The sequence below is a fragment of the Aquarana catesbeiana genome, linkage group LG07, assembly GCF_042186555.1.
Source record: "Aquarana catesbeiana isolate 2022-GZ linkage group LG07, ASM4218655v1, whole genome shotgun sequence".
Taxonomy (NCBI): Eukaryota; Metazoa; Chordata; class Amphibia; order Anura; family Ranidae; genus Aquarana; species Aquarana catesbeiana.
In genome coordinates this window covers 234,726,332-234,787,279 of record NC_133330.1, presented here as the reverse complement: position 1 = coordinate 234,787,279, position 60,948 = coordinate 234,726,332, and the positions used below count along the sequence as shown (strand labels likewise).

The following is a 60,948-nucleotide window of genomic DNA, read 5'->3' as shown; positions in this document are numbered from 1 at the left end:
ACCCCTTTACAGGCATACTATAGACACCCCCCAGGTACGAAATTTAAAGGGATATTACACTTTTATTGTTTCACTTTAAGCATTATTAAAATCACTGCTCCCGAAAAAACGGACGGTTTTAAAACTTTTTTTTGCATTGATCCATGTCCCCTGGGGCAGGACCCAGGTCCCCAAACACTTTTTATGACAATAACTTGCATATAAGCCTTTAAAATTAGCACTTTTGATTATTCATGTTCGTGTACCATAGACTTTAACGGTGTTTGCGTGTTCGAACTAATTTTTTGCCTGTTTGCATGTTCTGGTGCGAACCAAACAGGGGGGTGTTCAGCCCATCCCTATTTAGGGTGAGGCCCATAAACAATTTGAACTCCTCCAAATTCAGATCTCTCTACTCAAAAGGATGGGCATATGAAGATTGGGGGTTGTTGGCAATATATTGCTGGGCATATAAATTTGTCTGGTCCACAATAAATTGCAGCATAGTGTCGGGCAAAAACAGGTGAAAGCAATCAATCTATGAGAAATTTTGGGTGTTGGTCTGCACACCTGGCAGTGCTGTGAAAGGGGGAATAATTGGTGATGCCGGAAGGCAGCCATGTTGGGTTGGCAAGACCATCTGGCATGTATGTAGAGGCTCTGGCTCTTGGAGGGTGTGACACTCCAGTAGTTCGATTGAAATTACCTGTGCTGGTACTCAGGCGTGACGTGGCAGCACTGGTACTGGGCCTGAGCATTTGTTCCTGGGGCCTATCGCCGGCGGCAGTGCTGGTACTGGGCATTTGTTCCCGGGGCCTAACGCTGGCGGCAGCGCTGGTACTGGGCCTGGGAATTTGTTCCTGGGGCCTATTGCTGGTGGCAGCGCTGGTACTGGGCCTGGGAATATAATCCTGGTTTCCAGAGTGCCGTGCCCTTTTAGGAGGGACCCATTCTTCCTCCAAATCATTTGCCGATTCACTATTCAGTTCAAATGCCGAATCTGATTCAGAATCAGAATTGGAATCTGATGAGAACTCCCCGTTGCTCTCACTGGTCATGGAGATGATCTGGAACGCCTCCTCACTGTTGTATACTCTTTTGGACATGACGCTGTGTGACAGGTGGCAGGTGACGGTCACTGATGGACTGTGCGATGGGTGGCAGCTGACGTTCACTGATAGGTGATGACGGTGTGACAGGCGATGTTCACTGATGGGTGACAGGCCACGGACAGTGACAGTTGATGGTCACTGATGGGTGATGGGTGACAGGTGATGGCTGACGGTCACTGAAGGGTGACAGGTGATGGGTGATGGCTGACGGTCACTGATGGGTGACAGGTGACGGGTGATGGGTGATGGCTGGCGGTCACTGATGGGTGACGGGTGATGGCTGGCGGTCACTGATGGGTGATGGATGATGGCTGGCGGTCACTGATGGGTGACGGGTGATGGCTGTTGTGGTCACTGATGGGTGACGGGTGATGGCTGGCGGTCACTGATGGGTGACGGGTGATGGCTGATGGGTGATGGCTGACAGGTGCACCGTTGATGGTCACTGATGGGTGACGGGTGACAGGTGCACCGCTGACGGTCACTGATGGGTGACAGATGACAGGTGCACCGCTGACGGTCACTGATGGGTGACAGGTGCACTGCTGACGGTCACTGATGGGTAACAGGTGACAGATGCACCGCTGATGGTCACTGATGGGTGACGGGTGACAGGTGCACAGCTGACGGTCACTGATGGCAGTCCCTTATGTGACAGGTGCACTTTATTGGGTGACTGTGGTGACTGTTGGGTGACAGATGATAATTGGGGGCAGCGATGGGACAGGTGTGGTGTTGGTGCAGACACTACAGAACACAGATCGGTAACTCACTGCTTCTGGCTCTTCTTCTCTTGCACTGGAAACGGTGTGTGAGGAGAGAAGAGCTGGTAACAGCTAGTTACCACTCTGTGTTTACATTTATGATCGGCTGTGAAAGGATCACAGCTGATCACGTGGGTAAACAGCCGGCCAATGGCTGTTTACCGGCGTCGGTGACGAGCAGTGTTCCCGGGAACACGCCGCCACCGTCGTGCATGCGCAGCGCGTTCGCGATCCCGTGCACATTGGGGTGGACCTATCTGTGATCGTCAATTGACATCCGGCGGTCAGCAAGCAGTTAAAGGAATATTTCACTTTTTTTTTCACTTTAAGCATCATTAAAATCACTGCTCCCAAAAAAACATCCGTTTTTAAAACTTTTTTTTGCATTGATACAGGACTCAGGTCCCCAAACCCTTTTTAGGACAATACCATGCAAATTAGCCTTTAAATTTAGCACTTTTGATTTTGAACGTTCGAGTTCCATAGACTTCAATGGGGTTCTAAAGTTTGCACAAATTTTCGGTCCGTTCGCGGGTTCTGGTGCGAACCGAACCGGGGGTGTTCGGCTCATCCCTACCCCTGATGTACTCCAAGAAAAGGATTTTACAGGTAAGCTGTTATAAAAATCCTATTATTTTCGTTGGAAACGGTGAGGGCGGGAGGAGTAGTAATTGGTCGTGTCTGAGAGTGTCATGTGACTAGTCTGGTATCGCAAAGGAAGGTGACTATGTAGAAAAGCGTAATTTGTTTTTGAAATTCTTAAAAAAAAGAGTTTAAAAAAGTGAGGAAACTTTTTGAAGAACCTTAGTCCTTAGATGTGCTGGCTGCACTTGTTTTCTTTTTTCTAACTTTTCTGCCTTATCTTCACCTGGTGATGCTGCAAGTAATACACTTCCTAGGGTGACATTGATCACTCACTATTTTTAATTCAGCCTATTCCTAAATTCAATAAATATTTATTGAATACAGATATGGACTGGGATCATTGCATGAATTATTTATATATGTTATGATCTAACTTGCCTTCTCTCCTGAGGAAGTGGATAGCGAAACGTGTTGAATTTATTCACGACCTATGTATACCACACATGGAGTGGACTTTGATAGGGAGTGGTATTTATTTTGTGATTCAGAGTATATAGGTAAAGGTTACAAGTACACCCACATTTAGAAGTGGTGACTGAGAGACAAGAGTGAAATAATTTCCTGTATTTTTTGACTGTTAACAAAATAAAGTTTTATATATATATATATATATATATATATATATATTAGGGATGAGCCGAACACCCCCCGGTTCGGTTCGCAGCAGAACCTGCGAACGGACCGAAAGTTTGCACGAACGTTAGAACCCCATTGACGTCTATGGGACTCGAACGTTCGAAATCAAAAGTGCTAATTTTTAAAGGCTAATTTGCATGGTATTGTCCTAAAAAGGGTTTGGGGACCCGGGTCCTACCCCAGGGGACATGTATCAATGCAAAAAAAACTTTTAAAAACGGACGTTTTTTCGGGAGCAGTGATTTTAATGATGCTTAAAGTAAAAAAAAAAAAAGTGAAATATTCCTTTAAATATCGTACCTGAGGGGTGTCTATAGTATGCCTGTAAAGTGACGCGTGTTTCCCGTGTTTAGAACAGTCCCTGCACCAAATGTAATTTTTAAAGGAAAAAATCTCATTTAAAACTGCTTGCGGGTTTAATGTAATGTCGGGTCCTGGCAATATGGATGAAAATCAGTGAAACAAACGGCATGGGTACCCCCCAGTCCATTACCAGGCCCTTTGGGTCTTGTATGGATATTAAGGGGAACCCCGCACCCAAATTAAAATAAGGAAAGGTGTGGGGCCACCAGGCCCTATATACTCTGAACAGCAGTATACAGGCTGTAGGTTTGTTGTTAAGTAGAATCTCTTTGTAATTTTGAACGGGTACATTTTTAACGTGTTTAGCTCCAGCCAAAAAATCTTTTTTAAGCTTTTTGGAAAACATAGGGAAGGGTTATCACCCCTGTGACATTTGTTTTGCTGTCTTTCCTCCTCTTCAGAAGATTTCACCTCACTTTTTGTCCCAATGGATTGGAAAGCATCAGTGGAAAAGAGAAATGTTTTTCCCATATTAACTCTTACAGGAGAGAATTTCCCTTCCTAGGGGTAGATTTCACTTCCTGTTGTCTCCTTCCGTTTGCAAGTAGGAGTCGTTTGTAAGTTAGTTGTTTGAAAGTAGGGTCCTGCCCTATATACTCAGCAGAAATTTGGGCCTTAGGTGTTGCTGTGGCCACAACACTGTAAGCCCTCACAGGGCTCTGCTGTGAAATATTAGATCAAGAATTGTAATTACATGCCCCTGTTGAACAGGAGCTGAAAAATTAGGCCTTAGGCACTGGTGCTGGTGCCACAACACTGCAACCCCTCACAGACACTCTAGTTGGAATGCAGGAACGAGCCCTGCTGCAAAGTATTGCATCAAAAATTGTAATTACATGCCCCTGTTAAACAAGGGCTGAAAAATTGGGCCTTAGGCACTGGTGCTGGTGCCACAACACTGCAACCCCTCACAGACACTCTAGTTGGAATGCAGGAACGAGCCCTGCTGCAAAGTATTACATTAAAAATCGTAATTACACGCCCCTGTTAAACAGGGGCTGAAAAATTGTGCCTTAGGCACTGGTGGTGGCACCCAGAACCAAAAATGTTCTTACAAGCTATCAGCGTGATGATTGAGGAGGAAGAGGATAATTACTCAGGGATAATCACTCAGCATCAGCATAGGCAGTCTTTGAAGGGATCTGAGATTTCAAAAAAAATTATTCGGTTACATCAGCATCAGGTGCTTGGTAGCTGGTGGTGATCCAAGACTCATTCATTTTTATGAAGGTCAGTCGATCGACCGAGTCAGTGGACAGACGCACCCTGTGATCGGTTACCACGCCTCCAGCAGCACTGAATGTGCGTTCCGAAAGAACGCTGGATGCAGGACAGGCCAGTAGCTCAATTGCATACTGTGCAAGCTCTGGCCAGTGATCCATCCTCAAGACCCAGTAACCCAGAGGATTTTCGGTGGGAAAGGTGTCCAAGTCTGATATTGCCCCTAGGTATTCCTGCACCATGTAAAACAGACGCTGGCGATGGTTGCTGGAACCGATCATACCTTGGGGCTGCGGACCAAAAAATTGTCTGAACGCATCGGTCAGACGGCCACCTTCTCCACCGCTCCTTCTTTGACTGACCGAAGCCTCAGCAACACGTTGTCCAGAAACAGGAGTTTGTAACCTCCCAGTCTCTGGGAACGCGTTGCACAGACCTTTCTGCAAGGCCTCCCGAAGATGTTTCATCCTCTGCTCCCTCTGCGATGGCAAGATAAGGTCCGCAACCTTACCCTTGTAACGTGGATCAAGGAGGGTTGCCAGCCAGTATTGGTCCTTCTCCTTGATACCACGAATACGAGGATCCTTACGCAGGCTTTGCAGGATCAGGGAGGCCATGCAGCGTAGGTTTGCTGAGGCATTCGGTCCGGAGTCCTCTGGGTCACTAAGGACGACATGGTCCGCAGCCACCTCCTCCCAGCCACGTACAAGTCCATGTGTTTCTTGGGACTGATCCCTTAAAGACTGCTGCTGATGCTGAGTGCCAGGCTCCACCTCCATACTGACACAATCTTCCTCCTCCTCCTCCTCCTCTTCCTCCTCGTCCTCTTCCTGTGTGATCGGCGGGCACGCAGGAACACTGTCTGGATAAAGGGGGCCTTGAGAGCTAAGGAAGTCCTCCTCTTCCTGCCTCTGTTCTGCCTCAAGTGCCCTGTCCATTATTCCACGCAGCGTGTGCTCCAACAGGTGGACAAGGGGGACAGTGTCACTGATGCATGCACTGTCACTGCTCACCATCCTCGTGGCCTCCTCAAATGGTGACAGGACAGTGCATGCATCCCTGATCATGGCCCACTGGCGTGGGGAAAAAAAACCAAGCTCCCCTGACCCTGTCCTAGTGCCATAGTCGCACAGGTACTCATTGATGGCCCTCTGCTGCGTGTGCAGCCGCTGCAGCATGGCCAACGTTGAGTTCCACCTGGTGGGCATGTCACAGATTAGGCGGTTCTTGGGCAGGTTAAACTCCTTTTGGAGGTCCGTCAGCCGAGCACTGGCATTATATGACCGGCGGAAATGCACACAGACTTTCCTGGCCTGCCTCAGGACATCCTATAAGCCCGGGTACCTGCCCAAGAACCGCTGCACCACCAAGTTAAGGACGTGAGCCAAACAGGGCACATGGGTCATTTGTCCCTGTCGGAGGGCAGAGAGGAGGTTGGTGCCATTGTCGCAAACCACCATTCCTGCCTTAAGTTGGCGTGGCGTCAACCACCTCTGAACCTGCCCCTGAAGAGCTGACAGAACCTCTGCCCCAGTGTGGCTCCTGTCCCCCAAGCACACCAGCTCAAGCACCGCATGGCATCTTTTGGCCTGCGTACTTGCGTAGCCCCTTGAACGACTACGGAGCACCGCTGGTTCCGAGGAAGAGGCCATGGAGGAAGAAGAAGAGGAGGGGGTGGAGGAGAGAGGTGTGTTACAATCATTAGCATTTTGGAGGCGTGGTGGCGGAACAACCTCCAACACTACTGCACCTTGTCCTGCATCCTTCCCAGCTGCCAGCAGAGTCACCCAATGCGCCGTGAAACTTAGGTAACGTCCCTGTCCATGCCTGCTGGACCATGAGTCAGCGGTAATATGCACCTTACCGCTGACCGCCCTGTCCAGCGAGGCATGGACATTGCCTTCCACATGCTGGTAGAGAGCCGGAATTGCCTTCCGTGAGAAAAAGTGGCGTTTGGGTACCTGCCACTGAGGAACCGCACATTCCACAAACTCACGGAAGGGGGCAGAGTCTACCAACTGAAAAGGCAGCAGTTGAAGTGCTAGCAATTTTGCCAAGCTAGCATTCAACCGTTGGGCATGTGGATGGCTGGGAGCAAACTTCTTTTGGCGGTGCAGCAGCTGGGGCAGGGAAATTTGCCTGGTACAATCTGACGTCGGTGTACCAAAATCAGATTGCCCACAAGTACGTGGCTGTGACACACCTAATTCTACACCTTCATTCCTCTCAGTGCAGGTCTCAGAGAGGACTGAAGGTCTAGTGGGGTTGGAAATCTCAGCTGATGAGGAGCAAGCAGAGGTCCTCTTTGTTCTTTGGTGTGGGTCTTTTAGATACGCTTGCCAACGAACTGCATGGCAGGTCAACATATGTCTGGTCAAGCATGTGGTACCCAAGCGGGAGATGTTTTGGCCACGCGAGATACGCTTGAGACATATGTTGCAAATAGCAGCGGTGCGATCTGATGCACTCATCTCAAAAAAGGCCCACACCAAAGAACTTTTTGAATAACGCGCAGAGACTGCAGCGCCCTGCACATGTGGAGCTTTGGGGTGTGATGCAGTCAATGTGATGCCCTTAGGCTGGCCCCTGGAGGGCATCCTGCCTCGTTGGTGATGTGCCGCCTCCTCCTCCTCCTCTCTCCTATCAGGCACCCACGTTGAGTCAGTGACCTCATCATCCCCTCCCTCCTCATCACTGGAGCAAACCTGGCAGTATGCTGCAGCAGGGGGAGCATGACTGCCAGATTGCTGTCCTTCTTGGGCACCCCCTCTGTCCGTGCTCGTGTTACTGCCTTCATCGAGCTCAGTATCATCATCAGAGCCTTCCAAACGCTGGGCATCCTCCTGGAGCATGTACCCAACACTGTGGTCAAACAGTTCGAGGGACTCCTCAGGAGGACATGGTGGGGCTAGGGCAGGAGTCACTGATGACATTGAGCCAAGGGAAGAGGCCGCTGCTTTGCCAGACAAAGTACCCTGGGCATGGGTGAGAGAGGATGAGGAGGATGAGGACGGCTTGGTCATCCACTCGACCAAGTCTTCCGCATGTTGCGGCTCAACATGGCCAGCTGCCGAAAAAAAGGCCAAGCGTGTCCCATGGCCACGTGCTGATGAGGATGCACCGTCTCCACGACCAGCACTAGACACAGAGCCTGCTTGCCCTCTCTTATTGGCTTGTGACTGTCTGCCTCTCCTTCTTGGCCTTCCAGACATACTAATGGCCTGTAGCTGCACTAAGCTGGGATATATATATATATATTATATATATATATATATATATATATATATATATATATATATATATATATGTGTACTGATACTGCAGCTAGCAAAATCAACTGCCTGCCTGTAGTATGAGAACACCACCAACCTTCTACAGGTAGCTTTAGCTGAACACTTTAAAATATTGTAACAAGACAAGCCTGCCTGTCAGTAAGAAGATAACAGGAACGGATCTAGCTGAACACTGTGGGCAGGACGCACCCCACTAGCTTGTAGGTTTAGCTGAACACTGTGAGGTGGACGCACCCCACTAACTTGTAGGTTTAGCTGAACACTGTGAGCAGGACGCACCCCACTAACTTGTAGGTTTAGCAGAACACTGTGAGCAGGACGCACTGCACTAACTGTAAATAGTCTAGCTGCCTGACTGTGGTACTAATAGGATCAAAAGAACACCAGCAATTTTCTTCAGGTAGCTGTATTTACTGTAACAAGACAAGCCTGCCTGTCAGTAAGAAGATAACAGGAACGGATCTAGCTGAACACTGTGAGCAGGACGCACCCCACTAGCTTGTAGGTTTAGCTGAACACTGTGAGGTGGACGCACCCCACTAACTTGTAGGTTTAGCTGAACACTGTGAGCAGGACGCACCCCACTAACTTGTAGGTTTAGCAGAACACTGTGAGCAGGACGCACTGCACTAACTGTAAATAGTCTAGCTGCCTGACTGTGGTACTAATAGGATCAAAAGAACACCAGCAATTTTCTTCAGGTAGCTGTATTTACTGTAACAAGACAAGCCTGCCTGTTAGTAAGAAGATAACAGAAACGGATCTAGCTGAACACTGTGAGCAGGACGCACCCCACTAGCTTGTAGGTTTAGCTGAACACTGTGAGGTGGACGCACCCCACTAACTTGTAGGTTTAGCTGAACACTGTGAGCAGGACGCACCCCACTTACTTGTAGGTTTAGCAGAACACTGTGGGCAGGATGCACTGCACTAACTGTAAATAGTCTAGCTGCCTGACTGTGGTACTAATAGGATCAAAAGAACACCAGTAATTTTCTTTAAAATACTGTAACAAGACAAGCCTGCCTGTCAGTAAGAAGATAACAGGAACGGATCTAGCTGAACACTGTGAGCAGGACGCACTGCACTAAATGTAAATAGTCTAGCTGCCTGACTGTGGTACTAATAGGATCAAAAGAACACCAGTAATTTTCTTCAAAATACTGTAACAAGACAAGCCTGCCTGTCAGTAGGAATATAACAGGAACGGATCTAGCTGAACACTGTGAGCAGGACGCACTGCACTAAATGTAAATAGTCTAGAAGATAACAGGAACGGATCTAGCTAAACTGAATACAGTGTATATATATATGTATATGCAACACCTGGGATGCATATATATACACAATACACTTTAAGTGCAGCTAACTGACTGACTGTCCTGCCTAATCTAGCTAACTCAAATGAAATGACACTGTCTCTCTCTCTCTCTAAGCACACCGGAACACACTGCACAGGGCCGCCGTGCAGGCGGCCTTATATAGTGTGGGGCGTGTACTAAATCCCCTGAGCCATAATTGGCCAAAGCCTCCTTGGCTTTGGCCAATTATGGCTCTCTGTTAAGGCGGCGCTGTGATTGGCCAAGCATGTGGGTCATAGTGCATGCTTGGCCAATCATCAGCAAGCAATGCACTGCAATGCCGCAGTGAATTATGGGCCGTGACGCGCCACACGAATTTGGCGCGAACGGCCCATATCGTTCGCAATTCGGCGAACGATCGAACAGCCGATGTTCGAGTCGAACATGGGTTCGACTCGAACACGAAGCTCATCCCTAATATATATATATATATAATATAGCAATTGCAAGAAACTACTTTTTTAATGGTCTTTAATACATTTCTATTGTATCTTGTATCTGTTATAACAAGAAAGGGATTCCCCTTGGGGTAAGACTTTAACGGCACTTAGATAAGGTAACAAGTCAAAAATAGAAAAATAATCAAAATTTATTGAAAATACATAGATAAAAACATAGATCATGGAGTGTACATATCAACCATAACTGATACTGCAAATAGTTGAAGTAGATGATAAGTGAAATTGATCCTTCATCCAACGCATTTCGGAGTCTACAAGAGATACTCCTTCCTCAGGGGTAAGTAGAATACAAAGACTAGTTGCAGCAATCAGACGCTTATAGTGCACTCCATAGCATTAAAAACAGCATCAAAAGCAACACAGTGACCACGGAAATTCGCCATTACCCTGGGTATATGCACCAGGGTAGGCTAAGAAACAGAAATCCCTCTTCTGATTTGTATGTATGGAGACACTTGGACTTATAGGTGTTCAGCGTGTGTCTCTCCTAATGATCTCCTGTGAACAGGTTGCATTTAGATTTGCTTATATTTGGATGTTGGCACTGTGAAACAATCACTGCTACCCTCTTCTTGTATCTGTTATAGATCATATTTGTTTTTAACAACTTCAGTACCGGGCACTTTTACCCCCTTCCTGCCCAGGCCAATTTTCAGCTTTCAGCGCTGTCACTTTTTTTCACACAAATAGAGCTTTCTTTTGGTGTATTTAATCACCACTGTGTTTTTAATTTGTTGCTAAATTATCTAAAAACAACAGAACATTTTGAAAAAATGTGTTTTTCTTAGTTTCTGTTATACAATGTTGCAAATAAATAATTTTTCTTCATAAATGTAGGTCAAAATGTATTCTGCTACTTTTTTTGTGTGAAAATAAACCAAATCCGTGTATATTATTTAGTCTGTAGGAAAGTATTGGAGTCCACAAACCATGGTATATGTTTGAAAATTGATCAATCCTGATGTACTGACACCCCATCTAATTTCTTAAGGCCCAAAAACGCCAAGACCGTACATATACCCCCAAATGACCTTTTTTTTGGAAAGTAGACAGTCCAAAGTATTTAGGAAGAGGCATGGTGAGTTTTTTGAAGTTGTATTTTTTTGTCACAAGTATTAGGAAAATGAAATTATTATAAAAAGAAAACTTTCTCACCATTATTTATTTCTTTTTACATACTGTCACCAGTGCAGTACAGCATTATCATATAACTTGTGTGGTGCTGATCAGGGACACTGACTGGTGACAGTATGGAAAAAAAATATATATATTTCTTTTTTTTGTAATAATTTTTTTCATTACATTTTTTTTCCACCATTTTTGGTATAAGCAACCATTTTTGCTGAATGAAACTAGTTTATTCAGTGTCTTTTGTTGTGATTAGCTGTGCAAAGCTAATCACATGGTACAGATTGGCTGTGATTGGTCAGTCTGTACCATGTGTTCACTGTAACCAATCACAGCTAGAAACACAATTTTATATAATGGATGGCATGGAAGGAAGCTATCCATTGTTTACAATTGTCATGTGATCTGCTGTGATTGCTCACAGCGATCACAGGACACTGGCAGCAGGCCTGTTCAGTGATCAGTCATTGGCTGTGTCCGGTGGAAGCAGTCGGTGACAGATCACGTGGCTGCGCGGCCCCAGCGAAAGGTGCGTTCTGGGAGGATGTCATATATATATATACATATGTATTGGGCTTACACCCAATCTATTCAAGGTTCTGAGTACAGTATATAATACACTCACTGTACATATGGAGAAGCATACTGTACAGGCTACAGTATGTGGGGCTGCACTGGAGCACTAACATTAATAGAACACAGGAGCCATTAGGTTGTAATTAAATAGCACAACGTCCCTTGCCAAGATAATATTGATAGACTGCTCTCTTAATTTGGACTATAGAATACCTCCTTCTCTGCTCATGTCTATATCAAGGAGGGAGGTGTTTTGTAGTTCACAATAACAATTTTTAGAAAGTTGATAAAGCTATATATCTGTACCTGTTAGACTAAAAAAAGAAAACGAATGCAGCCACCACATCCAAAGACTGATAGGATGCAATGTATTGTATTTTTGTTTTTGGTGTTATAAACACAGGGTAGCATTAATGTACATGACATTTTTGCATGAGATCACATTATGGTTACATATGCAGTGATTCAGGAAAATCTAGTCATCGTTTTATTAACAATGCCCCAGGCTCCGGCAATTTATTTAGAATAGCTGACCTCTCTGTGGTCCGAGATCTATACAGTTCCATGTCAATCACGGCAAAAATACGGAACTTGCAGCTGTTGAAGGCCAGGGTAAGGGTCATCAAGTGTGCAAATCGTGGGAAGATATGTTATGACATTCCATATACAGGAAAGAATGTTTTCATGTATCCTGTTTTACTGAATACATGAAAACACGCTTTTTATCAATGTACAGTATACTATTATTTCATGTTATTGTCTGGAATTCACAAGTCAGCCCACTGTATCACACAGGCTACAGTATGTGGGGCTGCATTGGAGCACCAACAATAATAGAACACAGGAGCCATTAGCTTGTAATTAAATAGCACTACGTCAAGATAATATTGTAGTAGTTACAAAACTGCACTAAGCCTCCCATGTCTATAAGTCAATCAGAAATCTGCAGTTACAGCCAAAAAAATAAATCATAGCAAAAATACTGATTAATAACGTCTAAGCGTTTGTGCATATAATCAGTTGGCTTTGATGGAACTACTTTTTGCAAATGTAAGTATTGGATTACTGGAACCATATCCTGTGGTCTGATGAGACCAAGATAAACTTATTTGGTTCAGATGGTGTCAAGTGTGTGTGGCGGCAACCAGGTGAGGAGTACAAAGACAAGTGTGTCTTGCTTACAGTCAAGCATGGTGGTGGGAGTGTCATGGTCTGGAGCTGCATGAGTGCTGCCGACACTAGGGAGCTACAGTTCATTGAGGGAACCATGAATGCCTAGGCTATAAGAAGACTGCCAAGACCCTAAAACTGAGCTGCAGCACGGTGGGCAAGACCATACAGCGGTTTAACAGGACGGCTTCTTCTTAGAACAGGCCTCCCCATGGTCAACCAAAGAAGTTGAATGCACATGCGCAGCGTCATATACAGAGGTTGTCTTTGGGGAATAGACACATGAGTGCTGCCAGCATTGCTGCAGAGGTTGAAGGGGTGGGGGTCAGCCTGTCATTGCTCAGACCATACACCACACACACACTGCATCAAATTGGTCTGCATGGCCTCTTCTAAAGATGATGCACAAGAAAGCCCGTAAACAGTTTGCTAAAGACAAGCAGACTAAGGACATGGATAACTGGAACCATGTCCTGTGGTCTGATGAGACCAAGATAAACGTATTTGGTTCAGATGGTGTCAAGTGTGTGGTGGCAACCAGGTGAAGAGTAAAAAGACTGCCTACAGTCAAGCATGGTTGTGGGAGTGTCATGGTCTGGGGCTGCATAAGTGCTGCTGGCACTGGGGAGCTACAGTTCATTGAGGCAACCATGAATGCCAACATGTACTGTGACATACTGAAGCAGATCATGATCCCCTCCTTTCGGAGACTGGGTCACAGGGCAGTCTTCAAACATAACAACACCAAACACCTCCAAGATGACCATTGCCTTGCTAAAGAAGCTGAGGGTAAAAGGTGATGGACTGGCCAAGCATGTCTCCAGACCTTAGCCCTATTGAGCATCTGTGGGGCATCTTCAAATGGAAGTGGAAGAGTGCAAGGTCTCTAATATCTGCCAGCTCCATGATGTCGTCATGGAGGAGTGGAAGGACACCAGTGGCAACCTGTGATGCTCTGGTGAACTCCATGCCCAAGAGGGTTAAGGCAGTGCTGGAAAATAATGGTGGCCACCCAAAATATTGACACTTTGGGCCCACTTTGGACATTTTCTGTTAGGGGTGTACTCCCTGTTGCCAGCGGTTTAGACATTAATGGCTGTGTGTTGAGTTATTTTGAGGGGACAGCAAATTTACGCTGTTATAAAAGCTGTACACTCACTACTTTACATTGTAGCAAAGTGTAATTTCTTCAGTTTTGTCACATGAAAAGATATAATAAAATATTTACAAAAATGTGAGGGGTGTACTCACTTTTGTGAGATGCTGCATACCCAAAATAAAAAAGAGATAATATAATAATAATAATATTCTTTTAAAATTATACTGAAGTCACCAACATGGATGAAATCTGAAAGCCAGCTGCCATTCTTGATCCCATGTGCTACGGGCAAGGGTTTTCCCAACCCACAGCTGATGTTACTAAGGGACAGGGATGTTCGTGGCATCATTGGCCTAATATGGCCATGTGCCCATATTAGGTCAACGACCTTAATCTAATACTGTCACGTTAAGTCATTGATGTCATGAGCATCCCAGCCCCTTTGTAACGCCAGCTGTGTTATGGGGAAATACCCCCCCGTAGCTCATAGGACCAAGGACAGCTGGGATTCAAAACAAATGCAAGCTCATCCCTAGTAGCCAACATGCTGGTTATCGAGTTAAAGTGGGTCTTAGCACCTTGGAACCTTTGTAGCTTACCAATCAATCCCTGGGCAGCCTGTTGAATACTAGGCAAATGTTTTATATGCGGCCTTCATGTCTGCCAAAGTCAAGATTACGTTTCAACTCCCTGCCTATGAACTGTCAAAGACTTGAACTTCATTGGGCAGTAGATGCTCTTGGGCAAAGTTTAGTGCCAGGAGAGGTTGGAACATAATCTCAGCTTAAACATATGTTAGGGCCTGGGATCCTAGAGGCTCCCAAGATCAGGGTACATAGGAGGTGAATTTCAAGACTAGTACAGATACTTGTATATATACAGATATATTGTGATGGTTTTGATGGAGTTCATAATAGGATTCCCCTTTACATTTTAGCTAATGTCACACAAAACATTGAGCTCTACCAGAACACTTCTGCTCATTCTTCATTTTCAAGCTTAGCATGAATTTCTACAAACTGTGTGTCAGATCACTTTTAATATATTAAAATGATATTAGTAAAAGACAGTCATTTTTTTTACCATTCACCTTTATTTCAACAATAAATCCTATGAAAAATAAGTTATTCAACATTTACCCATACATAAAAAAATATTATCCAATAATATATCATATACTTATATAAATAATACCCTTGATTGTCTCTGTATAAAAGTAATCAATGAATACGACAGCATGAACAATCACAATATACACAAACAAAATCCCTTAAAAAAAATACAAATATTCCTTAGAGAAGTGCTTAGCCTCTAATATTTAAAAAAAAAAAAACCATCACCCCAAAAAACATGATTCATACATTTAAAAGCAGTGATATTCAAATGAAGTAGTGTATGTTATATGGCTGTATTATAGCAGCAATGGGAATAGTGAATAGAATCGGCTTCTTGAATGACATTTGTTTTTAAAGGAATAATCTTTAAATCAGCTTTGTAATGTTTAAAAGTTTCTATCTCTGTACCTGAGTTTAGTTTAATTTAGTTTGGGCTTGGTAAAGTTGTTTTCATGAAGAATATTTGGCTTAATATTCTAGAGATGTGCCTATTTTTTGTTTGAAGCATTTCACAAAAAAAAAAAAAAAAAAAAGAAACATTTGGTCCTATTTCTCGATTTACTGTGAATGTTTCCAAGGTGGAACTAGTTAGGTTAGGTTATGATGGAGTTTAGTGTGAAGCTCACTTTCACATACTGGACCCAAGGCAGTGAATGAAGCCTATTCAGTATTTTGCATTTGCATTGTCCTTTTGAAAAAAGGAACTTTGTCAGTTTCCCTTCATAAACTAATAGTCCAGCCATACTTAAAGGGTCAGTCAACTTAAAGGTGATATTTCACTTACTGCTGTTGTCTAGTGAGCTGCGTCATCTACTGGTTTCTTGTGTCTGTTGGGGGTCCCAACAGTGAGATCACACTGCCAGTTCCTGCCCTTATTTCACCCACTTTGGTTGTTCCTGCCCACATTGAGCTGTTCCCATACACATTACATTACAAACTGATCGTACAATCCTCTTTAGAGCTATCAACAACTATGTTGTGCAAGGGCCTGCCTTATCACAAAGGGAATGAAAGACAATTCTACAATTATATTGTAATTTAATGCAAAATAAACCAAATATTTTGCAGTATAGGTTTTAGAGCTCACAAAGAGGTTTAATCAATGGAGTCCTTGAGGCACAGAAGGCACTGTTAGGCAGTTTAAACAAGTAAAAATTTTGAGTGGACTGACACTTTTATGGATACCACCAATGGTACAACCAATAAACAACTCCAGATTTTATAACTTCGTGATAGTGTAGTTTGATACTGGGTGTCAGGTTAGGTTCCCTTTAACAGGAAACTCATGGCAGGCTGTAAACTCTATATCCACTACTAATGAAACATTGCAGAAATAAGTCAAACAACCTGGAGCATTCCAGTCATTACATAAGCACAGCTCTTAAAAGAACATAGATATGCAATATATTTTACATACCTACATGTTACTTTCCAGTAAACAAAGCAAAGTAGAAAGTAATGATTAACAGAAGGTAATAAAGAACTGTGGTGTGCAAGCCACATTACTAATAGTAAATGTGTAGAAGGCAATATCTCTAAGGCTTTAATTTTGAAAGAAACCCACTGCAACCATTCAGAATTCGGATATGACTGCTGTGAATTGCTTTCTGAGGCTTACTGCATAGAACAATCCATAGGAATATAATAAATAACTATTGTGAGGAAAGATGCATTTTTTGTACCACATTTTTCTGTACCGTGTCCTTTCACCACATTATACTTTGTACCCTTGGTAGCGTTTTTCGGTAGTGCTTTCAAGTCACATTTTATTATTTTTACCGATAATTATTATTATTATTAAACATACTTTGCACTAGGCTTCCTAGAACTGATTTACCCAAACCATTTAAACTCATCTAAATCCATATTATAATTATCATTTATAAAAATAAAATTGTTTAGTGTTGAAACATCACAAAAAGGAATGCATAATATTCACAAAATAAAACAAGATTTAAGTCAGAACTGACTAAAAATAACATAACCTAAATGTTTCATAGAAACTAAGATCATCCTACACTACTCAAAGTCTTACTCCACTCCTCTGCAGTAGCAGGTACTGTGCAGTCACATATAGCAGTAGTCAACACAGACAATTATCTCAGAGCAGGGATTTATACATCGTTTAGTGGCTGTGTCTCCTTCGTCTTTTCTTCTTTCTTCTTTCTACACAAGCACACGATCAACAGAATTATAATGACTACGACAAGGACAACTGCTACGATTACAGCAACCAGAACAGTAAAATCAAATTCTGAAATGAGAACAGAAAACCACAGGTTAGGTGTTATTATAACCACAATGGATCACATAAGCATGCATTAGGTATACTATATTGATATATGTATCTGTAAAGATACATATGCTATGACATTTAACTTTTCCAAAGCGCCATCTGTTAGTAGTTGCAGACACCATGTACAACAGTGTTACAATACAATCAAGGGGGTTAAGCGGTAGATTAAAAAAAAAAAAAAAAAAAAAAAAAAAAGTGTGCCAAAAGCTTGTCCTAAATTGTGTCTACTACATAAGTTCACCCAGTTCACCGAAAGTCCACGATGTCAAGGATCTGACCAACTATTATATTATTCAATGCTCTTTCAAAAATATTTGTTAAGAACATAAAAAGTATTACATTTACAGTATGTTTGGCATCATGCTTCACTGTATACAGTTTTGTTAAGCAAATCATTTTTATGAGCTCCTTCAGTTGGCCATTGGACTTCCCACCTTAGATGCCTCAACCCAATGGCCAACTGAAAGAGCACACCACGGCAGGTTTACAACGCTGCCGCCAATTGCTAGGAGGTGACTTAGTGTTGTCAGCTTGCTTAAAGTAGAGCTGTTACTAGCAGGATCCCCAGATAAGGAATATTGCAATGGATTCACAGAAATATTTAACCGCGTGCCGCCCGCCGGCTGTCATATGGCGGCCAGGTGGCGCGGCTCTCGTTCTGGGAGGGCATCATATGACGCCCTCGCCTTCCCTGCCCACCAGGGGGCGCGCGTCCGCCGTGTCACTGGGCACCTGATGCTCGTGCCCGGCGGCTGCGATGTCCACCAGGCACCCACGATTGCCCGGTAACACGGCAGGACCGTGGATCTGTGTGTGTAAACACACAGATCCACGTCCTGTCAGAGAGAAGACTGATGTGTGTTCTCAGTATAGAGCAACACCGATCGGTCTCCTCCCCTTGTGAGTCCCCTCCCCCTTCAATTAGAAACACTCTATAGGAACATAATTAACCCCTCGATCACCCCCTAGTGTTAACCCCTTCCCTGCCAGTCACATTTATACAGCAATCAGTGCATTTTTATAGCACGGATCGCTGTATAAATGTGAATGGTTCCAAAAATGTGTCAAAAGTGTCCGATATGTCTGATGCAATATCGCAGTCACGATAAAAAAAAAAAAAAAAAAAAGGATATTTATTATAGCAAAAAGTAAATAGTGTTTTTTCAAACTTGTCACTCTTCTCTTGTTTATAGCGCAAAAAATAAAAACCACAGAGGTGATCAAATACCACCAAAATAAATCTCTATTTGTGGGGAAAAAAATAAAAAAAAATTTGGGTACAGTGTTGCATGACCGCGCAATTGTCATTCAAAGTGTGACAGCGCTGAAAGCTGAAAAATGGCCTGGGCAGGAAGGGGGTGAAAGTGCTCTGTATTGAGATGGTTAATAAAACTGTATACAGCGAGGCATGATGCCAAACATACTGAGAAATACATTTTGGGTTGATGTTCACTTTAAAAATGCTTTGCATTTTTATAAAGACACCGTAAAGAGATTCCACACTGCCTGCTTACTGCAGACCTCTAGTTTCATTTGTTGGTTACTGTTATATATTGCAGGATTACTGGAATTGTAGAATTTGTTTGGTGTGACACTTTATAAAAGGTGTCCTTAAAGAGATTGGCTTGGTCTAATCTCTCAATATTTGGGTACAAAGACGCAGATGATTCCTATTGACACCCTCTTAAGATTTTGATTGGATGAAAACCATAAAGGTTTCTTTAAAAAGGACCACATGTGATCGCTAGCCATACTATTGTATAATGTACTAACCAACTAAGGTGCCATATTTCTGCCTATCATATTTAGGCCATACACAAAAGGTCTAAGACACTTAGGTTGGATTCACACCTATGCATGTTTAGTGCTTTTTGCATTTTGCAGATTTGCACTACAGCCCATTTAACATGGTTTCCTATGAAACATGTTCTGTAGTGCAAATCTGCAAAATGCAAAAAGCACAAAAAATGCATAGGTGTGAATCCAGCCTTAAGGAAGAGAGATTATCAATTGAGTGACCATTGCTTCTAAGTATTCACCCAACTGAAAATCCTTTTTGCCAATTGAACATTCACTTCCCTCTTGGTACATAAAAAGAATGTATCCATGATCTAACTACCCATTTCCCAGGATCTGAAAGCCATTGCTTAGTCTGGATTCTTTGTCTGTCATAGTTGACAGAAGTAGTTATTCAATTTTAATCGACAATATGTCTTTAGTGCTTAATGCATGCTGTCTATAAGCACACAAAAAAAAAAAAAGTACACATACATGAGTAATTACATCACTCTCAAAGATCAGTGCCAAAACTGAACTTTGGTCATTGCTGCTGCTAATAGTTAGTAATTAACACCACCTCCAACAAATCTACTATTCAGAAAAAAAAGTCACAACACATTAACCAGCAATGTGTTGGTAGAGACAGTGAGATAGGAGGCCCAAGTTTATGAGAACAGAGGGAAGTCTATAAGTAAGTGCCTTTGACTTCTTGACCTGTTTTGCCATGGGAAGGGACTGAAAAGCATTAATGAAAGTGTTATGCAAGAGGACCCATCTCTCACATGTCTTATGAAGTAATTCTGGAGGAGTCAACTTACACAGAGGTACAAAAATACAGTGGAAGCTGCAAAACCTCTGGAGGCTGTAAAGCAAAAGTATATTCAGAGGCATGGTCTAAAATATATATCCACACATTGTACATTGGCATGGTGGGACACTTAAGATGAAAACATCATTGTGCTAACAAGCGCATTCCTATAAAGTTAATATATTTATTTTCCATAAAACCTTCACGATTAAAGATCATGTTTTGAAGAGATACTGCATTATTGTACACTTTATTTATACATATTAGCTATTATAAAGTTTACTATTTTCAGAAATTTGTTAACAACTTTCTTTACGTTTTCATCTAGTGATACTTTGGGGTTTGGGGAGTTTTTCCTTTGCCAGAGAAAAAAGGGGTTTTCCATTTGCACAAAAAGTAAAGTTACAATTTTCTGCTCTCCTTTGTATCAACATTAACACTGAAGTCACTCCTTAAAACCAGTTATGGAAGATAGTTTCCCATATTTATCTCCATGACTTTTATAGAATTCCCCTTAAAAACGTATCTAAATCCGAAAACAAAAAATGTTGATTATTACAGCTTACCATTCCTTAAAGTGATACTAAAGCCTTATTTTTTTAATTTAAAAAGAACAAGCATGGCATACTTACCTGCCCTGTGTAGTGGTTTTGCACAGAGCAGCCCTGATCCTCTTCTTCTGGGGTCTCTCGCTTGCGCTCCAGGCCCCTCCCTCCTGCCGAGTGCCCCCACAGCAAGTAGCTTGCAATGGGGCACCCGAGCCACTGCTCTGTGTGTGTCCATTCAGACATGCAGCCCTGACTCACTGACAGCAGAAGGAGTCAATGGCTGTGTCTCAGCCAATCAGGAAGGAAAGTCCCCAGACTTTGTGGCTCTAGTGCAACATTGCTTGATGGAGAGAGAGCTCAGGTAAGTATGAGGGGGGCTGTTGCACACAGAAGGTTTTTAGCATAGAATGCATCAAGATAAAAAAAAAAAAAAAAAAAAAAAAGAGATCGCTGCATTTAATAAAATTTTTTTTTTTTTAAGACATTTTTCTAATATTTTAAACAGGTAATCCTTTAATAACACTTCCTGCTCTTTATGTCTATGCTTTTATCCCCACAGTGTGTATGGGGGCAGCCATACTAGGTGAACTGGTGAGATTTGTAGTTAATACAATAGAAATAAGGTTCTTTGTGTCTTTAACATACACACAGTAAGACAGTTCTCCGGAAAAAGCGGAACTGTTCAGAGAAATGCATCGAGAAGATGCTCCACCATATTACCTTCCAGCACAATAGCAATAGCTAGCAATGACACTTTTGGGTAATTTTTTTGACTGATAAGTATTATAAATATATTTCGAATGCTGATAGGGGGTTAGGGACAATGACAAATATTTTATTATAAGATTAATAATCTAATAAAAAGACTTTCTAAAATAAAATTATGCTATGAGCCATTTGTTTTTTATATTATCAATAATAGAAAAAAAAAATAGTTACAAATTTAATATACTAATGTCTTGACCTTAAAAGTCTGCCTTTGTTTACTGTTCTAGTCTAAGCTACTATTATTTGGATGTGGCACAACAGCCCATTTTGTTTCTGTACAAAAAGGAAAGAAATACATCCACCATATCTAAGGACTGGTAAGCTGCAATATATTACATTTTGTTTTTTTATTTTAGATACGCTCTAAACATTAACATACTAGAATCATTACAGTGACAACTGTTTACCATTTTGGAAAAAAGGGGGGAAAAATAATTGTGCTACAAAGGTATATGCAATATAATAAAAAAGCTGCGATGTCCTAAATGTGACACAAATACACAATATAAGTAAGAAAAATTGGTGACTCGCGCTAAACGAATTAGGGAATGTGTGGCTAAGAAATGCCGCACCAGAAAAATCTAGATACAGCAGGTATTTAGTGGATACATAAACAGTCAGCGCAGTATTATATCACAATTAGTGAAAAAAAATTTCAAATTGAGTCCATGTGTAATAAATGTAATAGAAAATGAATGTGAATGGTTGAAGGAATAGTCCATATGAAAAAAACCCAAAGCAGTGACTGACAATCCCGGGTCTTTCAACCGCATGGAACCGTAGATGTGTGGGTCCACCACCAATAGTAAGAGCCTGGCCGCTTACCAGAACCCCATGACCCCCCCTTACAGAGGGTCTAGATGGGCTTTGAGATCCTGCTAGTCCGGAACTCCCAGGGGCAAAGATGGAAACTGGAAAGGACGTCAGGTACTAAGATGGAGATGGATGGGTCCACAGAAAAGGGCTCAGCCCTCAGCATAGTGTTGTCATCATATTACTGCACTGACTGTTTATGTATCCACTAAATACCTGCTGTATCTAGATTTTTCTGGTGCGGCATTTCTTAGCCACACATTCACTAATTCGTTTAGCGCGAGTCACCAATTTTTCTTGTTTACCATTTTGCTCTGTCTTTAAACATGACACAAACTAATTCAAGATGTACAACGGACAGATTTACTTTTCAAAAAGCAGATTTGTTATGTTCCTAACTTCAAAGCAGACTATTCTCTGAGTACCTACCACTACTGCCTTCAGACGAGGCGCATTTTTCATCAGAATCTTGGCTGAAACGGTCCGTTTTGCGAGATGGAATGGTTGCCCGCACAAAAAAGCAATAGCCTTCCCCTTTGGATGTGCTGATAACAATTTCATTGGTTGCAGAAGATGCTTCCTTCTACAGAGACAACAGAAAGGGAAACGTGAGACTCCAATACTGCGAAGTTACATAGTATATGTTCACAATAATTTCAAAACACAAAACGGCTCAATGAATGGTATTAACGTATGAATGGAGGACTAATATGGGCTTGCTCTGTGGTCTGTTAGGTGAATTCATCAAAATAGGACATGAACCACTGTAAATGAAAAGTGGAATAACTACAAACAGATTTCAAATGGCTATTGTCAGATAGATAAAAGATCAGTTCTGCTTGGTTGCTCTGGGTTACTGTACTACTTGATTGCTCTGGATCATTACACTAATTGGCTGCTCTGGGTCACCACATTATTGGTTGCTCTGGGCCACTACCCTTTATTGAAAAGGCTGTTATGCACACAATATTGTATTGAAACAGCAGTGATTTAAATACAACAAAATGGCTAACACATTATGTGCAGCTTTGAAATGAAACACTTAAAATTATATATGGGTTGTTTTATGTACCAAAGGATTTGCATTTCTGTATTTCTAGTCTCAAGACTAAAGTTGGCTGTACACATGATTGGATAATCATACGATCATTTGCATTTTGTTGCATAATACTAACATCGAATTCAACAGTGAATTTTGCGCTCTACGAAATGTTAAATTTTTTTTATGATTCTGAAAAATGTTCTCATTTGCGTAGCTATGTATCGGACATAATGTCAAATGTGTGACCTCTGTGTCTGCTACGCCTTTTGGCTATTTTTATTTGTACTGTTCTCCCATCTCTGTCCTGGTTATTTTTGTGTTTCCGATCATGCGTGGCGTTTGTCCATCGGTTTTTGTCTATTGGTTTGTCTATCGGATGCATACTGTACGGATTAAACGATTGTCTTTCGCTGGGCTCCAAGCAAAGTTTTCGCTTTTGTCCCTTAGGATATTGTTGGATGAACTGTCGTTATAGCCTGATCGTTAGTACACCGCTTTCAACAGTCGATCGCGCGAGCAATCCGAAAGCAATTGTTATCATTCGATTATCTGATTGTGTGTATGAGGCTTTAGATCCCTCATTTCCCCAAATCATGCTAAACAGCATGTGTGGAGAAAGCTCTCCTACTAGCTAATGTGTTCTGGCAGCCACCACTTGTAGCTCTAAAAAGACCTGAATGATAGCTACATCTGATTCGGTGCAGGCACTACTCTGCTTCTTCAGTTATCAGATCGAAGAATGTTAGGAAGGAGGATGCAGACAGGGTCAGCCTCGGCTCAATTTTGGCTGGTTCGCCTGGATCTAAATTGCCTCTGTGTCGTATCAGCTTTACACAGCCCTGCCAAACAGCAGAGTCAGTACAATGACTGTTTTTGCAATTTAGTAGTAGATGGTAAAGGAGCAGAAATACTCTGATGAGCTCATCCCTCTGCCCTCTACTCCCGTTAGATTTGCCTGGAACTCAGGATTAAAGTTGGGACACTTCTGTAGATTACGGAAAGAACTCTGCCAAAAGTTCATTGTTTTTAACTATAGAAACCCTTTTGTCCAAAACGTTCCAAAGAGGGCCAAAAGAACAATGATAATGATGACAATTGAAAATATTTACCTTTCCTGTGCTGCCAGCCTTCCTGTAAAAAAGCGTATACTGGAAGTCTTTTCCAAATATATCTCGGACAGTCTTAGGAGTTTTATTATCAAATCTGTAGGGAGTTATTGGATCCTTAACAACAACTTGGAGTTGAGTGTGATCTTCATTAAATCCAAAACTTTCAAAGGCTGGTTTCCCAATGATTGCTAAAATGACAGAAAAACACTTCATTATAAACAATGCAAGTAATTAAAAATGGGGGGGGGGGGGGGGGGTCGCTCCTAGCTGATTATAGCAATAGTGATAACTATTGGCTCCTGCCAGGCTCCATTCACACCTCTGCAGTCTGCTTTTGAGCGTTTCTGCAGTACTTTTTGCATTTTTTTACCACAATTTTGCTGCGATTTCCGTTTATGCTTTTTTTGGGCAAATTTGTTGTTGGGCAGATTAAAGAATGCAAATTGTGGCAAAATCACGGTGAAAAATGCACTACAGGCTTTTCTGCATTGAACTTCTCCATTGAAGTCTATTAAACCAAAAAAAGTCCCATTTTGCGTTTAAAAGAGTCTCGACTCTTTCCAAAAACACAGAGGCACAAAAATCCATTGATGTGAACGGGTTTTCCTAGAAAACCATGTTAAAAATAATGTGATGCGTTTCTGCAAAAAGCATTAAAAAAAAAATGCATTGGTGTGAACCGACCCTAAAGTAGCCCTATTCAGAACTGGTATAGAGTATTGGAAGGGAAGAGAAATGTTTAATGCAAAAGGTATCTTCCCATGGCATGGTCTTTAATGTGTCATCTCCAATGACACTCCAACAACCAGCCACAGAGATGCAGGCTCTGATGGTAGCTAGAAATGTAAGTGGGCACCAAGATGATGGTGACTCCTAAACATTTTCCTTTTCAGTATATTTACAAGCAGCACCCCTGATTGGTTTCTAGTGCTGTTCCTTCCCATCCGAGTCTGAGCTTTACTGTGCAGTTTACTACAAGAGGCTGACATCAAGCCAAATTCAGGTACACTAAATTCATTTAATGTTTTTTTAATGACTTCGCAATTTAATTAAGTGGTGGTGCTGTTATATTTGCCGGGAGTTTAGCTTTTATGTGCACTTAGAGAATGATGTAGGCTGCCATTGCTGATCTCTCCTTAAGAAAATATTAGTTCTGTGGATTTCAGGCTAATATATTGGCTTTCCGAGTTACTGACCTGGAACAAGTATAAAGGAATTCCAACGTTTTTCCTGACAATTTACATCATGTTCCCTTTTAGACCTGTAACTCAAAAGTATAGAAGCCTGATACAACCAGGCAGCAATTTCAGAAGGAGACAGTGTCCTTCTCATGACTGGTAAACTTTAGTCCATCATCTACTGCAGCAAGAGCCAAAAGGTTGGCTAACATAACATAGCAAGTCATTCAAAAAGGATCTCCTTCAGTGACACTAGCTGCCTATGAGTGGAGGCATTTTTAAAGAAAACCTGTGCTGAGATATGTTGCCTTCCATTGTTTACAGTACCTCTTTTTTTGATAATTCCAAGTCTCTGGACTTCATACTAATCCAATGGTTTCAGTTTTCTATAAGTCACTGCCTGGAAAGAAACATGCTGATAAAGTGCTAACTTTGCTTCAATTAGCTGCTGTATGTTTTTTTCTGGGCAAGGGACTAAGGCCAGGTTCATACTAATCCTGTGCAGTACCAAGGTACCAAAGGCACCTTATTGAGCTCTAGGTCACAAATAAGCATGCTTTGCGTCAAGGCAGCCCATCCATTTTGAATGGACAGCCAACGATCACACTGGAAAAAACCACACCTGATCCTTGTTGGGAAGGCAACGCATGGTTAACTGCAGCATAGATGCATTATCTAAAGAAGGTCAGCAATGGTGACCTATATCTTAACATAGATTTCCTTTAGTTAATACATTTGAAAATCTGAAGTTTGTATTATTCAGTCAGTCGTATTATTAGATGAAAGTAAAGAATATCACATACTTTTCTCATAAGGATTAAAGTCCGGGCCATCTGCATAGGGAAACTCTTCAGCAGCAACATCTTCTGATTGAATTTCTGAATGGATGCGGACATTGTAAGTGGCATTGACATCCTTCAGCAGATTTGTGACATCACATTCTGTGTTTTTTGTATAGAAACATTTCCTTTCCCATATACCAATAAGCGTGCTGTAAGAAGAGCAAGCAAATGTATTATAAATATATGCGGTCAGCAATTAATTTTGCTTAAAAATGGAACTACAACTTTGAAGTAGTTATATTTACATGTTTTTCTCCCAAACCCCCTTCTCAGTTTTATACTACAGTGTGCCTGATCCAGCAAGAGATCATAGATCTAGGTTTCACTTCCACATACTGTACTAAAATATTCAAAATGCTCTGGATTCTCTATTCATTCCTAAGGAGCTTCCAAGTACAAGCTTGTACCCAGAAGCTTCATAAGAATAAAATGGTTCCCACTTACTATCTCTATGACATACTTTATGGGGAGGCGCTGTATAATCAAGTTCAGTAAACTCAGGTAAAGCTGACAACACTACTTGGAATTTTAGTTCAGGAGAGGCAGCATTGCTCTAAGCCATGTAGTTAGGAAGCCCACAGGACTGTCAAGGTCACCACTTGTTTTTGTAAATTTCCTGTGTTTTTCAAGGGATAAACATGGGTCAATGTTCATGTATTGCAGAGTTGTACTGAATGTGTGTGTTTTTTTTTTTTTATTTAACCACTTGCCACCCAGGCCAATTCTGACATTTCTCTCCTACATGTAAAAAGCATCATTTTTTTGATAGAAAATTACATAGAACCCCCAAACATGTTTTAGTAAAGACCCTAGAGAATACAATGGCGGTCATTGCAACTTTTTTTATCTCACACGGTATTTGCACAGCAATTTTTCTACCCCCTTTTTTTGGAAAAAAAAATTAAGTTAGCCCACTTTTTTTGCATAATGTGAAAGATGAAGTTACACCGAGTAAATAGATACCCAACATGTCACGCTTCAAAATTGCACATGCTCGTGGAATGGCGCCAAACTTTGGTACTTAAAAATCCCCATAGGCAACACTTTACAATTTTTTACTGGTTACATGTTTTGAGTTAGAGGAGGTCTAGAGCTAGAATTATCGCGCTCGCTCTAATGTTCGCGGCGATATCTCACATGTGTGGTTTGAGCACCGTTTTCATATGTGGGCATGACTTATGTATGCGTTCGCTTCTGCGTGCGAGCCCACGGGGACAGGGGCGCTTTAAACTTTTTTTTGATCACTTTTATTCCTATTACAAGGAATGTAAACATCCCTTGTAATAGGAATATGGCATGATCTGTCCTCTTTACAGTGAGATATACGGTCAATAAGACCCCACATCTCACCTCTAGGCTGGGAAGCCTGAAATAAAAACAAAACCAAAACAATCTCGACTTCCCAGCCGAGGCGGAGCCTTTTTTTTAATGCAGAGGCCGGGCGTGACGTCATGACATAGCGCCCGGCCTCCGAACGATCATAGTAACTCCAGCAACCTTCTGATCCGCTGGAAATCTCTAGGGTAAACATCTGGGGCCGGCGGATCCTGTCCCCGACTCACCGATGGAAGCGGTGAGTCGGTAGAAGCACCGGAGGACGTCCCCTCTCGCCACCCGTAAGAATGAACAATCACGCAGCGGAACAGCCAATATGATCATTCTAATGGTGTAGGGAATCGCTGGCTGAAAAAGCCGATATCTGAATGATGCCTGTAGCTGCACCCATCATTCAGATATATCCGCACAAAGTCAAGGACCTCATATGACGTACAGCGGGTAGGAAGTGGTTAATACAGGTAATTATATAGCACTTTACATATATATTGTATGTGCTCATCAATCCCTGCCCTCAAGAAGCTTACAATTTAATGTCCCTAACTCACATTCATACTATGGCCATTTTAGACAGGAGCCAATTAACCTACCAGCATGTATTTAGAGTGTGGGAAGAAACCAGAGTACCCACAAGAAACCCACGCAGGCACAGGAAGAACATGCAAACTCTACAGGTAGTGCCATGGTTGGGATTCGAACCGACAACCCTAGTGCTGCTAGGCGGAAGTTCTAACCATGTAGCCACTGTGCTGCAATTTGCATACTGCAATAGCCTCAATGATTCCTGCAGAAAATTAGCTCAAATTATAACTAAAGGGGAAACTTTTTTTTTTTTTAGTTTTGGATAGAGTAGAGATAGATTACAACACTCGTCAGATTTTATTGCTGTCTGTGCCCCCATTAGGGAGATTCACCCTCTCTATTCGTCCCGTTATTATTGAAAGTAAAAGAAAAATCCCCAAATTTTGGGTTGTCCCCAGAAAAGTTATAGAGGGGAAATGTTCCTACTTTGTTTGGCTACAAGACAGGAAAAATCTCCACGATGGGACAGAGATGATAACAATAAATAAATCTAACGGGCCAAATCCAAAATGAAAAAACATTTTTTGCCTATACGTTCTACTGTAACTCCAGCAGCCAGTCATGCGACCACTGGCAAGAGATCTGGTATTATAGTCTTTGCCGAAAGGTCAAAGGAGACTGCATTTCAGGCAAAACTAGCCAATTAGTAGCTCTATTTCCTGGAAGATCCTTTCCATCAGCAGAGATCACATAACTCATATCTTGGCATTGGTCTCATGAGCCACTGGAAGGAACGAGCACCTTGTTTTTACTGGAAAACAGGAAACCTATTATAGTGGCTCAGATTTATCTTTCTGAATATAGGTATTCTTTAGAAAAATCCTTTGCCCATTCCCTATTTTATCCTCATAAAAATACTTCAACTGAAGCACCTTTACTTCCCAAATATTTGCACATACAGTATATGTGATGATCACTGTAGCAGCTCTGAGATATGAACTTGCCTGGTTTATAGTTCATTAACGAGACCCACAGCTGCACAATGTGGTCCATGGTAATTATGTTTGCTTTTCCTGGTACTTTATGAGGGTTTGCATTCCTTTAAATGCTAGATCTAAAGATTGCAAGTGAAGCAGATCATTCTGTGCATGCAGGAACATGTAGAGCAATGCACAGGTAACACCTATGTCAATAGCTTTGTTATCAGCACATCTGTCTGTACATACATCGGAGAGAAAAAAAAAGTTCCACGCCTAAGAAATGCTAACCCAGCAAGAGAATGAGGAAAAGCATTGCTCAACATTAGTAAGAAATCATGATAGTTATATTTTCGATTGAACTCAGCTACAAGGCCATGCAGGTCTAAGAAAATCAATCACTGTGATAAAATTTACTGCGCCTTGAGGCACAATATGGGTGGAACGATAAGATGAATAGGCTGACGTTAACAAAATGTGTAAATCGGAAAAAAAAGTGTTTGTGTTTTTCCCCATTAGCAAGACTCAGATAATAAGCTTAAAATAATCTTTGCAGGAATTTAGGAGGTAGGACTATGGTGAACAGAGGGGAACTCATTTCAAGTCAAGTTCTATTGAATCCTCCCACGAACATTCAAATTTCTCAATGAATATACAAGTCACTTTTCACCTCCTTTAAAAAAAGTGTGGGCAATTAAAAATAGTTTACCTTATGATTCACAGAAAATTATTTCTGTGAATTCTGTTGTTAAATACATTTTAAAGAAAATCTATAGCAAAACCCCTTTTTTTTTACAATTATGCATACACTTGAAATGCAGAGACCCTCTCTCTAAAGCCTCGTACACACAATCCGATTGTTGGCAGGGAATTGTGTGATAACAGACTGTTGGCCTAAAATCCAATCATTAGTACACTCGTTCAGACAATTGTTGTCCAACTTTTGGCCAACAAATGTTGGATGGTAGGCTAGTAAATTTCTGGCAGACAACGGTCTGTTGTCAGAATTTCATATCGCCTGTACACAAGTCTGTCACACAAAAGTCCAAAGTACAAACACACATGTTTGGAATCAATGCTCAAACACGACATTAGCAGAAGGTGCCCATAGGGTGGCGCTCAAGAGCTGAAATTCCACGTAGTACCTCACTACGTTTGTGTTTGTTGGCCAACAATTGTGTTCAAGGCAAGATCCAAGCACACGCCCTTCGGACAAAATTCTGACGCTCTGTTGGCCAACAAGCCGATTGTGTGTACAAGTATTTAGACCCCTTTCACACTGGGGTCGCGGCCACCTTAGCACTAAAGCGCTGCTAGTGTTAGTGGCGCCTTTTGGCCGCTAGTGGGATGCTTTTAACACCAAAGAAGGGGTTAAAAACGCCTGTGTTGCGGTACTTCCAAAACGATTTTCAGGCGCTTTGGAAGCGCTGCCCATTTATTCAACCGCCCCAAAGATGCTGCTTGCAGGACTTTTCCTAACGTCCTGCAAGCGCACCACCCAGGTGTGAAAAGATACACTGAAATGAATGGGGAGGCGATTTTCAGGTGCTATTTAGAGGCTATTTCTAGCGTTAAAATGCCTGAAAACCATCTGTGTGAAAGGGGTCTTATTGTAGTCTCCAGAGCACTTGTGTAAGAGACATTAGATCTCCTGTTTGTAATATCCAATATTGTGAATGACCCATTCAATCGATCAACCCGACTGGCTGCAGCAAGACTGCTCTCACGTGGAAAAGCCCCCAATCAGAGGTCTTGGAAGAAGCCCAAGGGTGTAAGAAAAGCAGTGAAAGTGCCACACCAATGCTCATAGAATCTAGAAAGGATAAATCTTGTGAAATTGCCATGACAATACTTGCAGAGTACAGAGAGGATTTTCATAAAATCTTGTTAGAATGGAATAAAACAGCCAACACATTTTCATGGTTTAGGCACTACTTTTCATCAGGGCTTAAAGTGGTTGCAAACCCTTACATATACCCAGTGAAGTTTAATTTTTTTTTTCAAATTTGCAGGTAGAATTTTATTCCACTCTACAGGGGCAGATACATTTATTTGATGCTATGAGGCACCACGCACTGGTATATTTTTCTAATACCCAATGAAGTGATGTTCTCATGTGATACACGGAGATTAAATCAATCCTCCTACATAAGCTGTACCTGTTTATCAGCAGTCTTCTCTCTTCTTCATCTATTCAAAGTCCAGAATTTATACAGCTTGTCTGAGTGTCCAGAAAGCAGGGGGCGGGGATGAAATTACACTCTGCACAGCTCAATGAGTAGAGCTCTGAGAGCTGATTGGAGGGAAGGGACACACCCCCTTCACACAGTACACAGGAACAGAGCAGAGGCTGTCAATCAGCTAAAGCTCCCTCCCCTTTCACCTTTTCTTCTCTTGGCGTCAGGAAAACATGTCATTGGTGACTCATGCAGATAGCAGAGGAATGAGGCAGCAGATTGAAATAACACTTAGTGCTCTGGATTAAGACAAGTACACACTATAGAGGGATATGCTTTGTTCATTTTTCAAGTTCGAGGTTTACAAGCACTTTAAATGCAGTGTAACCGCAATAAGAACATTTGTAGTACTTGTACTGTGCAATCAAAAGTTAATAGCAGCAGATTTGCAATATATTTTTTTCTATTATAATACAAATATTCCATTGAGCCCAGTCTCATTGAGATTATAAAGCATTTAAACCCTAAGCCCGGGTTCACACTATAATGCGCTGCGAACCGCACAGGAGCGCTGTGCGTCCCCGTTCACCGTTTCAGGGACGAATCAGGGCCGATTCTATGCCTGAATTCGGCCCTGAAACGCAGCCAAAGACGCACAGCGTTTTTGTGCAGTGCGCACCGCAGCTGCCCCGGAGATATGTGAACCGGCTCCATAGGGAGCCAGTCACATTCTCCTGCTATGCGAATTAGAGGTGCGGAAACGCACCTCTAATTCGCATAGGTGTGAACCCAGGCTAAAGGAAGGGGGTAGTACCTAAAGCACCAACATGAGTTTTTTTCATTCAAACAAGATTTAATTAAAATCCTCTCTTCGGTCTACAAACATTGGCATGACACTTCGTTTTCTTTTTTCTTGTATGTATTCCTGCGATACCAAAACAGGGGGTTAGGGGGACATCTTTCAATGGGGACAAGATAAGACTCAGATTCTTCCATCAGATACTTGTAGGCACTGTACAATGCCAACATGTCGTATTAGTGTGGTGTAGTTAAGTGCTACGAAGGTGTATAGTAAGTGCTTGGCTCTGACATTTGTGGATGCCTGTCCTTATTTGTCTCATAAGGGTTGATTTACTAAAACTAGAGTGAAAAATCTGGTGCAGCTGTGCATGGTAGCCAGCTACCAGCTTCAGCTTGTTCAGTTAAGCTTTGACAATGAGCCCTCGTTCACACTGAGGGCGGGTTTGAAATCTGAACTCGCAAGATTTCAAACTCGCAATATAGATTTTGGGGGCAATTTGAGAGACATCTGTGCGGGTTCATGCACAGATGTCTATTGAAATCACTCCCCGAAGTCGCAAAAAGCAGTAGGAACTGCTTTTGGGAATCGGTGCAGTGCCGCAAAGTCGGCTTCCCAACGATTTGGACGCTGCTGTTGCCGGCAATAGACGCCGATTTGGCATGCGATTTGACATGTCAAATCGCCCCGATGTGAACGGGGGCTAAAACCTGGAAGCTGATTGGTTTTAATGCACATCTGAACCAGATTTTGTACTCTCCAGTTTTAGCAAATCAACCTCATACCATCGGGGCACTTTATTCAGAGGTGAGCAGAAGAGGCAGCTGCTTGTGGTGTACTGAAGACAGGGGCTTAGCATTATAATGGAAGAAACAATTATGGAAGCAGGATATATTTATTTTTTAAATATTATTTAAAAAAGGAAGTATTATTAATGATCATTCCCATGACACTATCCAAATTCTGTTTCTCTTTCAGGGTGACACATAATGATATTTGAAGGAAGGGTACTTACTAATAGGGATTACACAAGAACCACAATATACCATATTCACTCCGTTCAGTCAAGCATGTTTAGCAATAATGACAATGTCTGTGGGGTCCATAGCAGACAATTGAATCAGACTGTTACATGAACACACACAATGTATGAACGAGTCTACTTACTTCCTTATTCCCACTGTGTAGGAATAATTGGTAGGTGTGCCTTCCCACTCTACAAGGGTTTTAAAGTTAACAGATGTCCATTTAATGTTCTTTGCTGTAGGAAAGTTTACATCTGTAAAAAACAAATGACATATTTATTTATTATTGGTACGTCTAAAACACTGACCATTTACGCAGTGCTTTACCTTTACTGTATACTGCACATTCACATTAGTCCCTGCCTTAAAGGAGCTTACAATCCAAGGTCCCTAAATCACATTGATACATACTAGGACCAGTCTCCCAGTAAGCCCCTCGATCCCCCTCTGTCCTGCTGTTTGATGGTCGTGCTGGATGCTACAGGTTGCACCCCCTAGTGGCCAATCCAGCACATTCAAACTGTGTGCATGTGCAGTGCGCTCTCTCCTTCTCTAATTGCATAAGTAATGGCAAGCAGGAGCAGCATTTGAAAATGAGAAGCGCTGATATGTACTACTCAGGGGATTGGGATTTCATAAACTGTTGCTAAAGGTGGACTTACACTTTAAAAAGTAAAAATAATACTATTGAGTAATATTTCGGTGTACCTTATTACCTTATTCTGTTTAAAAAAAAAAAAAAAAGAAAAGAAAAAAGCAGAAGGAAATTATGATTACAACTGCCATTTTGCTGGTTAAGCCTAGGTTCACACTACTGCGATGCGATGCGATGCGATGTTCTGTGAATTTGATCCGTTTATTGTCCTGTGTGAGGTGCGAATTTGCCTTGCGTTTCTGAGTGGGCAGCTCACCATGACTCAGGGGTTGATTTACTGAAGCTGGAGAGTGCAAAATCTGGTGCAGCCCTGCATAGAGGCCAATTAGCTTCCAGTTTTTGTTGTCAAAACTTAATTGAACAAGTGGAAGTTAGAAGGGGATTGGCTACCATGCACAGCTGCACCAGATTTTGCACGCTCCAGTTTTGATAAATCAACCCCAATGTTCACAGCTGTAAAAGTAAGGCTACTTTCACACTGGGGTGTTGGCGGTAAAGCGCCGCTATTTTTAGCAACGCTTTGCCGTTTTTGCTGAGGTTTTCAGCCGCTAGCGGGGTGCTTTTAACCCCTGCTAGCAGCCAAAAAAAAAAGGGTTAAAACTACCCATAAAGGTGCTGCCCATTGATTTCAATGGGCACTGCAAAGATGCTGCTTGCAGGACTTTTTTTTACCGTCCTGCCAGTGCACCGCTCTAGTGTGAAAGCACTCATGATTTCACATTGGAGTGAGAGGAGAGGCTCTTTCAAGGAGCTTTGCAGGCGCTATTTTTAGCGTTATAGCGCCTGTAAAGCGACTAAGTGTGAAAGTAGCCTAAATCTGGGGTTTGCTTTGTTTTTTATGGTCAGTAAGCAAAATGTCTTACTTACAGAAACAAAATCGTATATTTGCACAATTTGTGGACTTAAAGTTTAAATTACAGTTAATAAAATGACATTTAGCCCTGGTTCAGACTGACAGCGAGAATGAAATCGTGCAAGTTCAGATGAACGCGCACAATTTCATTCCCGCATGTCAGTCCCGACTTTCGGGGGCAATTTCAGAAACATCTGTGCAGGTGGCTGCACAGATGTCAATGGAAATCGTACCCCAAATTTACCAAAAGTAGTACAGAAACTACTTTTGGGAAACAGTGCGGTGCCGCAAAAGTGGTGTCGCGCGGATTCGGACGGTGACATTTCTGGCAATTGCCGCCGATTTGGCATGTCAAATCGCATCAATGTGAAGCAGGGCTAAATTACATTTTAGCAGCATTTATTTCTCTGTATACTGCTATATATCTAAGACAAAGCAGCCAGTAACCCTTAGCAGCCAGTTAGAGCCTTTCATTGACCTGGCAGTGTACTGACACTGAATTAGTTGCTAGTGTTCACTACACTTTACATATTCCTATTGAGGTTGGCACTGCATTGCTACTGGTGTGCGATAGACCTTTGGACTGTCACATGACTATGCCTACAGTAGACTCTGCCTTAGCAGAAAATCAATCTAAGCCCGTATTAGCAGACACAGGTGAAGATCAATAATCCGGTGATCGCAGATTTTTATTATCAGACACAGAAAGGATTTTAATGGGCTTTATACCACAAATCATCATACACTGTTTTCTGTGTAAACCCAGCAGACATGTTATTTTAATTACAAATTCCAGCAGGTCACAGTAAAACGAAATCAGGTCATCCGGTTGGGAAGACGGCTTTGCCTTAAATGATTTCCATACATGCTCTAAACCTTTTACATGTGTTTAAAGGAAACCTTTGTACATGCCGTTTCACAATAGGTCTCTGATCTGCTGTAATGTATGACACTTCCGCTACTTTTATCTTAAACTACTGCAAAGAATGCAGCTGCAATTAACTCTTCATAACCTCATTCTGCCCGTTTTATTAGGGTCCCAGTGACACTAGAAGCATCATGTCCTGCAACAGAGTTTTTTAATTATTTTTATGTTCTTTTTTTTTTTTTTTTAATTTATTAGAATTCAGCTTAACAGTCAGCTAAGGACAGAGACATATGTTCATATATAACATTTACATAATATCCAAAACTCTATACACACACATCAAAATATTATATTAAAAAAAATAAAAAAATAAATAAAAATCATGAGAAAAGAGAAAAATAAATAAATAAATCACTTCCCCACTTAACATACAATATATTATAAAAGTTGAATTTGCTCCGACACCCCCCCCCCAGTTGAGGGACCTCCCTAGCTATTCATTTTTAATTTTATGTTCTAATGATTGGTGGCTAATGTTTTTGATGCCACAGGAATATAGTTCATATACATACAACTAACCTAACAGATTAGATAATGCCTAAATCGCAAGTTCACCTTTTTCTAAGAAATGGAAAGATAAAACCAACAACCTACAACCACCTCCCCCCTGGTCCCCACTGTACTTACCTTTGTGGGTGATAAGCTGTGAGTGCCCACGTAGCTAGTGCAGCGGTCCGCGTTGATGCCCGTTTTAGGCACAACAACATTCTCCTGTGTTGGAGGAGCCCATTCATTTGAGCATGCTAAAATAGATCAAAAGAAGTGCTTGCACTTTTAAAAAGCACTACACCACAATGCACAGTACTTTGTTACCATGCATTATGGTGAGGATAGAACAGTGGTTCTCAACCTCGGTACCCCCAACGGGCCATGTTTTCAGGTTTTACTTTGCACAGCTGCTTTAAATTAATATCAATGACATGGTATTGATAAGATATATTTTAGCCAAGAGAAGTTTCCAAAACATGGCCTGTTGAGGGTACTTGAGGACGGAGGTTGAGAACCACTGCGGCAGAACACATGTGCGTTAGCAAGGTGCCATTAAGAATGAATGGCACCATAATAATATTAAGGATGCATTTTTTTTTTTTTTTTGTATGCGTTTCACTGGCACACAGATGTGAATGGGGTCTAAAGAGTCCTAAAAGTGACAGTTGGCAGTGGGATAAATACATCACTAACCTGGTCTCAAAATATCAACCAAATCTCTCTTCAGTCCTCCCAAGAGCTCCTGCTCTCTAGCTCCCCGGTCACCTCATCCAATGGTCGACTCCAGGAACTTCTCCCATCCTTTGGAACTCCCTACCCCAATTTGTTTGAATATCTCCTAATCTAGCCATCTTTAGACGGTCCCTGAAAACCCTTTAAAGAAGCCTACCCTGCTTCTAACAACCTGAGAAGCGGTACAATTGTTTAGATATTTTTGCATAAATGAAATAACGTTTCCTTGGCACTCATTCACACCAGACCATGTTTCAAATGAGACTATTAGAAATTTTTTTCTATATTTGCAGAACCATAATTATACTTTAGAATGCTAGACAACAGAGCTTACAATCCATTACTGACATTCCCATAACAAAGAAACTTGTCCCTATAACCAATAAAGGAGCAGGCTACATGCATGTAGGCAACTTAAAGTGGACCTGCGGTCATTTTTTTTTATCTTTCCATCTACTAAATCTTCTGCCCTTGTTTTAACTTTGGATAGTAAAAACTTTTTTTTCTGCCAGTAAATACCTTATACAGTCCACTTTCGGTTTCTTTTCTGGTAAAAAGCCCCGGCTTATGACATCATGCACAGCTCTCTCTCGTGAGTTTGCCATGAACTTATACTACTACTTATATGGCTCAATCACAATTAACTTTTTAATATTTGATTATTATTATTATTATTAATTGTTTGTAGTTTTTAAAAAATAAGGAGATTCTTGGAAAAAAAAAAAAAAAAAAAGAAAAATTGAGCAGTGGAGGTTTTACTATCAAGAATTTAGCACACTTTAAAATTTGCCCAAGGGCAGATCTACTGCTAGTAAAAACAATCCAGTAGCTTGCAGCTTCTAATTTTACTCCAGACCTAAATGTTTACTGCTCACAATACCAATTTCTCAATTTAAAAATAAAAAAAAAATAAATAAAATCACAGTCCAGATTTTCCCATTCTGTAAACAAGCATTCATTTTATTATTGCTGTGTAAACCTCACAAGAATGACTATCAACCAACTACATTGCATGTGATCGGCAGGCCCTTGCACTACATACTTTAAAGGTAAATCTAAAGAAAAATTGTGTAAGAAAATTTAACATGTATGGCCAGCTTAGCCAGAAGTGCCTGAGCATTTGCATATTTTTTTTTACACCATGTAACTATTAGGCACCCCCTAGCAATGTTATAGTTTGCCCCAACCCCCACCCAGGGAGAGCTCACAATAGAGGATTTTTAGCGACAGTGGCCCTTTAAAGGATATCTGACACATGACAGTGATTATTTTCAAACATTTGCTAAATTAAAGGGACAGTGCATTTAATATATGAACTAATGATTAGTTAATTTAGTAGAACTGAGACAGATTGTACAGATAGGACATATAATCTGCAGCAATAATAAAGTGATGCCATGTAAATGATGTCTTATCAGAGGATCTTACCTTGGGCTGTGCTCCTCTGCCAGCAGAAGACAGCACACAGGAGGAGTAGAAGGTGAAGGCACTTCATGCTGTGAATGGATCCAGCCATAGTGTTTTTGTATAATGTCAGTGTATAGAATAATCCGGGGGATATCAGTATACAGCACTACTCCTTCCTGCCTCCGGAGATATGTCTAAGTAATGTGATGAAAGGCTCAGCACTTCCCTATATTTATACAATGGAGTGAAGGTAAGAAGGAGGGGATTACCGACCTGACTCACCCCTCTGCAACTCACTTTAGCCATTCCACTCTCTGCCGCTAGAGGGCGCTCTGAGCTCTCCTGTAACCCAGTCCACTTCTCTGATCACATAATCACACACAATGGAATGTGTCTTCTTATGGCCAATGAAAAGATCGTGGAAGAGCAGTTAAAGTGAGACTCCAGGAAATGTTTATTTTTTCTTCATGTTTTCCTTACACAGAAGTTGGAGGACAAGAATGTGCTACCTGCAAAAAAAAAAAAAAAAAAATAGAATACTGCCCTATACACCCAAAATATTAAGATCATTTTTATTTTACATATATGTCATAAAAATATTGTGTATGAAATAACATATCCGTTAAATAGGTGTCATTGTTTAAAAAATGCATGGACCGCTTTACATGTATATTGCCAACGCACTGTTCCAACGCACACATTTCCATAGAAATGGCAGTGTATATAAGTAGGTGCTGAAGCGACCACTGGCTGGAACCGTGACTAATCAGAGTGAGAGAATGTCACCAGCACATCAAGGAGCTCCAGAGTGGCTCCAAAGCTTTATAGTGGTTGTTAAAGCTGAGTTCTGGCAACATTTTTTACATTTCTTTTTGTATCCTAGCATTATTGCTAATGAAATTTCAAAAAGAGTATACATTGATCTTGATCGACTGTTAAAAAATATAAATGTCTTACTGTTCGCTTTGACGATGACCACTATAGCAGGAATATACAATTAGCGGACCTTCAGGTGTTGCAGAACTATAAGTCCCATGAGGCATTGCAAGACTCTGACAGCCACAAGCATGACACCCAGAGGCAGAGGCATGATGGGGCTTGTCGTTTTGCAACAGCTGGTGGTTCGCTAAAAGCATATCCCTGCACTATATTATAAACATGCCATCCCCTCTGTTAAATAACATTACGTATCCCTGTGCCTATATAAAAAACATGCCGGTTTGTACCTATATACGGATTTCTCCTCTCCCCGGCTGAGAGCTCCAGTGGGCAGGGCTGACATCAGCCGGGGAGGAGAGAGGAGAGAGATCCAAGGAGTCACTTGAGCACCGGATAATGCTCTGATATAGGTACAAATCTGCATCTTTTTTATACAGCACATGGACATATAATGTTATTTACCAGAGGATATGGCATGCTTATACTATAGATATGATAGAAGCAGGAGGGGAGGATCGTGGAGTGGACGGAGCTGACAGGAGGGGAGGGGAGGGGGGAGGAGGACATAGGAGAGCAAAGAGGAGAGCTGTGGATGACGGAGGCACGTAAACTGACCACAGTGTCAGTCCTCAGCAGCTTTCAAAACCAAGGTCAGTGTGACAGACCTAGCCGGGAGAGAGACTTTTGGAGGGGACTGTATGCTAGCCTCTTGCCGATCGATCGTGGGCCCTGGCATTTGGGGGAACGATGCTCTTTGTGAGCTGTATGCCTGGGGACCCTTGAGGCGGTATTACTGTGAATTCGGGTCCTGGTCCCCCAGGACACACAGACTCTGGGGACCCTGGATTTGCCATATTAGAATAGTGACTGATTCATACCGTTGGGACTCTTACTGTTAAATGCTAATGTCATCAATTCCAGCTACCTGTCTGTTGTCTGCTAAAATGTGTATTGTAAATAAGTCTCTAGTATGGGATCTAAGAGTCCTTAGATCCCCATTGTTGTTTGTGTTTAATTAACTCTGCTATTGTGATAATGTTGATTGGATTTTTAGAACTACAAGACGGCCAGTCTGGCCTAAAGGTCATGTCGGAGTCATCTAGGCTGTCTAAAGGGATTAGTTAATTAGCTCATGTTAATTAGGTTAATTAGGTTACAGCTGTATTGTTAGAGTAATATGAGCACCTCCTCTTTTAGTGTATAAAAGAGCCTGCATATTGCAATAAAAGAGATTCCTGTTTGAACTTACATACAGCCTACCTGGTGTTTGTTCACAACTGGGTTAGAACGGCACATAGCTGAAGTTCTAATCCCGGAGCATCGGATGACCGAACATCAGATGTTGCGATCTGCAATCTGATTCTCTAGCAGCAGAGGAGTGTCGGGAGAGTGGAACCGAGCGAGCAAGGGGCTCGTTATATTCAGTTTACAGAGGGGAGGACAGAACAAGGCAGGATTAGCCAGGTATTTCAGGTGATATAGGGGGCCAAATAACACAGCACAAGCACTGTTCAAGCTTTAAGGGAACACAATCTATTTTTTTTTTCTTTTTTAGGATAACAAATACTATAATCAGCAATCACATCGTGACAGCATTTTACAATGTTATGGAGTCAGGCAGGACCCCTTCACCAGACATGTGACCATTACATGCCTGATGAAGGGGTCCTGCGTGCCTCCAAAATGTTGCAATCTGCTGTAGCAGTGTGATCGCTGATTAAAGCTTTGGACCCATATAGGTGATGAAGGTATATCTAAGAACATGCAAACTTTTCTAAGAATTATCCTGTTTTATACAAAGAAAACGATAACTATGCAATGGAAATCCCAATCCCCACCTACCATAGTCTTCTGGCTCACTATAGTCAATCAGGCTATACCTTTATACAAAACTGACGTATGAGGCCAGAGGATGCCCAAAAAAATTTCATAAGATCTGGAATCCCTAGGTTAGCTCAGATTGCACTATACCACCTGCTCCTTGAGTTCTCCGAAAACGTTAGTTGACTTCTTGTCATCATAATGGAATTTAGAAGGTAACAATGTGACTCCTCTAATAGTCTGTACTCACTAACTGGATACCACGTAACTGTATTTCATTGCCGATTGAGCACTGTTTGCTCCATTGATGGAGCAAATATGCATTTGTGTATATGTTTGTTTGTTTGTACGTAAACAATGAAGAAAAAAATTAGTCCCTTCTCTCAAGGAGCTTATAATCTAAAGTCCCTAAATCACATTTATACATACACATACTAGGGCCAATCTGAATATTTAACCTACCGCCATGTCTTTGGAGTGTGCAAGGAAACTGGAATACCCGGAGGAAACCCACACAGGCACAGGGAGAACACACAGAGTCCAGGCAGTGACTACTCATGGGTATTAATGGCTCGTTTTACATTGATGTAAAATCCATCCAAATGAATCCATTTATGAAAGAAACAAAATCATCATGGTAGTGCAGTATTACCACTATGATTTTACTATGATATTGTTTCTTTCATAGATGGATTAAACCTTTGTGAATCAAAATATCTCATGTATGACCTGGTCCTTAACAAGCGGTGGAACCACAAAACACATCAACGTACAATGGTCTAGTAATTCACATGAGTCATTTATATATACCATACATGTCTTTTTTTATTTTTTATTTAATCAAAAAAGGCAAGACCCACAGGGCCAACATAAGAAAGAAAAATACAAAAAACATACTGTATGGACACATATGGTACAACCCATCACAACAGTATGTATTACTACATTGGAGGAGAGATTAATGACAGAGATTAGGTGTATCTTCAGCGTCTATATCATATCAAACTGTCTTGGTTTATAATTCTACTAGACATAGTACAGTATACACTCTAATTCCCCACGAGGGCATACCTGACTACGTGACAATAGAATAGAGCACTATTCCATGGGTCTCATCTCTTACAATTTTCCTCATTTTTCAACAGTAGAAACAGAGAGAGAAAGAAAGAGTAGCTGTAGGCTGTAGACAAGAGAAAATAGAGAAAAGGAAAGACAAAGGTGGAGAGAGGAGAGGGTCCGTGAACATGGGTCCACAGAGTGGCCAGGGTATAGCATGTTGCAGTACATTTGTCGCATGGCAGAGATGCAAAAGGAGAGATGCTGTAAATTTCAGGCATCTGTGTCGTTTCCCAGGAGGGCCTGGCCGTCATCAGAGAACACAAGTTTCATAGGGTACAAGTTTTGGAGTATTGGTCTCGCTGATGTCTAGCTGTGAGGATAAGGTCCTCCATTTTGTTTATGTCTACAACTTTTCTAAGCCAGAGGTCAATGGTCGGTGGGTGTGGGGATTTCCAATGGAGGGGGATACATGCCTTGGCAGCGGATTTCTTATAAATTTTTGCCGGGGTCTCTGAAGCATGTAGGAAGAAGAAAGCCGAGTCTTCTGGGATAGGACGTTCAATGAACTTCTGTACGATTTGATGTACTTTCCTCCAAAAGTCTGCGAGTTTGGGGCAGGACCAGAGGCAATGAGGGGATGTCGTTTAACATCAGTGGGTAGTGATGCATAACACCAAGGTGTTCTTTTGAGGGGTGCGATACTTTGTGCCTGTTCCAACCGAGGCCACAGCTTGGCATCATGGTGTCAGCACCAGTCTATAAGCCCACTGAGATGTGTTGCATGGTAGTAAGTGCGTATGTCTGGCATCGCCAAGCCTCCATGTTTGGGCAGTGAAAGTAACGTCCTGCTTAGGCGTGGTCGTTTGGGGGCCCAGATGAAATCTATGAACAGTGAGTGCATCAGTTTAAAGTAACTTGTAGGGAAATGGATAGGTAAGGCCTGGAGGAGATATAAAAATTTAGGGAGGATGCTCATTTTCAGTATGTTACATCGGCTGAACCACGAGTGGAGGCCAGTGTGCCATGTATTGAGAAAAGTCCAGACCATTTTTAGAAGAGGGGGGAAGTTTAGGTTGAAGAGTTTGGAAAACTTTGAAGGAAAGAAAATGCCTAGATATTTCAAAACAGTTCCATCCATTTCAATTTAAAGCTCACTTGGAGGTGTGAGAGGTATGGCTGTCGTTTACCGACCCCCATCGCTTCTGATTTGGTAAAATGTATTTTTAGATTGGATAGTGCGCCATATATTTCAAATTCGCGTAACAGGTTTGGGAGGGAGATGACTGGTTTCGTAAGTGAAAACATCATATCATCCGCATATGCTGATACTTTTTGTTGCGAGTTACCCACACTAACTCCAGTGACATCAGGGTTGAGCCGCACATGACACAGAAAAGGTTCCAAGGACAGGGCAAAAAGGAGGGGCGACAGGGGACATCCCTGTCTAGTCCCGTTGGTTATCGTGAAGGGGTCTGATAAAACTCCATTAGCCCTGACCCTAGCTGACGGGCCAGAGTAGATGGAAGTAATCAAATTAAGCATATTGCATCCCAGACCCACATGCCATAAAACCGAGAACATGAAAGGCCAATGAACACGATCAAAGGCCTTTCCGAATCCATCCCTAGAAAAACACATGGATTGTTAGTGGTATTGGCTACATGCAATTAATTGAGTACTTTGGTTGTGTTGTCTCTGGCTTCTCTGAGTGGAACGAAGCCAACCTGGTCTAAGTGAATCAGGTCAGGAAGGTGTTGCTGTAATTTAGTTGCAATGATTTTGGTGAAAAGTTCAAGGTCGGTCTTCAGTAGGGATATGGGCCTGTAACTCCTGCAGAGGGTGGGGTCTTTGCCATCTTTTGGGATTACATGTCTTTTTTTAAACTGTGATACATATTTTATGGATGTTATCCCTTATACACGATTTATATGACATGTATGTAAAATAAAAATAGATTTTTATCCTTATATTTCTGGTGTACATGGCAGTTTTTTATGTCTTCCTGGTAGCGCATTCAAAGCCCCCAAACTTCTGTGTAGGTATGTATCTTATGTCTTGATGGGATGGTGTTCCCAGGAAAATATATTTTTTGGCTTTCTACGTAATATACTATAGATTCCACAATTCTGTTCAGTTTGATTGTTTAAAAAACTTAAATCCAAATTTCTGCCCTCTCTATGCTTTGCCGAATTACTCCTTGTCACAGAACGTCCTACACTCCGCTTGAGTGCTTCCGTCATATACCACTTCCTCCCAGTCTGTATACAGATATCAGATATTCCAACCTCTCTGAGCACAAAACAAGGCGACACTTGCTTGTTGCTACCATGAACTGTTTTTATTTAGAATCAAAATTACAAGACTTTATATGCCGTTGGAACCTCCTCTAACAATACAACTGTAACCTAATTAACCTAATTAACATGAGCTAATTAACTAATCCTTTATACAGCCTAGGTGATTGAGACATTACCTTTTGCCCAGACTGAGTTAATTATCACAATAGCAGCAGCTCCAATAGGAGTCGTCCCGTCTCCTACATTGTATAGAGGACAATGTGATCAGCTCATTCAATTAACATAAACACAGGTAGTTGGAGTGGATGACACCAGCATCTCCTCACAGGATGTGTCCCAACAGTATAATTTAGTCTTATCATTCTAATATGGCATATGAAGGGTTCCCAGAGTCTGTGTGTTTTGGGGGGACATGGAGCTGAATCCAAAGTAACACCAACCCCAGGGTCCCCAGGCATACAGCTCACAGAGGGCACCATTCCCCCAAATGCTAGGGCCCATAATCAAAAGGCAACAGGCTTGCATTCAGTCCTCTCCAACAGCCTCTGTCCCGGCTAGGTCTGTCACATTTCTCCCCTTTCGGCAGGAGACTAACACAGGAGGAGACCCCAGACGGGTTGACTCCGAAGTTAGTCCATAGTTCCAGTCCTCTACTGCCTGTACCCACACAGTACCCCAAATAAATTATTCCAAACAGAGTATTACTCACCCAGCCAACCTCTGCCTCTCTCAGAGAACATATCTGCCGCTGGGGAGAGGCCTGGACTGGCCCTTCTCCGTGGAGTCCTTTCTGCCGCTGGAGAGAAGACAGGGGGACTGAGCTCACTCCATCCTGTTGTTGGGGATCTGGGCCGACTGCCCAGCATCCCTGGGGTATACAGGTGGGAACTGAAGCCCCATCCCCCGACACCAGATCAAGCTGCAGTTGTGAGGTGATGACTGCATTCTCTCCTTGGATCCTGATCTGCAGATCGCGAAAGACTTCCACCTCCTCAACTTGGGCCTCCACAATTGCTGCAGGTGTGGGGCAGAGGTCTTGGACCCTCTGTCCAGTTACCAGATCTTCAGCTGGAGAAGTTTGTTGTAACTCCATAGATGCTGCTGGCAGAAAATCACATGTCCCTGTCAGTGTTGTGGGAGAAAGGCCGACTACCTCTTCTCTCAAGAAGGCCGAAGCCACTGTTGGTGCTGGGCAGAGCACAGTGAACTTTGGCCCTGATAGCAGCTCTTCTGCTGGAGGCTCATCAGGTTGTTCTTCCTCAGCAGAAAAGTCTATCAAATCCCATGTCTCTGCAACTGATGTCTGGGGATAGAGGTTCACCATCTCCTGTCCGTGGAACTCAGAAGATGCCATCAGTGCTGAGCAGAGCGCAATGAAGTTTGGCCCTAATCCCAACTCTTCTGCTGGGGGCTCACCCGATGGTTCTTCCTCAGCAGAAAAGTCTATCAAATCCCCTGTCTCTGCAACTGATGTCTGGGGATATAGGTTCACCATCTCCTGTCCATGGAACCCAGAAGATGCTATCATTTCTGGGCAGAGGTTAGCAGAGCTCTGCCCAGTTGTCAGCACTTCAGGTTTGGGGACGGCAATCTTCAGATTTTCCACTGACGATTCTCTGGCATGCTGCTGAACTTGTTCTAGCAGTTTCCTGTATGCCCTTTCCAGATGCTGTTCCTTCCTTAGCAAATGGTCCAGATCAGGTTTGAGCTCTGAGACCCCTGCAAGACCGAGCATAGCCTCTCTATATTCTCGCAGGTCCTCAAGGTCAGGTTCCCCTTCATCACCAAACATAAAATGATCTGTAAGGCTCTCCCACAGCAATCCAGGGCCTCCAAAGTTATATCCCTCCGGAGAGCATTCTGTTGTCTCCCCTAAATATCCCTCCTCTGCGTGCCATTGCAGAGCCCGATAACGATTGTCCAGCTCTATCTCCTGCTGGACCAGCCTGTCCAACTCAGTCACCCATTGCTCCTGGGGCCGCTCTCCCAGGATTGCCATCTGCAATGCCCGTTGGTCACTGGCCCGTTGCTCTTGGGTTGGAAAGCACTTGCCCTGTTTTATACCAGCAAGCTGAAGGGATCCAATCCAGAGCCCCACCCGAATCTGCTGCCTGAGCTCCAGATATTCATCCTCAGACACCGTCCTGGTGTATGTGGAAAGGATGATCCGCAGCAGCCCCGGGAACTCTGATGTCAGGTCCATATCTCCGCTGGGGTGACTGAAGTCTGCTATGCTGATCTTAGATCCAGTTGGAGGTTTGGATGTCCCAGACTGCAGGAAGCTTTCCCGCTGCTTGCCACCAATGTCACGGAACGTCCCACACTCCACTTGAGTGCTTCCGTCATATACCACTTCCTCCCAGTCTGTATACAGATATCAGATATTCCAACCTCTCTGAGCACAAAACAAGGCGACACTTGCTTGTTGCTACCATGAACTGTTTTTATTTAGAATCAAAATTACAAGACTTTATATGCCGTTGGAACCTCCTCTAACAATACAACTGTAACCTAATTAACCTAATTAACATGAGCTAATTAACTAATCCTTTATACAGCCTAGGTGATTGAGACATGACCTTTTGCCCAGACTGAGTTAATTATCACAGGACACCTTCTCACAATAGCAGCAGCTCCAATAGGAGTCGTCCCGTCTTCTACATTGTATAGAGGACAATGTGATCAGCTCATTCAATTAACATAAACACAGGTAGTTGGAGTGGATGACACCAGCATCTCCTCACAGGATGTGTCCCAACAGTATCATTCTAATATGGCATATAAAGGGTTCCCAGAGTCTGTGTGTTTTGGGGGGACATGGAGCTGAATCCAAAGTAACACCAACCCCAGGGTCCCCAGGCATACAGCTCACAGAGAGCACCATTCCCCCAAATGCTAGGGCCCATAATCAAAAGGCAACAGGCTTGCATTCAGTTCTCTCCAACAGCCTCTGTCCCGGCTAGGTCTGTCACACTCCTTGGTCCAGCTATGGAGGTCCTCTACAGGGCAGAGTGGCACTCTGTTATTCTGCTCATTTTTTGGGAGCCCAGCCTGTCACAACCCCTAGGGGTGCGTTATCATACATACTGGGTTCATAGTACTCCAGGACTGAGTGGTTATCACATATAATTACATGAAACATATAATAACCCATAATTAACCCCTTCCCGCCGACCGAACGCCCATATGCGTCCTCGGCTTTCCGGGGTTATACCGGGATGATGCCCGCAGCTGCAGGCATCATCCCGGTACCGTTGTTTTCAGCGGGCGATCGGCTACCCGAATATAACAACCGATGCGGCTAAAAGCCGCTCGGCTGTTATACCGGAGGAGCGGGAGGGGACATCCCCCCCCTCCCGCCGCCTCCCGCCGCTGTTACCGGGCCTCCCGTGCGATCGGGAGGCCCGGTGTCCATTCGGGAATCTCCGGCGGCTGGGGGCGGGCTGGAACGAAGCTGTGAGCGGCTTCGTTCCAGCCTTCTAATTGTGAACGCGGAAGCGACGTCATGACGTCACTTCCCGTTTACTCGGCTGCCAATGGCGCCGAATTTAAAAAAGTACACAGTATTCAGAATCGCCGTTTTCGGCGATCTGAATACTTTGAAGTGTAAAGGAGGGATGGGGGGTCTTTTAGACCCCCCATCCCTCCATAAAGAGTACCTGTCACCACCTATTACTGTCACAAGGGATGTTTACATTGCTTGTGACAGCAATAAAAGTAAAAAAAAAAAAAAAATTTTTAAACACAATTTATAAAGGAAAAAAATAAATAAAATAAATAAAAAAAAAATTTTTAAAGCGCCCCCGTCCCCGCGAGCTCGCGCAGCGAAGAAAACGCATACGGAAGTCGTGCCCGCATATGTAAACGGTGTTCAAACCACACATGTGAGGTATCGCCACGATCGTCTGAGCAAGAGCAATAATTCTAGCCCTAGACCTCCTCTGTAGCTCAAACCTGGTAACCATAAAAAATTTTTAAAGCGTCGCCTATGGAAATTCATAGGTACCGTAGTTCGTCGCCATTCCACGAGTGCGTGCAATTATAAAGGGTGACATGTTTGGTATCTATTTACTCGGCGTAACATCATCTTTCACATTATACAAAAAAATTGGGGTAACTTTACTGTTTGGATTTTTTAAAATTCATGAAAGTGTCACTTTTCCAAAAATTTGCGTTTAAAACACCGCTGCACAAATACCGTGTGATAAAAAATATTGCAACAATCGCCATTTTATTCTTTAGACTCTCTTCTAAAAAAATATATATAATGTTTGGGGGTTCTAAGTAATTTTCTAGCAAAAAATACGGATTTTAACTTGTAAACACCAAATTTCAAAACTAGGCTTAGTCATGAAAGGGTTAATGGTGGGTGAGCAGCACACATTAAGGGGGCTCTACTTCACCATACAAAATACAAAAAAATAAATAAAAATGAGGATGTTGAATTGTTGGATTATGACTTCTCTATATCTGCTCTCCCACAGTACACATAACATAGAAATGCAATTCTTTTAGTAATTATAGACTAATTATAGTAATATTTTAGTAATTATAGTAATTATAGGCTGCTAAATACCTTTTTTCATTAGCAGTTAGAGCAGTCTCATGACTTCAATGAGTGCACTGGTTAAAGCTTGTAGGAGGAGTTTTAATTCTCCTCTGACTGTCCTATGAGGCTGTATGACACCTGACCCTCTGTCTGGACAGTTCTGATCACATGCACCCTCCCAAAAAAAAACTCTAGCAATACACACCAAACTGAACATGTGCAGAGTGCCCCCAAGGCTGTGTAATATCAGGAAATGGATTGGGGAGAGTGGAAAAGGGGAGGATCAGAGAAGACAGGATCAAACATCCTTTTTACACAATGCACAGGATTAACCCCTTAGGTTCCACAGTGAGTATAGCAAGCATGCTTTACTGCATATACAGATTGATTTTACTGTTGTGGGTTTAGTAACACTTTAAGCTCTGACAAAACAAAACCTGGTAGCTGATTGGCTGCTATGCAACTGCACTAGATTTTGCACTCTCTGGTAAATCACCCCCAATGTATCATTTTTTGTACTCTGCTTGTTCATTCAATAAATATAAAATAAGATTAATTTGTATCTGATGAGATTATTGGTTACTGGTTATTATTGGTTACTTTGTACCTGTTAGACAGGACATATTTGCTCTTACTTGTACTTAAAGGGTAACTCCACTTTCGTATGAAACAAATGGCAAATAAAGAAAAAATAATATAGCATATACAACTGTGACGCAAGTTATATTTGTAATTTAATGCTAGGAAAAATGAACTCTCCTTTTCAATCTGCAGCACAGAGTGTGTACAGAACGCCCCCAGAAACAGCATTTCCTGCTTGTATGATTGGCTCACTGATTTTCCCAGAAGTCTACCCTAAGATATAAGTCATATTTCAGGCATCCCCTGCAACAAAAATGTCATTTTTGGTGAGATTCTCCCAATAGAAAATCACATCTAAATGGATGCGACCTTGCGATTTTCCTCATTACAGCCCTGCAGGTGCAGCAGCTGATAATTAAGAAACCACTCCCATTAGATTCACTTACCACATGGACACAGACACACATGGATTTCCTCAGAATAACAAAAGGTAGAGATCTGCAACAAAGTTTGTTAAAATCCTTGTAATGTAGATAGATCAGCCAGAGGGTAGTGGAGTTATTCTTTAATGAATGACAGGTTGTGTAGACCTATGAACTTGAGAAATTACAGCCACTGGTTTCTATGGGCCAATAACTATAAAGAATAATTGGCTAGCACACTACAGTATAAAATATGTTTCCAAATTTTAATGTGTCAAAGCATAGATACAAGTGCTAACAGAGTATATTAAACATTCATAGGATAATTTTAGAAGCCACATAAAAAATGTGTATAGGTCATATACACATACAGTATCTCACAAAAGTGAGTAGACCCCTCACATTTTTGTAAATATTTTATTATATCTTTTCATGTGACAACACTGAATAAATTACACTTTGCTACAATGTTAAGTAGTGAGTGTACAGCTTGTATAACAGTGTACATGTACTGTCCCCTCAATATAACTCAACACACAGCCATTGATGTCTAAACCACTGGCAACAAAAGTGAGTACACCCCTAAGTGAAAATGTCCAAATTGGGCGCAATTAGCCATTTTCCCTCCGCAGTGTAATGTGACTCGTTAGTGTTACAAGGTCTCAGGTCTGAATGGGAAGCAGGTGTGTTAAATTTGGTGTTTTCGCTCTCACTCTCTCATACTGGTCACTGGAAGTTCAACATGGCACCTCATGGCAAAGAACTCTCTGAGGATCTGAAAAAAAGAATTGTTGTCCTACATAAAGATAGCCTAGGCTATAAGAATATTGCCAAGACCCTGAAACTGAGCTGCAGCATGGTGGCCAGACCATACAGCGGTTTACCAGGACAGGAGGTTCCACTCAGAACAGGCCTCTCCATGGTCGACCAAAGAAGTTAAGTGCACATGCTCAGCGTTATATCCAGAGGTTGTCTTTGGGAAATAGACGTATGAGTGCTGCCAGCATTGCTGCAGAGGTTGAAGGGGTGGGGGGTCAGCCTGTCAGTGTTCAGACCATACGCCACACACTGCATCAAATTGGTCTGCATGACTGTCATCCCAGAAGGAAGCCTCTTCTAAAGATGAATACAATAAAAGGGGGGAGTTGGGACTTTAAATGAAGCACCAAAAAGGTGCCTCCATCCCTATATTAAATGCAAGAAAAAAGGGAATTTTGGGACTTTATATGAAGCAAATGAGTAGTGGAGGAAAATTGATATAAAATATTTATTCATATTGATATCACAACATACAATCATTTTCATTTCATGTATATACATCTGAGACGTGCAAAAACAAAGCAAATTTGTACAGCATAACAGCGCATGATCAAGATAATAGATGTATAGGTAAATACGCAAAGAGGAGATGGTATGAGCATGTGCCAAAGGCACCATGCCCGCCGCTGGTACCTGCACCCACAAGAAGTCTGTGTTACTACAGAATAAGTATGTAAACATCATACAGTATAAGGATGGTAGGAGAATCAATAAAAAATGGTCCGTGTAGCTGTAGCATCGATAAGAGCTCTACGCGTTTCGTGGGTTTACCCACTCGTCAGGAGCAGATGCAGCAAGCAGTTCTAAAAAATATACATAAAAAAATATATAAAAGACTATATTCCAAAAGAAAATTATTTTTCAAAAGATGTTCTTCTACAGTATAGATGAATTAGCTAGAGGCACTCACCAACCCGGACCAGAGCAGCGTGGGATTGCCGGTACATGGTCGGCCGGGAACATAACCCCCGCACGGGAGCTGAGGCGGCATAGTGCACGGATGCAACATCAGAAGGTGACAAGGGCGTGTAGGAAGTGAATAGAAATTCCATGTGGCAATGGTTGAATATATTTCATATAACAGGAATATCTAGAAATAAAATATTGGATATGCGTACAGTTATAGAAACCTATTTAGGGTAAGAGTAATGATTTTAATAGAAATAGATCCAATATAACTCCACAGGAAAGAATAATATAGTAGGGATATTACCTGAAAATATGGGAGTATGTATTAAGTAATAAGTGGATACATGGGACTATAATAATGTGGAATTACATATGGCAATAATTGAAATATATTTCATATAACAAAAATATCTGAGAAAATGAATGTATATATGTATATAGTTATATCAATTTATTCTGAGTAAGAGTAATGATTTTATATGTAAGTAAGCCTAATGTAGTTCCACAGGGAAAAAGTGATGTGGTAAAAGTGGTGTATGAAATAATAAAAAATATATATTAAGTGATGAATAAGTGAATGGGACTATACAAGTGTGGGAAACTGGAATGGGTGATAGATATGAAAAAAATAGGGTGAGCAAAATATGTGACTCAGTCTGAGCCAAAAAAGAGAAAAGGGGAGAAAAGTGCAAAGCCAAAAAGGAAAGTCTTACCAATGTTGTATCTAGCAACACCAGGAGAATGACATGACTAGTGTGCCATGACCCCAGAGGGAGACTGGTCAATGGATCAGCTCACTGCAAGGGGAGTGTACAGATATGCCGCCGACGCCACGCCAGTGGGCCAATGGGGGAGAGGATGCCGCACCTGAACCGAGTGAACACTCGGTAAATGGCGCGGAGACTCCCTCATGTAAGCACACACGATGTTATTGCTGGACGTCGGCGCAATGACGTCACAAATGACGTCATGCGCACGACGTGCCCGCCGTCACACAGCCAGCGTGACAGGCGTGGCGCCGATGCGCGAAGGGGCACCCGCCCACTCCCCCGGAGCGCAGGGCCAATGAGGGGAGGAGAGGGAGGGGCCCACTAGGCGCATCGCAGCTCCCGCGATGAAGGAAGGACCCCAGCCGAATCCATGCGCCAAACAACCAACACACAACCAGTGGCCGAGGGTAGAGAGAGTGTATGTCCTCAAGCTATGAGTAAAAACAATCAATGTGGGTATATGGAACCTGCGTAGGGGATGCTGCATGTAAATAGTATTCATTATTCTATGCAATGCTCGCAATATAGATATTCATAGACAATGTATAACAGATATTAGCAATATCCATATATAAATGTATAAATGTATAAACCTTATTAAAGGGTCCCCTATAAATGAGGGTAACCTCACACAGGGATGGCAGGGGAACACTGAATTTCTATTCACTTCCTACACGCCCTTGTCACCTTCTGATGTTGCATCCGTGCACTATGCCGCCTCAGCTCCCGTGCGGGGGTTATGTTCCCGGCCGACCATGTACCGGCAATCCCACGCTGCTCTGGTCCGGGTTGGTGAGTGCCTCTAGCTAATTCATCTATACTGTAGAAGAACATCTTTTGAAAAATAATTTTCTTTTGGAATATAGTCTTTTATATATTTTTTTATGTATATTTTTTAGAACTGCTTGCTGCATCTGCTCCTGACGAGTGGGTAAACCCACGAAACGCGTAGAGCTCTTATCGATGCTACAGCTACACGGACCATTTTTTATTGATTCTCCTACCATCCTTATACTGTATGATGTTTACATACTTATTCTGTAGTAACACAGACTTCTTGTGGGTGCAGGTACCAGCGGCGGGCATGGTGCCTTTGGCACATGCTCATACCATCTCCTCTTTGCGTATTTACCTATACATCTATTATCTTGATCATGCGCTGTTATGCTGTACAAATTTGCTTTGTTTTTGCACGTCTCAGATGTATATACATGAAATGAAAATGATTGTATGTTGTGATATCAATATGAATAAATATTTTATATCAATTTTCCTCCACTACTCATTTGCTTCATATAAAGTCCCAAAATTCCCTTTTTTCTCCCTCTTCTAAAGATGATGCACAAGAAAGCCCGCAAACAGATTGCTGAAGACAAGCAGACTAATGACATGGATTACTGGAACCATGTCCTGTGGTCTGATGAGACCAAGATAAACGTATTTGGTTCAGATGGTGTCAAGTGTGTGTGGCAGCAACCAGGTGAGGAGTACAAAGACAAGTGTGTCTTACCCAGTGTCGTCACCTTGGGGGGCAGAGGGTGCGGCCTGCACTGGGTGACACCCGCCAGGGGGGTGACACCGGGGTTGCCGCTACACAGTGCACTATATTACTTGCACACTTGCAGAGCTGCAGCGAACAGGACACGCAGCCGGAGTTCGTGGGTAGAACTGGGGGTGTGGCTACCTCCTCCATTCCTCCCACAGACTCCTTGACTCTGGTTAATCCTGCAGCTGAAGGAGAAAGAGGCGAGGACACAGCAGCCTTGAGTGTCTTCATCTGCAGTTATGCTGTAAGGTACTGCACACTGTGACTACATAGATTCCTAACCTGCCTCACCTCAAACTGGCCTTTACCTCCCTAACCTGCCCTATACCTCCCTAACCTGCCCTATACCTCCCTAACCTGCCCTATATCACTCCAACCTGCCCTATACCACACCAAACTGCACTATACCTCCCCAACCTGCCCTATACCACCCCAAACTGCCCTATATTACCCTATCCTGCCCTATACCACCCCAAACTGCCCTATACCTCCCTAACCTGCCCTACACCACCCCAACCTGCCCTATACCACCCCAAACTGCCCTATATTACCCTATCCTGCCCTATACCACCCCAAACTGCCCTATACCTCCCTAACCTGCCCTACACCACCCCAACCTGCCCTATACCACCCCAAACTGCCCTATATTACCCTAATCTGCACTATACCATCCCAACCTGCCTTATACCACCCCAAACTGCCCTATATGACCCTAACCTGCCCTATACCACCCCAACCTCCCTCGCATCAAAAGCACATCAAAATCACGGCCACAAAATCGTGCAACTTTGAAGTCGCGGTAGTGTGAAAGGGGCCTAAATCAGAGTTCTAAAAATGACTAATGTGTAGCACTACCCCGTAGAGGGTCACTGGATTTTTGAGTCCCCCTATTCCTGCACAGACAGGAGACACACATTTTCTAACGTCCACACTGAGTCAGTAACCATCTATGGGCTTGTTATTGTTGTTTTATTGAGGGAAATCAACTTGGATATTGAGAGAAATCAACTTAGATGAGGGATTATGGGGTGCCCAACTTAAAATTGATAGAACAGTCTGAGGACACACTTCTTCGCTATGTATGAAAATGAACTCCCTCTGAAATAATGTCAGTCTCTTAAGGGATCAGTTGCCAACTTCCTCTTTTCAGGAGCTCTATGTCCCCCTTGTGGAACTCACAAAAGTCCCAACACTTACAGAAAATACCAGCCCATCTGGCTGTCTTGAAGAGTGTCCTAGAGCAAGGGATGTAGGTTAACTGTCCCAGTGAAAGCTTGCTAATTGTTGCATCTGGCAGTCTTCTCCCTTATTGACCCTGGGAGTGATAGGTAGAGGTACTCTCTATCCCTTGAATCCTGTGACCTTGGTTAAGACTGCTGTTTAGGCCTCCTGCTGTACAGGTCTTCCCATGCTAGACAGGGTATCCCCTAAATGAGACTGAAGGGTGGTGAATGTCCCACTCTTCAGCTTCCACTCTTTCCTTTCTTATGTCCCGCCTAGAGGTAGAGTTCCCTAGCCCCGGGGTCCCCTCCCAGACATCACAATCCTCAGCCTCCACACTCCATCCTCGCCCTGACAAACTCCAACTGGCCAGGCTCTTCAATACTTAAGGCTAGCTCTCCACCTTCTAGGCCATCCTTGCCCAGGTTTTGGCAAAGATCCCTCAAATATTCAGCCTTCCATTTCCATACCCCCTTCCGCTATATTCTGGAACTTTTCAGGAGCTTCCAGAAGCCAGGGGGAGGTATTAGAAGCCCAGCCTGCAGAGCCTGCCCACTAACCTGAATCTGAGCCCACAGTAATTCTCAGACTCACCCAAGATACAGTAAGTCAGCTCGATTTTACTAATCTAAACTGTACACTAGAGGGTGCTACATATGACATGGTAAAGGAGGGGCTTCTCTATTCATGTTTTCTAACTGGGTGAAGTGTATGGGCTGCATGTAATTTAAAGCAGAATTAAACCCAAAACCAATAATGTAATATATTGCAGCTTACCAATCAATAGATGTGGTGGTTGCATTTTTACTACACCTCCTGTATTAGAGAGTCCCCACAGTGGATGAAGGAGTACAAGGGCACATATGGACAGCAGCTTTGTCAGTTTGGGGAAGGGAGTGTTAATGTACTAGCAGATTTAGGTACACTAACAAATTGAAGCCAATCTCCAGCTCACATTGAAGTTACACAAGTGGATATAGCAACTGTTTTTTCTTTTGGGATAAGGGTTTTACATGAATAAATAAAAGCTGATCATTTTAAGCACCCCTGTCAGTGGTAAATGGTTTGTCTCAACCCTCAAACTGCTATATTTGCAAGAGGGATCAAGATCAACAGACTTACTGGCTGGATCACCAGATGAAAATAAATGAGAGAAAGCCTAAGAAAAATGAAACCATCACGTCTAAGAATGAATAAGCTGCAATATATGGTTTGCTGGTTACTTTAAGGTGACCACTAGTGACAGTAAACAATATCCTAATTCCACAAAAATAATCCATTCGCATAACCCCAGCATAATTTTTTCCCTCAGGTGCCGGTCTTTCTCATAAAAGTAGCCCGAGCGGTGGTTTTGCTGCTGGGTTACTTTTGAAAGAGGCTTCCCTTCCCCTCCCACCACTTTCTGGTGGTTGTCGGGCTTGGCAGATCGTGAAGTCCAATCCGGCACTAACGGGCGCTCAACTCTATGCCCTAGGAGGACCAGAGCGACGTCATAATGTCACTTCCGGTTCCAGTCACATGTAAACAAGGCCATTTTTTATTTAAAGCAAAAGATCAAGAACATTTTTTTCTATCTTTTGGTTTTAAAGGTAGAGGAGAGATCTGGGGTCTTTCAGACCCCAGATCTCTCCATAAAAAGGACCTGTCATGCTGTATTGTTATTGAAAAGGATGTTTACATTCCTTGCGATGGCATTAAAAGTGATCAAACATTTTTTGTAAAGGGACAGTGTAAAATGAAAAGAATGTAATAATAAAAAAAAAAAATTAAAGATCGCCCGTCCCCGCAGTGGTGAAAGCATACGTAGGTCACGCCCACATATGTAAAATGGTCGCACCACACATGTGAGGTATCGCCGCAAACGTCTGAGCAACTCTGTAACTCTAAACTGGTAACCTAAAATAGAAAAATGAGGAGGTTGGTCCCCAACCAAACCCCCAATGCAAGGAAAAAATGGACTATCGCTCGGTACAGGTTAAGTCAGTATAGATTCAAGTTGTATAATGAATAAATAATGTTTATTAATACAAAATTAATATCACAAAAAAAAACAACATATAATCAAATACATAATAAAATGCATTGTAGCAATCCTTGCGTATCACCAGTATAAAGGTCCCCAAAGAGGGAGAATCACATTGGGATAGTTGATCACGGATAGCATATCTCAACTAGTTTTGCGGCTTGAATACCGCTTCATCAGCAGAATATTTGCAATTTGATTAACAAGCAATCAATATCAAAACATTTTACAAGGTAGACAAAATTTTATTAAATTAACAGCAAGAAAAAACATATACGTAGGGGGGGGGGAAAAGCGATGTTGCTTACCCATAACCCAGGTCCAAACAGAGCAAAAAGCGCCACCAAGGGTTCCAAACAATGGACTTGTATCTGGATAAGTGAGGTAAAAAATAGGTGGATAAACTACACACATAGAGAGATAGTAGTTAAGGGGAAGGTATAGGGGGACATAGCGGAGATAGAAAAGAGGGAAATGGGGAGAGGGAAGGGGGAGGGGGAGAGGGGGGAATGTGTGTGTGTGTGTGGGGGGGGGGTTTGGGGGAGAGGGGGAAGGAGGGAACAAGGGGAGGGGAGGGAGGAGAAAATGAGAGGGAAAGGGGAGGGTAAGGGGAAGAAGGGGGAGGGGAAGGGAACTTACTGAACTTATGGTTCTAGAGGCTATATACTTCTTTAAACTGGTAACCTGTAGACATTTTTAAATTTGCATGTAAAGAATTTTAAGTATTGTAGTTTGGCGGCATTCCACGAGCGCGTGGCAATTTTAAAACTTGACTTTTTCGGTATCTATCTACTTGGCATAACATCATCTTTCATATGATACAAAAATCGGGGCATATATTATGTTGTTTTTTTTTTAATTCATTAACCGCTTCAGCCCCAGAAGATTTTACCCCCTTCCTGACCAGAGCACTTTTTGCGATTCGGCACTGCGTCGCTTTAACTGACAATTGCGCGGTCGTGCGACATATCACCCAAACAAAATTGACGTCCTTTGGAGGCGGCTAAACCATACCACCTCCCTACAATCTGAGGCCTCTCTGGTAACGGCCTTCCTTTATAACCCTAAATTAGCCAAATATGAGCTCCCCCTAGTGCCTTTTTTGGCTACCTACATATACGGCATTATGCACTCACCATCTCCCCTACCCTCCAATTTTCCAAGCCACCCCCTTTTGAATGTTTGGTTCTATCAGGCTCCACACAGAAAGGTTTGACTTCAGACATATATAAGATCATAAACTCATATGACATGCTTACTAGGGGGAAAAATAAATACATGCGTAGGTGGGAGGAACAACTTGGGGAGGAACTAACACCTGAACAATGGGCCATTATATGGAGATGGGCAGCTAGGAGCTCTATATGCACACTTTATAAAGAAAACTCATACAAGGTGCTCCTTCATTGGTACCTTACCCCATCACGTTTGAGGGCCATATATCCGTCGGCCTCGGATCGCTGCTGGAGGTGTCGCTGGGACCAGGGTACGCTATATCACATTTATTGGAGCTGTTCCTCTCTCCAGCCCTACTGGCGGGCAGTTCAGGACCTCCTTCACCGGCTATTTGAGGTAGATATTCCTCTTTCTCCTAAATTTTTCTTATTGGGGCTCCCTCCCACCACACTTCCCAGACTAGCCAAAAAACTGGCGATGCAAATACTCACGGCAGCCAGATGTCTAATATCCTTACATTGGAAGCATCGTAATCCCCCGTCTCTATCTGATTTGTATACCAGAATTAAAGACGTAGAGATTATGGAATCCATGACAGCCAGACTTACAGATAGAGTGGATAGACACACATGGGAGCCATGGCACAAGCGAATGGATCCCTCCGCGATTTCATGAGACCTCCCCCGCCTTGTATACTGTACACCTGGGGCCCTGGAGAGATGAGCCTTAATATATGGGTTCTTTTTATCTACCTCTTTCACTTCCTTTTTCTCTCTTTTCTTCTCTCTCTTTTCTCTTACTCCCTCTTTGAGCAGCATGGACAAAACACTATTTATGTGTTCGTCTAGATTTCTAAGGTCCGCTTGTCCTTTTTTCTAGAGAAATTTGTTATGAATGTTATGCTTATATTGCCTCTTTTTTCTCTCTGTTTTTTTTTTTTTCGTACATACGATGTTACTTTCAACAATTGTATTGTATAATTGGAAACTTAATAAAAATTGTCAATTATAAAAAAAAAAAAAAAAATTGACGTCCTTTTTTTCCAACAAATAGAGCTTTCTTTTGGTGGTATTTGTGCACCTCTGCGGTTTTTATTTTTTGCGCTATAAACAAAAAATACGACAATTTTGTAAAAAAAGCAATATTTTTTACTATAAAAAATATCCCCCAAAAATATATAAAAAAACTAATTTTTTCCTCAGTTTAGGCCGATATGTATTCTTCTACATATTTTTGGTAAAAAAAAATCGCAATAAGCGTATATTGATTGGTTTGCGCAAAAGTTATAACGTCAACAAAATTGTGGATAAAAAACAAATGAATACAGCGCTGATAAAATAAACCACACCATAAATAAACTAAATATAAAGTGCTGCGTGCAATAGTAAACAATAAATGTGAATAATGATGATGGTAGGTGCAATACACAAATCAACTAATAATTGCCAATACCTAGTGCAGTTTACAAAAAAAATATTTATACGCAATTGTTGTTGTCAATTGCTAAAACACAAATACCATGAATGGTGACTAATGGTGTATAGTGGGTGCAATACACAAATTAGCTGCTAATTGCCAAAATGCCATATAAGTGGAGTGCAAATCACAAAAAAAGAAAAAAATACATAGGCCGTTGGTGCTACCCAATTGCTAAAAAGATGAGAAATACATATATATTACCACAATAGAAATGAATAGCTAAAAAATAGTGGATAGTTTTATGGCGTTTTTATTATAAATTTTTTTTATTAGTAATGGCGGTGATCTTTTTATCATGACTGCGACATTATGGCAGACACATCGGACACTTTGACACTATTTTGGGACCATTGTCATTTTATACAGCGATCAGTGCTATAAAAATGCACTGTTTACTGTGTAAATGACACTGGCAGGGAAGGAGTTAACCACTAGGGGGGCGATCAAGGGGTTAAGTGTGTCCTAGGGAGTGATTCTAACTGTGGGGGGGATGGGCTTCAACTCACATGACAGCGACAGCAATCCGGATGACAGGGAACAGTGATCTCTGTCATGTCACAAGCCAGAACCTTGTTTACATAGGTACTTACCCGTTCTGCGGCTCCGTGACACAATCGCCGGGAGACCGGCAGACATCGAGTCCGCTGGTTCCGCGGGCACGGTCACGCTGTACGCGGCGGTCGCACGTGCCCACTAGCCCCGCCAATTAAAGGGGACGTACAGGTACGCCCATTTGCCCACTGCTGCCATTGTGCCGAAGTATATCAGCGTGCATCGGTCGGCAAGTGGTTAAAGTGTATTTTTCCCCAAAGAATTTTGTTTGATAAACTGCTGTGCAAAAGCCTTGTGACATAAAAAATTGCAACGATTGACATTTTATTATCTAAGGCAGGGGTGTCCAGACTTTTTTCAAAGAGGGCCAGATTTGATGAAGTGAACATGCGTAAGGGCCAACTATTTTGCCTGACATTCTTTGAACCGTTAAAATTCGGTCAAAGTGTGTTCGTTCAAGCACTAATACACTGCCCAACAAGAATTCTCTTGCCTTTGTGGTTGTGTGTGAGTAAAGAGATGAGCTCAGTCATATTATTTGGATATACCGTATTTATTGGCGTATAGCACGCACCTTCAGTTTAAGAGCGAAGTTTCAGGAAAAAAAAAAAAAAATTTTAAATAAAGAACTATGAAGCAAAATAAGGGTCAGTGCCCATATGCAGCCTCACTAGTGCCCATCTGCAGACCCACCATTGCCATGAATGCAGCATCCCCAATTGCCAGGAATGCAGCATCCACCATTGCCAGGAATGCAGCACCCACCATTGCCAGGAATG

The 60,948-nt window shown here is 42.3% G+C and overlaps 1 protein-coding gene across 2 annotated transcripts; it reads right to left on the bottom strand.

Moving 5' to 3' along the window:
* Positions 1-15,435: 15,435 nt before the first annotated feature.
* F3 (coagulation factor III, tissue factor) lies at positions 15,436-38,233 on the bottom strand. Of its 2 annotated transcripts, XM_073593106.1 has the most exons (7): positions 38,027-38,233; positions 33,084-33,195; positions 26,068-26,255; positions 24,087-24,274; positions 22,365-22,518; positions 19,817-19,860; positions 15,436-17,177 (listed from the first exon to the last, which is right to left on the bottom strand). In XM_073593106.1, exons 1-7 carry the CDS (start codon positions 38,112-38,114, stop codon positions 17,148-17,150), a joined length of 804 nt encoding a protein of 267 aa, XP_073449207.1. In that variant the 5' UTR covers positions 38,115-38,233; the 3' UTR covers positions 15,436-17,147. The 2 variants fall into 2 exon arrangements, with proteins under 2 accessions (XP_073449207.1, XP_073449206.1); XM_073593105.1 differs by lacking the exon at positions 19,817-19,860.
* Between the last annotated feature and the right edge of the window lie 22,715 nt (positions 38,234-60,948).

What these genes read in the sequence shown, in the direction of transcription:
- F3 (XM_073593105.1), bottom strand. Translation starts at nt 38,114, where the DNA reads ATGGCTGGATCCATTCACAGCATGAAGTGCCTTCACCTTCTACTCCTC. An exon ending in CTTTAATCCTTATGAGAAAA is followed by an intron (nt 24,275 to 26,067) that starts GTATGTGATATT and finishes CTGTCATTTTAG; the next exon opens with CAATCATTGGGAAACCAGCC. An exon ending in CTCGTCTGAAGGCAGTAGTG is followed by an intron (nt 17,178 to 22,364) that starts GTAGGTACTCAG and finishes TTCTCATTTCAG; the next exon opens with AATTTGATTTTACTGTTCTG.